The sequence below is a fragment of the Hippocampus bargibanti genome, linkage group LG04 (assembly GCF_051943395.1).
Source record: "Hippocampus bargibanti isolate YZ-2025 linkage group LG04, ASM5194339v1, whole genome shotgun sequence".
Classification (NCBI taxonomy): Eukaryota; Metazoa; Chordata; class Actinopteri; order Syngnathiformes; family Syngnathidae; genus Hippocampus; species Hippocampus bargibanti.
In genome coordinates this window covers 6,578,090-6,649,919 of record NC_142737.1, presented here as the reverse complement: position 1 = coordinate 6,649,919, position 71,830 = coordinate 6,578,090, and the positions used below count along the sequence as shown (strand labels likewise).

At 39.8% G+C, this 71,830-nt stretch overlaps 1 protein-coding gene and 1 long non-coding RNA gene across 15 annotated transcripts in view; both read right to left on the bottom strand.

Annotated features, from left to right (window-relative positions):
* Positions 1 to 11,314: 11,314 nt before the first annotated feature.
* Positions 11,315 to 54,697, bottom strand: LOC148898839 (uncharacterized). The gene is made up of 4 exons (XR_016114646.1): positions 54,499 to 54,697; positions 40,835 to 40,928; positions 18,745 to 18,842; positions 11,315 to 12,448 (listed from the first exon to the last, which is right to left on the bottom strand). It is a non-coding gene; the product is annotated as an uncharacterized LOC148898839 (long non-coding RNA).
* Positions 54,698 to 58,678: 3,981 nt separating this feature from the next.
* The window catches only part of mef2cb (myocyte enhancer factor 2cb), a 210,770-nt gene continuing 197,618 nt past the window's right edge, over positions 58,679 to 71,830 (bottom strand). For 11 of the 14 annotated variants that reach the window (XM_088993757.1, XM_088993756.1, XM_088993764.1 and 8 more), the window contains 4 exons: positions 67,237 to 67,409; positions 65,077 to 65,206; positions 63,964 to 64,099; positions 58,679 to 62,855 (listed from right to left, as the gene is read on the bottom strand). In XM_088993757.1, coding sequence (XP_088849883.1) covers positions 62,489 to 62,855; positions 63,964 to 64,099; positions 65,077 to 65,206; positions 67,237 to 67,409 — 806 coding nt within the window. In that variant the 3' untranslated portion in view covers positions 58,679 to 62,488. The remainder of the gene's footprint in view (positions 62,856 to 63,963; positions 64,100 to 65,076; positions 65,207 to 67,236; positions 67,410 to 71,830) is intronic. The other 3 variants (XM_088993768.1, XM_088993767.1, XM_088993766.1) reach the window with 1 other exon arrangement.

The window sequence follows — 71,830 nt, the reverse complement described above, 5'->3', positions numbered from 1 at the left end:
ACACATATTCACGAACATAACACTGCTTATCACCAAAAGAAATTTCAAAATAAAATTGTGGCTTCAGACAGAGTGAAGGAAATTCGGAATAATTTCAAATAGTGGTCCCTAGGTTCTGCTAGCAAACAGTGACATTTTATTTTATTATATAAATGTTATTTAGAGTTAATTCGAGGCACATTTAATAGTTGAATGACTGACTATAAAATTAAATGTGATTGGTTAATTTTGAACTCAGCCACATTTCCAATTATATGAGGGTGTGCACACTTATGCAACCACATTCTCACCGGTGTTTGGTTTAACTTTAACCTCTCTAGAACTTTTAATTTATTTTTCAATTGAACTAAACAAGTTGAAATACATTTTAAGGGTGTGAAAAGTTTTTAAATGTGTCTTTTTTTAAGTGATTTTAAAAAAAGGAGACATTTGATTTGCACTAACGTGTTATAATGTCCATGTGACAGGGCAAACAATAATAATAATCGGAATAAAATGTTTCACTAAATAAATAAATATATATATATATATATATATATATATATATATATATATATATATATATATATATATATATATATAATGAATTCTGCATGTTTTTCTGTTGTGTTATTGACACTTAGCTACAAGCGCAACGTCATTGTAACCTTTTATTATTCTTACATGTGGAAAAATGTGCCTTTATTTTGTATTTTATTTTTGTAATTTATGTTGTAATTTATTTTGTACTTTATTTTGCAATTTATTTTTTGTTTTATTTTTATTTATGTCGTATTTTATTTTTTTATTTTTAATTCTTTATTTTATTATTTTATTTTAGTATTTTAGTACAGTATTTTACTATGTATGCATGTATGTATGTATGTATGTATGTATGTATGTATGTATGTATGTATGTATTTATTTGACGTTTTAACACGTATCGCTGGATGTTCAACGCACACGCCTGACATTGCATTAGCTTCCCATTTGTCAGTGTTACATTGGCAAAGCCACAATATCAATAGATTAGTTTTCACATTCATTTTCCATGTCAGCGTCGTCATTTTAACGTACAGACGATTTATTGTACACGCCACGTTTTATCCATGATATATGAATGCATATTTTCCTTATTCATATCAAGACTGATTTATATTACAAAAAGGATATAGCATGTGTGCGTGTGTGTGTGTGTGAGACTACATGCGAGCACGCATTGAGGAATAAAGGCCGAGCTAGGCAGGGGGAAGAGAGAGAGAGAGAGAAGCTCATTATAATCAGGCAATTATGCTGGCAGAATTAGAAGCGTCCTTATTTTCTCTTGTGGCGGCGTGAGTGCGAAGACGCTTTGGTGACTGCAGACTTAAAAAAAAAAACAAATCAAGGATGTGACTGACTGTGCCGTGTAGACATGGAGCATCCGTTGTCATGTAAGACAAACGCAACCTGTGATTTTGATTTTTCTTCTTCTGGCTTTTCGGAGAGTCAAATGAAGTTTCTTAGATTCTAATTTACATTGACGGGAATTTTTCTTTTGTCCTGAGTGGAAGTGAATGAGACAGGAGAAGTTACTCGTTGACGCCAACCACGAAGGAACGACATGGCGGTCTACAGTGTATCCAGACAGGGGTAGATAATTATATTGCATGTTATTGTTATGACTATATGGATATGTACAAATATATTTTTTTCTGTATGTAGTGTAAGTGGCAAAGCTGTGCTACCGATTTTTCAGTTGATCGTAATGCCATATGTGTATACATGTATCAGAATCAGAAAACCTTGTATATGCCTCCATGTGCATGAATACTTATAATACTTGAATACTTGTAAAACTGAATAAAAAATATTTTTAAATATACATTTTTAGTGCATTATGTCTTTTTTTTTTTTGATGACATGCCGTGTTGAGATTTTATTTATCTGTCTTAAAATGTACTAAATATTGCTGGAGACAATGATCCAAAGGCAGACTCAAGTTAAATACTTTGACCTCTGGTCAAGGGTGTTTGACCTTTGAACTCTGGTCTCATCAACACATCCGTTAAAGTCTATTGATTGCCCCTCCCTCGAGATTGTGTTTTGCTGTACAATTTGCCCAATACATGTACAATGACAGTGACATCCTCCATTTTGTATTTCACGTATCCCATTGCGGGTTTGGGGGGGGGGGGGGGGGGGGTTGGCAACTATCCCGACTGACATTTGGTGAATGGCAGGCGAGTCAGTCAATCACTGCGACCGTTCGCAATCACATTGAAACTGTCACTGAGACGGACGTGGGAGTCTGGCGAGTGAACCACTATACCATCAGTGGTTTTAAATGCCACCATTTACATTCTAATAGTATTTGATTAATGGAATACATACAGTGTTGTGCAAAAATGTGTGAATATTCCAGATATTAACCTTGAATTAATATTAGTAATACAGTGATGTTGAAATTATTAATTATGAATAAAACAAACAAACAAACAAAAATGTATTAGTCTCACAGTGGAGAAATTTACATTTCACAGCAGCAAAGTGATAAAAGTATATATATATATATATATAAAATCACAGGTTGTGTTTGTCTGGCAACTGTGTGTGAATATTCCAGATTTTACCATGAAAATTAATATTAGCAATCCAGTGTTATTATTGAAATTATTAATTATTAATACAATTAAATAAAAAAAACGTCGTATATAAATATACATTTTTGAACGTTTTTATTAATAATAATCTGCATTTTACATTAAAATTACATAAAAAAATTATATATATATATATATATATATTATTTTGTATTAATAATTTCAATAATAATGCAGTGTTATTATTGAAATTATTTAAAAATATAAAAAAATATATACATATATATAATATACAACATTTTGTATTTAATTTTATGAATAATTAATACTTTCAATAATAACACTGTATTGCTAATATTAATTCAAGGTTATAGCGCTAATATTATTTCAAGGCTATATTTTCTTTTTCTACTTTCATTCCTTTGCTGCTGTGAAATGTAAATTTCTCCACTGCGTAGACGAGTGAAGGCAAATCCAATCCAATATCTGGAATATTCACATATTTTTGTACAACAGTGTGTGAATTTCAAACAAATAAGTGGAGATGCAGGTCTGAGAAAGAACAACCAGTTCCAACACCCACGTGGCCCCACCCTTCTTGTGCAGAGAAAAAAAAAAGCTAGCTTGCGCATGGAATGTGTCAAGGGGGATTGTTTGTGTATGGGGTGGAAGGGTACAAAGATGAACAGAGGAATGACGACTGACTGAAAGTTCTCAGGCAAGCGCTTGTGTCTGGCAGCTGATTTGGGGACGTCAATTACCATAACAAAGAGTCAGAGCCTGTGAACTTGGGACACCTTTCGACCTTGGCGCGGCGAGGATAATGGTCTGCGGGCCTCCCATACACACACACACACACACGGCTTGCCTGATCGTGGCTAAATTGTTAATCAGGGTAATTTAATATAGTATTTAACCGTCTCTCAGCATCTATGCGCCTTCCCGTTCCGGGGAATTAAAAAAAAAAAAAAAAAAAAAGCCCCCCCCCCCCCTGTCCCCTCCTTCATTGAGCGAGACGAGACAGGCAGCTGCACGACATACACCGCCATCATTGTTTAAGCATGGCGGCACATATTTACACATGATGAAATGAGACACCGTCTGACGCAAACGGACGTCTAAGAGGGGGGCAAAAAAAGTACATAGCTACTCGCCTGTAGCGATCTTTATGCTAATGCTTCATTCGCTGCAATTGACGGCAGAGGTCAAAGGTCAACTCAGTGAATGAGTTAAATAGGTTTGTCTGGAAATATGTTTTTTATTTATTTGAGTTTACGTATGTATTTGTGATTATGTATTTATTTATTACTTTATATATTCGTTTATTTAATATATGTAGCTATGTATTTATTGGATTTATTTGTATTTATTTATTTATTACTTTATCTCTTTGTTTATTTATTCATGCTGGCTAGCCTTCTAGCTAGATAGCTATTGGCTATCTATTAGCTAGCTAGGTAGCTTTCTATCGATTTGAGTAACTTCCGGGGTGAGTGAATGCCGGCGCGTGTGGCTGCCGCTGCTCACCCACAGAAAAACTTATCCTGTGATTGTAAAGTGACCTTGAGAGTTTTGAAAGGCGCTTATCAATGAAATGTATTATTCTTAAAAACTTGTTGCGTTGACAACCTAACCTTATTGCAAGGTGGCCAAAACACAAAAGTAATAAAAAAATAATATCTATACATTGAATGTATTATCGAAATGAGAAAACAGTCAAGAAGATCAGTTTTTTTAAATGGCGAACTGTTTCGAAAAATCTTCTGCAGACGCACACACAAGCTAATTAGCATAGCATCCAGCCTAAAGACAGCCATTGACGTCTCTAGTATACGTCGTCTGACTGCGCCTGTTAATTTATGCCGTGTGACTAGACGATAATTCATGCCCAAATCGCCAGACGAAAGAAAAAAAAAACATCAATGCAGACATAAAGTCAATGTGTGGGAACGGAGGGCACAAAGTCAACTCTAGATATTAATCATCTGCCACAAAGACGATTCCACATGTGGTTAAAACAGCATTATAACATTGAAAGAAGATTTATCTGGCTAAATATGATGACATGTATAAAAAAAAAATAATATATGACTATGTGATATTTTTAACTCATTCAGTAGTCTAATCTAGTAATAGTCATTCTAGTAATGTTACTCATTCTAGTGATCTAATCTAATCCAATCCAATCTAATCTAATCTAATCCAATGACAAAAACAATGACAATGACAAAAACCCTGGAGTGGATACATTTTTTTACATGTCTGGCAGTGATGAGTTCAGATTTTTGTGTTGGGGGTGGGCTCCACTGCACTTTGGTAAAATAGTTTATCGTTGTTTCACCCACTTCAGTCACTAGCGTATTTGTGGTCCAAGTCGAATCCAAGTTTTTTTTTTTTTTGGGGGGGGGGGGGGTTCCCATGTTTGCCGCCCGACGACAATGACAGGAAACAGAATCGATCAACATGCAAACAAAGGTATTATAAGGCCCTTGGGAGTCATAGGGGGGCTAACTGGGGTCAGGAATGAGGGGGGGGGGGGCTTGTCTAGACGCTCTGCTTTAGTGCTTCCAGGGTGAACTCAAAATGACGACTTGACCCGTGTCTGGGTCCAAGGAATTGTGGGGACAATGATGGCTCACAATAGTTTTTTTTTCAGAATCAGAATCATCTTTATTGGCCAAGTATGTAGAACACACAAGGAATTTGTCTGCAATAGTATCATCATTAAAAAAAAAACATGACAAATAAATATGGAAGACCACTAGTAAAATGTTATCTAATCTAATCTAATCTAATCTAATCTAATCTAATCTAATCTAATCTAATCTAATCTACTCTAATCTAGTCCAAAACCATCTAATCTAATCTAATCTAATCTAATCTAATCTAATGTAATCTAATCAACTATGGGGGAAGAAGAATGCAAGGTAGCGCCTGTTTAAAAGGAGTATCTGGACAAGGAGGTGGGCAGGGTGCGGAGGGTACGGTAGTAGGATTTTCCGTGCCCTTGTCGTGATTCTTGATTCTTTTTTGCAACAACGTAAAGCAAATGCAAAAAAATATAAATATATATTACAAATTTGGGTCCGGGGGTTTTGGGGGGATGTGAACGGGGTGGTAATTAGCACCCCTGACTCAGGGTTGTGAAGTTTGGACCTCTGTTCAGTCAATTTTCCGAACAATCGATGCCGAAAAGATAGTTATTTTCAAAAGGTGCAACATTAAAAATTTGTCAGGAAAATAAATACAGTGATACCTCAGCTCACGAACTTCATTGGTTCCCAGAAAGTGTGTGTAAGGCGAAAAGTTCGTCTGCCAAACATTTATTTCCCATAAGAAACAATTAAAAATGAAAATAATCTGTTCAGGTCCCCATAAAACATACTTTTCTACTCAATAACACTGAAAACTCCACAAAATATACCTTATTTTACGTACAATAAATGTGCTATTGTATTGTAATTAAAGAAACAAACAGTACCGTATAATAAAGTCATTTTATTTACCTTTGTGATGGTCGTTGATGTAGTTGCCTCTTGATGATATCCGAGTGAAGTTGCCGTGCTTTCTCGGCGATAGTACCCTCACTCACACTGTCCCCTGCTAGCTGCTTTTCGTTAATCCAAATCAAGTTTTTCAACCTCTTCTATTGCCTGAGACCGTTGCTGAGACAACACGGAAACACCCTTAGCCACACGTAGCAAAGGTCGTTTTAGCGTACTGGTAGTGGGACGCTAAGTCTCACAAACGCACACCTTGTTTGTATTTTTCGATGATCTCCTTCTTCTGCTCGACCGGAATTTTGTTTTGTATCCTCTTAGGCTTAACACTAGCCTGTGGCGGGGTCTTTTTCCGTCCCAAAATAGCAAAAGTGTCCTCGATGAGAAGGTTTGATCAGACGTCATCTGTACTTCTTTGACGGTGTCGGATGTTTCGCTTCTTATCCAAGAGGCTTCATCAGCGAACTCAAAACTTTTGCTGGTAGTTTTGGCCGTATATATATATATATATATATATATATATATATATATATATATATATATATATATATATATATATATATATATATATATATATATATATATATATATATCCCTACTGTCCAGACGTGGCGGTGCAAGACTCTGCTATGATTGGTCCCTGCTCTCAGGTTGGGGGGAGCAGAGGACTACTCCCAGCGGCTCCACTGATTACTTCTATTGTCCTGAGTGAGTATGAGGTCTGCGACTGGCCTGATCGCCCCATTTGATCTGGTATCACCTCATCAGCATAACTAAGACTATGTTGCCTAGGACGTCGGTTGTAGGAACGATCGAAAATTGTCCTCGATAACAAACCACATCTGCACTCAAAGAAAGAGGGCGCCGAAAACTAGTCCGCCAGCCACCGTGGCGCATTTCAACCACGTGGTTTGGTGTTCATCTGCCAGCCACCGTAGCGCTGTGTGGTTTGGTTCGCTAAAATTACATTCTCGCCAATTTAATGTTCGTAGGGCGAAAGGTTCGGGAGCTAAAGCGTTTGGAAACTGAGGTATCACTGTACTCAGGAAAAGAACCAACACTTCAAAAATGTACAGTAACAATGTACCATTTGTATTTGATTGTATAGTGTGGGGTGGAATTTAGTTTCTGCTTGGATTAATTATCTGAAAGTCTTCCTTCAGACATTCCAAAGAATTCCTTTCACATGCGACAAATATCGCGCGGGGTTAAAAGCAACCATTGACAATGCCAATACGCAGGAAGATAACCACACCCCTACACCAAACACCAAATTCAATCACGCCTCCCGCTCTCTCCGTTCCGATCCTGGCTGATGTGGTGTCAGGCAAGCGAGCTGCTGCGGGGCACGCTATAATTGAAAGGCACAAGAAGAATACAGCTTGTTCAAACCAAGCAGGCGGCAGCGAGGCCGTGATGGGAAAACAAAGCCAGGGCCTCGGGAGTGGCTGACGCGACATCACTAATGGCGGAGCACGAGGGGGGGCGGGGGGGAACATTGCCTCTGTTTTGTTCCCCTCCGTCGTCATGACGAGCAGCAGGTTGATGATGCACTTCAAGCATCCAAATGTCAAGTTTGCACAGCTGAACTGTCTGACTGTCGTTTCAGCGCAGTCGAACGTGACTCTCGTGGGCGTTTTCCTCGAGATCAGACGGGCTTTCATTGTCGGAAATTGTCATCCGCCCACTGGGCTAATTTCAATATGAAAAACATGGCAACTAAAGTCGATCAGCGTGATGAAAATATGATTTTGTGGGCATTGTGCTGGAACATATTCCATTCTTACCCAAGCTTTAATGAGCCGAGGCCTATCATGAAACAGAAAACTTTCGGCCTGTCCCATAAGGGCTTATCGCCAAGGGTGGCACGTCATGGCTGAATGCAAAAACACCAAAAATTACCAGTGCCTTCAAAAACGCTGATCAACACACTTGCTTACAACACATATATATACACACACACACGGTTATATCGATATATATATATATATATATATATATATATATATATATACTCCCTTGAATATATATACTTTATATATATATATATATATATATATATATATATATATATATATATATATATATATATATTTTTTCTTCTCCAGATTCAACAAGCAGAAATATGTAATGGACTTTCACGACGGTATTAACTCGTTCACTGCCAGACATGTGCAAAAATGTGTCCATTCCAGTGCCGGGGTTTTTGTCATTGTCACTTGAATTCCAGGACCCACAGAATATTTCGTTTTAGGACGACATAAACATTCCAGCCAGTTAGCTATTTGAATCAAGAAACACATTAGCTGTCTATCTAGCTAGGTATTAGCTATATGTCACGTAAGCTATTGTCACGGTTTGCAAGGCGGTGATGGCAGTTGTGGATCCCAAAAAGCAGGCAGGAGGGAGCAGCAGCTTATATTTGAGAAATTGTATTAAAATAAAGTCAACAGGAACAAAATCTAAAATGTTAAAATCATTTGAACAGAAAAATACAAAGTAGCAAAGGAAAACCCAAGAGTAAAAGTCTGCCGAGATGAAACAAATACATGCACGGCATACAATGCATACAAAATGCACAATGCATACAATTGCATACAATGACCCGACGCCGAATGGTCGTGCCGGGAGTCCTTTTGACTGCCACTGATTGGAACGACCAGCACCTGTGCAGGTGCAGGCGGGGCCGACAGCGCCACCTGTTGGTCGCCAACCAGATCACGACGTCTATTAGCGAGCTAGCTTTCTATTTGAGTTATTCTAGATTGAGTGAACGCTGGCACGTGTGGGTGCCGCTGCTCACCCACAGCAGAAAAACTTATCCTGGGCCTGTAAAGTGACCTTGAGAGTTTTGAAAGGTGCTTATAAATGAAATGTATTATTATTATTATTATTATTATTAAATACAGCGTTAGAAACATTATCACACAGGTGTCAAAGTCAAGGCCCAGGGGCCAAATCTGACCCGCCATATAATTTTCTTCGGCCCGCGAAAGCAAATCGAACTTGTGAAATTCCATGATGATTGCTAAAATCATAACCAAAAATCATATTTTTGGATGTAAACCACAATTCAAATGCCATCATAAAACCCACCTATTTAAAATTGCATTTTCTGTGTAGCTCTCTCTTGTCTCTATTTATAATTGTCTTTTATTTATTGTATTTTATTTTGTAATTCTATTTCATTTACCATAGTACCTATGCTTGTCTGTGTCCTTGAGAGCTTTGAAAGGCGCTTAAAATCAAATGTATTATTATTATTAACAATCATTATTCTTCAATTCAGATTTGAAAACTAGTTATTCACCGTTGCTGGCTACCTAGCTAGCTATTTTCTATCTCTTTGCTATCTATCAGCTGTCTAACTAGCTAACTAGCTAGCTATCTATTAGTTCTCTATTAGCAACCTAGCACATGATCTATTTGAGTTATTCCCGGTTGAACAGGGTCACCGTTGCTGGCTACCCAGATAGCTATCTATTCGCTGTCTAACTAGCTAGATAGCTGGCTATCTATTAGTTAGCTAGCTAACTCTGTCTATTTGAGTTATTCCCAGATGAGTGAACGCTGGCGCATGTGGCTGCCGCTGCCACTTTGACACCCCTGCCTTAGAGCCTCTTCTTTCATCAGAAAAAAAAAGAGTTAATTCCAAAATAATATAGGTCTGGAGTTATAAGAGCTTGAAATGAGGGCGCCTTTCCAAAATACAATGCCATACATGCATATTTGTTTATAAAGCCCTTTAACAACAGGTGAAGCTGGAACAAAGCGCTAACATGGGGAAAAAAAGGAAATGCTGCCAGAGGTCTGACCAATGCTTTATCGGCACCCCCATAAGAAAAACCATAACCCGAACAAATTCAGGAATAATAATAATACATTTCATTTATAACCGCCTTTCAAAACTCACAAGGACACGTTAAAGTCACATAATTGTTTTTGTGCGAGTGAGCAGTGGCAGCCATTCGCGACAGCGTTCACTCTACCCGGAAGTAACACAGCAGCAAAGTTAATAGCAGCGAATGAGTTAAAATGATAAACACGAATCAGATATGATTGGTCTCCTTAAATAAATGTGTTAAAATATATTTTTGTAGCTTTTTTTGGGGGTGTGAGGCTTTATTTGATCGACTCCAAAACCCTCCGCACCCCTTTGTCGTATTTTTTTTAGGTTGTGTTTGTGCCTGTTAGCTATAGATATGACTGCTAGCTCGAGGGCATCCTTTGTCTCATCACACAAGCTGCCAAACATCATTGGCCACTGTGGGAATAAGGAAACACACACGCCATCTCACCTGTCACGCCACTGACATCTGTGGTGTAAACAGAAGGTGTAAAAAATGAGCACAGGCGGCGCCATTCGGCCACCGACGAGCTTGTTTGTGTGATCATGAGTGTCTGAGTGTATGCAGGCGGGGAAAGGGGGTGGGGGGGTGGGGTGATTCGGGGCTCTAGGTGGAGGCCATCCTTCATCCTTTGCTTGCCATTAGGTATTCTACATGATATGATGATCCAGGTCCAATTAAGGGATGAGGCTGTGTGAAAAATGTGATGACAGGGCAAGCGGATGACAAGAGCGTCTGATGTGACATCTGAGAGGGAGAGAAAGACAAGTGAGGGGAGAGAGAGAAAAAAAGGGGTGAGGCGGAAAGGGTTTGAAAAGAAGGGAGGAGTGATGTCGCGGAAAGGAAATGAAGATGGGGCAAAGAAGGAGGGCGAATGATAGTGAAAATGAATGTTAAGTAGAAAGCGACAGGGAGAATAATGCGCTACGGGAAAGGAGAGGGGAAATGAAGAGGCACATGAAGATGAATGGAAAGAAGAGCAGGAAAAATTATGCGGATTTCTCATATGAAACAATTTCTCAAACCTACTTTTGATCTTCTCAGATTGGATCGTGTCCTTGTTTTTTTTTTCCTTCTCTCTCCCCCAAATAACATGACGTAGATACAAGAAAAATATATGCATGTGATTGGCGATACAAGAAGAAAATATTCGAATGCTGTTACTCATATTGCGCACAGAGCTACATTTGATTTACAAGGCATGAGGATTTATGGTGCACAAGCAAGCTAGGAAATGTTTTATGAGTTCTTTTTTCTTCCTCCAGATAAACTCCAGAGTGTCAGGCGTCAGTTTGATGCGGATGCTTTGATCAACCTGCCGCCTTTTATCTGTCTGTCGACAGCAACCGGGACACAATCATGTCAAGCTCATTGTTCTTTTAAGAATCAAGGAAACAGCTTTGGCATTCAGAAAAAAAAGTGGTTTTATTTCACTGTTGCTAGACAAAACAGTCAAGTTGACCAAATTCCATAGTGGAAATATGAATAGAAATGCGTTGATAGCAATCAATGTAAGGAACAGGGACAATATACAAGTACAGTGATACCTCAGCTTACGAACGCTTTAGCTCACGAACTTTTCGCCTTATGAACATTAATTTCGGGAGAACCAAACCACAAAGTGCCACGGTGGCTGGCGGTATACTTTTCCACACCCACTTTCATTGAGTGCAGAGAAGTTTGTTATCAACTAGAGTACCTTTGCTATTATGGGACCGAAAAAGACCCCACCACAGGCTCGTGTTAAGCCGAAGAGGACACAAAAGAGAATTACAGTCAAACAGAAGAAGGAGATAATCAAAAAACACAAACGAGGTGCACGTTTGTGTGACTTAGAGTCCCAGTACCAGTACGCTAAGTCGACGTTTGCTACGTGTGGCTAAGGGTGTTTCTGTGTTGTCTAAGCAACGGTCTCAGGCAATACAAGAGGTTGAAAAACTTCTGTTGATTTTGATTAACGAAAAGCAGCTAGCAGGGGACAGTGTGAGTGAGGGTATTATCTCCGAGAAAACTCGGGATATCATCAAGAGGCGCCTACTGTACATTAACGGCCATCACAAAGGTAAATAAAACGACTTTATTAAACAGTACAGTTTATTTTTTAAATTATACTCCAATAGCACGCTTAGTATACAGAAAATAAGGTATATTTTGTGTCGTTTTAAGACTTATTTAGTAGAAAAGTATGTTTTATGGGGACCTGGGGCCGGATTATTCTCATTTTTAATGATTTCTTATGGGAAATAAATGTTTGGCAGATGAACTTTTCGCCTTACACACACACTTTCTGGGAACCAATAAAGTTCGTAAACTGAGGTATCACTGTACAGTAGAATATTCTGTGTGGTTATTGTCGTTAATATTTCTGGTCTTTATTTAGACATAAAAAAATTGCAAAAAATAAAGTTTAGCAAATTGCCTGATGAAAAAATGAACAGAAATATATCGATTCTCATCAGCACAAAAAATATCTTTTTTTTTTTTTAAGAGGACATCAAAATCAGGACTTCCTCCAAACTGCTGAGCAGGATAGACGCACCTGAAACAAACAAAATGTAAAATATGAGACGAAAACTCCGGGGTGATCATTTGTATTACAAGATGAATGCACACATGAAATGATAGGCGGCAGAGTATAAGGTGCATCTCCCAATGAATGGTGTATTTTATAACCTTTTCCATACATCAGGCACACCGGACTATAAGGTGCATCTTCAATGAATGAAAAAAAAAACCTTTTCCAAATATAATATCATTTTCCAAATACAGTATAAGGCAAACCACATTTTAAAGGACAACAAGTTGAGTCCATAATTTGTAAAATTACTTCAAATGACTTCTACTGAGCGTATTTTACAAAGATTCCACAGCATATAGCTATATTTTACGTTTTAAGACTCGCGCTGAATATTTCGGAAGTCTTGTTTTCGAGTTGGTGACGAGTCCTCACGTTACGTCACTGAAGGAACGCCCCTGACCAAGAAAGCGACACACAATGCATTTTGGGTACTTTGTTTGGTCTGAAAACATTGTGTTGATCCTTGTTAATTGGCGAAATTAGAAGGAAAAAACAAATAATGGTGAATCGTTGTGTGTTGCACCAAGACTACTATTTGATACTAGTTGACACAAATTCCCAGCAGACAAATCAGCCCATTTCCAACGGAGCTTGGGTGCAATCTTGTGCATTTTCAGGTGGCGACATTGGAGTCCAGACGCCTCAAAATGACACGGAAGGACTTCTTTAATCGATTGCAAACATTTATGCTTTCGTCTGTGTAAGCTCTCAGTCGTACAGGAGTGGTCCATCAATGAAAAGGTTTCTTATTTATGCTTTCTTCTTCAGAACTATTTGCATCATATTCATAACTGGATGAGTAACAAGAAAGCATCTCTCGAATCTGAAGCCATTGTTTTGATTCTAGAGCAAGGCAAGACGTCCTGGCGTGACGTCGCGAATAAGGGGGCGGCACCTTCTGAAACTCGCCATTTTCGACGTCATTTTGAAGTACTTTTGGGACACGAAGTCATTTTTTTGGGTGTTTTGCATTTGACTAAAAATATCAGCCTTCGTGATTTAGGTATTTTAGATGTTATAAAACGATTTTCTGATGTCAGTTAGGAAACAAAAAAATGGTGTTGTTGTCCTTTAAACAAGCCTCGAACATATATAAGCTTTAAATATACATTACATACAAAATATAGCACTGAAGCAACTTACGAACAAATTCACCTTACGAACGACATCTCGTTCGTAAATTGGGGAGCGTCTGTATACTGTATATAGATCACGTTTAAGTCCCCATGCATCATAAAAATAAAAGTAAAAATCCCCTAGAAAGTTCTTGAATATGCTCCTCCCCTTTTAAATATATCAACCAGGACTGTGAACGCAACACGCGCATGACCTGTGTGTGTATATTTTCTCTGGAGGGGAAGCACTAGAAGATTTACTTCCAAGCCCACGTTAGGATCCGTCAATGAAAGGCTTCATGAGCTGTGAGGTCTCGGTGAACCTCAAGGCAACAATAGCCACGGACATTAGCTACCCCCCTCCACCACCTTTTGCACGTTTCTCACTTTCTTCCTGCTGCACTTCTCACGTGTATTGTCTTACATGATATACTTTAGAACAAGATCAGACCGCCAGTGACATTTTTTTTAAAAGAGGTGGGGGGGCTGAGGACACATGGCTTGGGAGTGTCTCAAGTTTACACCTGCTTATTATTCTCTCTGAGAGGAAAACTTCAAACTAAGGGTTTATGTTTACACGACAACAATCTAGTTGGTGGTGGTGGTGGTTGGGGGGTCTGCGGGCTAGGATGGTCAGCATGGTCAAAATGATCCCCATTCATAAAAGTTTGCAACTGACCCATTCAGTGCGGGTCATTGTTTGTTTCACCCTGTCAGGTTTGTTTCGTCTTGTGATTGTTTTCCTCGTGGTTTTGTTTGCTACTTTGGACGTTTTTGTTCTAATGACTGTGTTGTTTGAGATTTTGTTCATGCCAACTTTATTTAATACAATTTGTCAAAAACACACTGCTCTTCTCTCCTAACTGCTTTTTTGGGTCCACCACCACCTTGCAAATTGTGACAATTTGAGTAGCAAAATGCATCTGTGATGATTTGAGGCATTAATACATTCCGTAATCAATATTTCTGGTGGTCACATGCTGTGGCGACCCCTTGAAGGGAAAAGCTCTGAGAGAAACATAATGGAAATTTTGGTTTGTCATAAAATGTTCATGTCATGGATGTACAAGTTACTATTTTTATTTATTTTGACTAAGTTCTAAATTTTTTAATTCATCTTGATTTAAAATGCATACGCACAACAAAGAGCAATAGCTAAGAAAATCATTTTTGGTGTGACAAATATGTCTACTAACAGTCCTTTGTGTTTTGTTGTACAGTAAGACACTTTGTGTAAACCATTTTTTATGTGAAAAACATTGGACATAAAATCCCAAGACAACTTTGTCCAAATGCACAGTTCTGTAAAATAAAACAAGACCAAGAGATCAAAATAAATCTTTCAACACTTTTTCTACCATTAATATGACCTATAACGTGAATAGGGGTGAATGTGAAGAAACAACTTGACATCGTATTAAAATTTTAGAGCATAAACTGCGATAGTGTGGTTGCATATGCTTGCACCCCCTCTCATAAACAGGGTGTGTTCAGAATTGACCAGTAACATTAAAACTCATGTAAAACGGGATTTATCACACACCTGCCACCACTTTGGGTGCCCCTGGTGGTCACCAAATAAAGCTGTTTTAGTATTCTTGATACTTGATTTTATTTCTCTGGGTCTTTTTCTTTTTAACTCATTCACTGCCATTCACAATTATATTTGGGAATTAAAAATATGACAGATCACAATTCCCAAATTTGTTCGGCTTTTGTTTTTTCTTGTTTGGGTGCCGATAAAGCCCTGGACATGGCCTCTGGCAATGTTGTTTTTTTTCCAAAAGGGGGCAGCATTTCCCTTTTTTCATCGATGAGGTTTCTTCGTCGTCTGTACTGCTTTGAAGGTGTCGGACGTTTTGCTTCTTATCCAAGAGGCTTCGTCAGTAAACTAAAATCTTTTGCTGGTAGTTTTGGCCCTATATATATATATATATATACAGTAAAGTCTCGTTATATATATATATATAGTCCCGGTTATATATATATATATATATATATATATATATATATATATTTTATATATATATATATATATACTTTACTGTATATGTATCCCTACTGTCCAGACGTGGCGGTGCCAGGCTCTGCTATGATTGGTCCCTGCTCTCAGGCTACACTGATTACTTCTATTGTTACTTCTATTGTCCTGCCTGAGTATGGGTCTAAGACTAGCCTGATTGCCCCATTTGATGTGGTATCACCTCATCAGCATAACTAAGACTATGTTGACTAAGAAGTCGGTTGTAGGAACGATCCAAATTGAACCTCACCCCAGTTTTAGTGAAGGGTTTTGCTGTTTTATGAAAATAGCTTCTTTTACTCCCCTTTCAAACGATTTATTTTTTTTTCGCTAAGATTTTAACCTCATTGTCGTCAAATGAGTGGTTGCCTCCTTCCTGCTTCCTTCACCTTTTTCAATGTGAACGCTTTGTTCCAGCTTCAGCTGTTGTAAAAGCGCTATATAAACCAATATGTATATACAGTAAAGTCTCGTTATATCGATATTCAAGGGAGTCGGAAAAAATATCGATATAACCGGGACTATCGATATATCCAACCCTGTTTGCATGTAATTTTCTCCGTGCGTGCATAGAAATAGTATCGATATAACCGGGACTATCGATATATCCGATATCGATATAACGAGACTTTACTGTATTGCATTGTATTTTGGACAGCCACCCCATTTTAAGATCATATAACTCCAGACCCATATAACTTGGGAATTAACCCTTTTTTTTCTTTTGAAAGACGAGAGTCTCAAGTTTCTTCCGCTGCATTGAATGTTTATGTCGTCCTATAACTCAACATTCTGTTGGTCTTGGAATTTGAGTGAAAATGACAAAAACCTGGCATTTGGTGTGTTGACTTTTCATACCCACTGTACCTTGTTGTGAGAGGAACAATCAGCGTAATCCCGACAAGTGCAGCACCTGAATATTTTGGTAAGGATCCCTTATCAAATCGACTTCCTCGCCTGGCCCTGAACTTCAAAATGGACAAGCTGCACCTCCAGTTCTGCCTGAATTCATCCCACCACACCCCACACCCGCCTTCCAGCCCAATTAACATTGCGCTTCTTCTTTTGTCTGAATCTATAGAACTCGGGCCGAATATGAATCTTAATGGATAGCTTTTACAAGAGCTCAGGACATGAGAGGAAAAAAATAAAATCAGTAAATGCGACTGCCTTCTTCAGTCATATCTCCAATGTCCTTGTCTGCGAACAGCAGATGCAGAACCACATCAATTTAGAATACTCGCTTTTTAATATTTCCAAGCAGGTTGCCTTCAAACATTTTCCCTGATTTATCTCGTCGTGAACTTGAAATATTGAAAGTCGCTCTCCCTCACATATAAGTCGGCAACCGCGCTCATTTTTTTTCTTCTAGAAATTCAGTCTGTACGAGAGTTCAGGGTTGGCAGACGGTCCCTCGGCTATCGATGGGCAAACTCAGGCCATCTCCAAAAGATGAAGGCCAGTGAATTCCGACGAGTTGAGTGTGAGACCCTTTCCCATTCTATCCACCTCCAGGGCGCCTGTCAGCCTCTCTGTCTGAATGCCTGTCTGCTAGCAGTTGATACTAGTTTAACCAGCATCAGCCTGTCTCTCTCTGTCTGCTGACACGTCGAAGATACGAAGATGGTTCATTCATTCAGCGACGGCCATTTTCACATCCTACACTACCACGTGAAGAATTATACAGAGACGTAACTGGGATTGCTATCTAGCTGCTAGATATCTAACTTGCTATCTATTTGCTATCTATATAGCTGGGTATCTATTATCTTTATAGCTAACGGGCCGGCTAGCTAACTATCTATCTACCTTTATATTAGCAATATAGATAGCTGGCTAGCCATTATCTATCTATAAGCTAGTTTCTATCTGTTTGAGCGAACGCTGGTGCGTGTGGCTGCCGCTGCTCAACCACAGAAAAACTTATCTTGTGATTGACTGTAAAGTGACCTTAAGAGTTTTGAAAGGCGCTTAGAAATGAAATGTATTATTATTATTATTATCATCATTATTATTATTATTACATAACCACATTTTTATCTTAACTCATTCACTGGCACCGAATGTGCAAAATTGTGTCCACACCAGGTTTTTGCCATTTTCACTCAAATTGCAGGACCCACAGAATATTGAGTTTTAAGACTACATAAACATTCAATACAGTGTTAGAAACCTTACTCTTTTCTTTCATTAGGAAAAAAAGTGAATTCCTAAGTTATAACGGTCTGTAGTTATCTGAGCTTGAAATGGGAGCGGCTGTACAAAATACAATACAATAAATATTGATTTATATAGCGCTTTAACAACAGATGAAGCTGAAAGAAAGCGCTAATATTGACAAAAGGAAAATGCTGCGCCTTGTGGAAGGGAAACATTGCCAGAGGTCTGACCAGCGCTTTATCGGCAACCCCGCAAGAAAAAAACAAAACTCGAACAAATCCGTGAACGGTGCTCCACATTTTCAGCGAATGTGATAAAGGGGCTAAAAAAAGTACATTCCAGTGAATAAGAGAAAGGAATTGCCAACCAAGTCGGAAATAATACGAGCACGCGGGAAGACTACACATCTATTCACTTTTTACCCTTGTCAGTTCCATTCAACCTCAGGGAGGCAAATTCTTTTTCATCTGTCAGTATAGATGGAAACATACGTGTTCCCCAAAAAATAAAATAAAACACAACAATGGTCTTGTCAGCACAGAGGAGGCTCCATGTACTGTATGCTTGAAGCAGTGCATTATGTGCTAAGTGTCTAGAAGCGCCCGTCCCTGCCTCCCCCCTCAACACCCCATAGTAAATAATGGATGCTCCTTTTCCTTCTCTCACTTGGGGGACCAGTCACGGTTTACCTGTATAAATGCCCTTTCTGTGTCTTTGGAGAAATGGATCGCACTAAAGGATGTGGGTCAGATGATTTCATTAGCGCAGCATTTCTCCACGAGTCTCCTTCGATCAGCGGTTTGACACATGCAATGTCACTCAAAATGTCTAAGGGTGATTTCGCCGGTAAAAGGGATGCAGAGGTTCCTGATCCAAAGCGGCGGAATTTTTGAAATATAGCCCACATAAAAAATAAAAAAAGAAGGCAGGAACAGTAATATGTGAAATGGGAAAGTCACCTTTGAGATTGGCTGAATATCCTCTACATGTTAGCCTGAGGACCTACGTCACTCCAGCATTTGTTTCCAGGTTGCTGTCCGGGAGGTCGGCATCAAACCTACAAAAAACAGAACAGACATCAGATTTTCTGAAGAATAAAAAATAAAACAAACAGTACACATCGATGTAAATTACACAATTGTCTGGAAACTGGTTAATCACCCCAGAGTTAAAAATATAACTAAATAAAAAATACAACAAAATGTCAGATTTGGATCATATAAAACTGAAAGCTTGTTCGAATCTAAGCATGTCTCTTTGGTCTCCCTCATCAGGACTCTACACCGAAAGAGTTTCAGATGTTGTAAATTATTTACTTGATTCACCATTCGGCCTTTTTCACCTCTCACAAAAAATGCAGAGGGCCGCCAAGGGTTAAAAATATACTCCCGTAGGATCTGCATCTGAGTGTTTGTGGGAGAGTGAGACAGAGGATGGGGAGGATACAATCAAGGATAGGAAAAAAATGGTAAATGACCTTTGACACTAAAAAAAACACTGTCCCTTCTCGCGTATAGAGTACACTCAGCAGGAACTAATCAGAGAACTGCAGTGTGGAGGATCTGAGTTGTCCCATATGGGACTATTAGGGACTACGTGTGACTGGTTGTGACAGTGTGGATGTGTTTGTCAGAGTGATTGTTAACCTGTTTCGCGCCACCTGGATGAGTGTGACAGGAAAATGTTCCGGTTCTCTTTTCGTACATGGTGCAAATATTGGAGTGTTGAAAAAAAATTGTCATTATCGGGGGAGGTTAGCGGATGGCTGAGCGTCACTATGAAGTGTCTTCGGTGTGGTTCATGAACATGACTCAGTCATCATGAAAATTATTAAATGCAATGCTATGGCCACCTTTAGTCATGATTTGCAAGGTGGTGGCGGTGGACCCCAGAAAAGCAGGCAGGAGGGAGGAGCAGGCTGTAATTGACAAATTGTATACAAGTCGACAGGAACAAAATGTCAAACTACAAAGTCATCAGGACAGAAAGGTCCAAAGTAACAAACCAAACCATGAGTAAAACATGACAAGATGAAACACACCTGACACTAATGACCAGACAGTAAATTGTTGTGCTGAAAATCCTTTTAACTGCCACTGATTAAAACCACCAACACCTGTGCAGCTGTAGGCGGGGCCCTAGAGTGCCACCCGTTTGTCATAAACTGAAACGTGACACCTTTTGTCTTATCCTTAGATACATTGGTAGTCTGGTACAACTTCTTTTTGGACACATTTCATTTATAAGCGCATTTCAAAACATTCAAGGACACTTTACAGCAGGGGTCTCAAACTCCGGTCCTCGAGGGCTGTAGTCCTACATGTTTTCCAAGTCTCCTTGTTGCAACGCACCTGAGGCTGTGTTGCAACAGGTGTGTTGAAACAGGGAGACTTGGAAAACATGTAGGACTGTGGCACTCGAGAACCGGAGTTTGAGAGCCCTCCTTTACAGTCACAGGATAAGTTTTCCTGCAGGAAAACTTTCAAAGATATGAAATAGATTAGATATTAAATAAAAATATTAAAATAATAAATAAAATCAATTTAAATGCAAACCCTAAATGAATCTCTCTTAAGAACATTAATTTCTTACAGTCAACATGAAATAAATTTAATACTTTCACACAATGGCACATTTTTTATTTGTCATTTTTCATTATACCAGCCACCGTCACGATTTAATTGATGTAAACAAAAATCAGAAATTCAAATGTATTATTTAAACAGCACAAAGCCATTTTGTGAACCGAATCCAATTAAAATGCAATTCAAAGGCTAACATTTGTTAAAAATGGCCGACCCATCATTGTATACATAGACATCAATCTCACATTTTTCCGTGTCATCTTAACAAATATTAATTTCTGACAACATAACACCCACTCCAACGTTGATGGAAAAAAAAAATCTCAACTTTTGGGAGTGAAGCGAACAAGTCTCAAAGGTACCTTATGGTGAAATCGACTGATTCTAACGACTGACATTAGTCGCATAATATGAGTAAATGTTAAGCCGCTGAGTCAAATGATGTCTGATGGGCCCTTTCAGCAAACTGATTTAGTCTGCGGCAGATTTTCAGCCAGGCTGAGTGAATATTAATGTTATTGAGTTTGTGGGCCTTAATGCATATGCGCACACACACATATATTTAAAAAAAGAGGGGGGGTCAAACAGCCCCACAGCGCCAACTCTACTTGAACACGTTACCGTGGTACGTCCCTGGCATACAGTCATGTTGTCATGGAGACCTCCAGACACATCCACCATCCAGAGAACGGTGGGGGGATGCTGCTAAGCGCATCAGAGGGGCTGGCGCCGATTCTCCTGCCACCCCACCCACCCCTCATACCCCCCACTCCCGAGCATTCTCTACACCCCCCCCCCAAAATACCGAATCCCTATTCTCCTTGAAATGTGCTTTAGCATAACAACTGTTCTTTACTCTGCTGGTTGACTTGCTCACTTTGGAAGCGAATACGAGACAAACGTATTTTCGGAATGTTGGTGTTCTCTACGGTATAATGGCGAGTGGGGTAGAGTCAGAAATGAAGTGGCAGGACAATTTCTTTCAGTAAAAACAAGCCAAAGAAGACATTCGTGAAAGTAAAAAGTTTCTACAGTCCTGTTGAAAACGATGTGACTAACCAGAATATTCCTGGTTTTTAGTACATTTCTTATTTTTACATACCAAAGAAGTTACCACTAGGTGCAGGAGATTCTCAGGAAACAAACAAGACCAGACCAAGCATTCATAATACGCTCCAGGCTGTGCATAGGCTGTGCAATTGGGCAAATAGTTAAATGGATGACTCAAAACTTTTTTGTATTCTCCCCCCAAAAAAAAGTTAGGGTTGTAGAGTTGCATGACCATCATTTTTTTTATAACTGCGTCACAACTGTGTGGCATAGAGTCAACCAACTTGTGGAAGCTTTCAGTTGTTATTTCACTCCATGGTTGATTCACTACATTCCACAATTCATTTACATTTCTTGGTTTTGCAACCCACAAGTTCTCAATTGGGTTGAAATCTGGAGATTGGGCAGGTCAATCCATAACATTAATTTTATTGGTTTAGAACCGAGACAATGCTCGTCTTCTGGTGTGTTTGGGGTCATTATCTTGTTGAAACACCTGTTTCAAGGGCACGTTGTCTTCAGGATAAGTTAACATAACCTCTTCAAGTATCTTGACATTCACCAATTGATCCATGATCCCTTGTATGTGATAAAGGAGCCCAACACCAGTAGGAGAAACATGCCCAGACCATGATACTTGCACCACTATGCTTCATTGTCTTCAATGACGTTTGAATTCAGAATTTGGGGGTCGGGTTTGGGGAGGGGGCGGTAGTGTGTTCGCCTCGGGGCTTTGGTTAAGCCTATAGTTCATCCTGAACTGATCCTTTTCATTAGCCATGATCAATAATTCAACATCACACTTGCTTTAATGGTTTAATGTGGGCAAACCTTCACTGTGGGAGCATTGCACAGACACATACACACATTCACCGCCACAAAAGGAAGTGTATATTGACACGTAAATGTGCACATTACATCCTCCCAAGAGTAGAAAGTTAGAAGAAGCCAATTTTTCCTCAACAGGAGTGTAGCTTTGACTTTCTCTCCAAAAGCCACCCCAGGTGTATGGGGAGTTATACGCTATGCGCACTAAAAAGGGACATCAATTCCTCGACTCTGAAATGGAGGAATGAAAAGGGTTAAGCTTTTATGATGTGTCCCCCTCCTTACCTCCTCTTTGCCCTCCCTTTCATATTCTCCAGTATGGCAGCGCTGACTGGCTGCACATATGCTGGAGGAGAAATAATCCCCTTTGATTGGAAGGCTAACTTGAAGTGTCAATTATTCTTATGAAACCGACGGTACGGTTTCTCACCTCTGAAATGAGTCGGTGCCGCAGATGGGTGTGTGTGTGCATGCACGAGTACACACACCAAAAAAATAAATCTCCCTCCAAAACATCTTTCCACAACCCCCCACCTTCTTTTCTTTATCTTTCCCTCTTTAGGAAGGGGGCTGACATTTCAAGCCACAACACCACAATGTGATGTGGCTATCTGCATGCACATTGTGCATACTGAAACCTAAAAAAATGCTATAAAAATAAGATCCTAATACCAAATGGCGTATAGAAATCTGACTCAGCTTCCAACGAATACACATTAAACAACCAAAGACAATTATTATTATTATTATTATGGTGATGATAATTATTACTCTAACGGACAGTTAGGACAGCGGAAAAAATCCTTGGCACCCCCCTCCCCACTCTCGACAAGCACACGAAAAATCCTACTGGACCCTGCGCACCCTGCCCACCACATTTTCCAGCGACTCCCCTCAGGCAGGCGCTACCCTTCGATGCGCACCAAATCCAGCAGACATTTAAACAGCTTCTTCACTGATTTTCTGGACCAACTCTTACAACTGTTATCATATTTCATGCCAACACTGATCACTTTAGCTCTGCTTTATACTTTGCACAGTTGTTCCTGAGAGGTACCACTTGCCTTCCGTACTTATTCGTCATGTTTTTTTTTTAATGATACTAGAGCAGCGTGTTCTACTGGAGCCAAATTCCTTGTGTGTTCTACACAGTTGGCCAAGTAAAGACTATTTTGATGCTGATTCTAATTATTATACAAGAGCAAAAATTGAGATGATTGTCTTGCCTTGTGAGCTGATGTGCGGTTAAAAAAAAATCTGTGCAGAATATGGATCAAACAAGTGACTGGAGATCGATGAAAAGGTTTCTTCAGCCGTCATTTGTACTTCTTTGAGGGTGTCGTACCTTTCGCTTCTCATCCAAGAGGCTTTGTCAGCGAACTAAAATTTTGCTGGTAGCTCTGGCCTTATATGTCCCTACTGTCCAGAGGTGGCGGTGCCAGATCTCTGCTTTGATAGGTCCCTGTACTAAGGTTGGGGGGAGCAGAGTACTATTCCCTGAGGCTACACTGACTATTGTCCTGACTGATTATGGTCTACGACTGGCCTGATTGCCCCGTTCGCTCTGGTATCACCTCATCAGCAACTAACTATGAAGCATGACTAACTCTTCCATCACCGTTTGGTTCGGGGCCGCCACAAAAATGGACAAAATCCGACTTCAGCGGACAATTAGGACGGCGGGAAAAAAATCATTGGCACCACCCTACCCACACTGCAAGAATCCAAACTAGGACGCGGAAAATCCTACTGGACCCTCCGCACCCTGCCCACCACCTTTTCCAGCTAATCCCCTCAGGCAGGCGCTACCGATCCATGTGCACCAAATCCAGCAGACATTTAAACAGCTTCTTCCCCCAAGCCATTAACTCTTTGAACTCTTTCAACAGTAGCCCTAATGGAGTTTTATAGTGCCACCTAGCAATTTTTTGATGATGATGCTGGTGCAGCATGTTCTACCGGAAACAAATTCCTACTGTGTGTTCTACATACTTGGCAATAAAGATGATTCTGATTCTGATGTAGTAATGATCTAACAAGTCTGTTGTAAGCATGATCCAAATTAAACCTCACACCACCATGGCGATTTAGCGAAGGGTTCTGCCATTTTATAAAAATAGCTTCTTTTACTCCCCGTTCTAACCTTCAAAGAAGTACAGATGATGGCTGAAGAAACCTTTTCATCAATGGACCACTCCTGTACGACTGAGAGCTTACACAGACAAAGTGACTGGAGAGTTGAGTTACACCACAACAATGGCTGACATTCACTCTCATCCTTAACATACGAGCTTTACCTCGAAGGAGTGTGCAGTGGGGAGGGACAAAATCTGTGTAAGCATTTGAAGGGGCATATGGTGTTATTTTAGACGATAATGGTGGTGGACAGATTGGATGGCATCAGCCAACGATGTTTGTTTTCAACTTAGTGGATCAGCGGCTCCAGTGAGTTTGTGGTGAACTTCTCAGGCATCGCCAAAGTCAACTTCAACTATGACTTCTGTTTAACTTGCAAAATTCCCATTTTTGTGGACAAGTCAAGAGATGCTGGTTTGTAGCCAAAATGCATCACAAATTCCAGTTATTTTTTTCATCATAATAAAAAAGTTCTACGTAGCACTACTTATCAGCGTCTGAAATACCGCAAAAATGACCAAAGAGCATGCCAGAGCATGGCCACTAAAATAAAAACAGGAGTTCATTTCCCAAAAACAGCTCTAGAAAACTGTGAGACATTCATTTTCAGACTGTTAGTCAAAATGTGAATAAATGCTGTATAAAAGTACTGTATTAAAATAAATCCGAGACTGCTTGATATTGCGGAGCACTGTGCAGACAGGTACTTTGTGCTCTTTGAAAGTTTGCTAAGGAAGCAGCGACTGGCAATTTGCTCTTGTCTGTTTCGGCAGCTCAGCGGATAAATTAGTATGAAGTTGTTGGGTGAGCACCAGGAGGAAATTTGTGGCTGTACTTCTACGAACAAAGACAGGAGAACTGACTCAAGTGCAAATAAAATGGCGGAGAATACAGTCAATATTCATTTTCACAAGCAACGGAAACGCCTGGTCTCTCTGGCGCGTCTCTTCATCTGTCAAGACGCTCACTCACTTTTTCTTCCTATCCCCATCACCCCCCCCCCCTACACACCCCCAAACTCAGTGTCTTGTACCTCAAAAACACGAAGGCAGGTTCTTTTGAGAGTTTTGTGCTGGACCAGAGAGGTAGAGAGACAAAAAAAACAGCTATGTTAAGGGAAAGCGATCTTGGGCTCTTCTCTGGCTGTGGCTTGGTTCTCCTGGGAAACACACAGCTCATACAATGGATAGAGGAGGCCTTTTGTTAGGTCTCTGGGAGCTGCAGGGCTTTCTCTGGATCAAACGTGTGTGTGTGTGTGTGTGTGTGTGTGTGTGTGTGTGTGTGTGTGTGCACTCATAGACTTGTGCATTTCACTTATATTCACATACTGGCAGCTGGCAGGGAACACACACACACACAAACATGCGCGCGCACACACTTTCGCCCACACTGAGATGCAGCAGACTTTCCACATCTCCCTCAACTCAATGAAACAAAGTAAACTTCTTTTTACCCGTTAAGAGGAAATATGAATCCGAAATGGGCCAAGAGACGTCCACGACAAAGGTGACGTGAAACACATGCGGTCTAATCCGGATTGGTTTCGTGTCAGACCATCCCAAGAAGCTTATGCAAAACTAAGACTGAGACATTATTTTACCTTTATGGCAGTTTTTTTTGTACTCTTAATGTTTGACTCCTTAGATCACGGGGGTCAAAGTCAAGGCAAGGGGGTTCAATCTGGCCCGCCACAACATTTTATTGGGCCCGCAAAAGCAAATCAAACTTGTGACATTCCAAGATGCTTGCTAAAGTCCGACCCATATCTTAAATTGTCGTATGTAAATCCACAATGTCAGTCATTATTTTTTACTTTAAATTTGAAAACTAGTTATTCATGAATTTGTTGTGTGCTCTATATGTAATATGTGGAGGGGAATAAACATTTTAATGGCTTCCCCAAATTCGTAATGGCCACCGAGAAGAAACCGTAACTACGAGTGCTGCGGTTTGACACTCTTGCCTTAGATTGTGCCACGCACGTAATCTAGGGAGTAAAGTAGTACCTTTTGGGTTGAGAATGCAGTACTTTAGTTAAATTTGGGTCCAATTTATTAACCCAAAGACAAACTGTGAGTTGGTAACAAAAATTGGTTCTGTTTATGGGACAATTGAAAATGCTTAAGATGCCTTATTCCTGTTCAACAGGGCATGTCGCGTTTGTTCTACGACACTGAAAAAAGGTGTATTGTACCATATTTTCTGCACCTAAAAGTCTTCAATCTTTTTCAAAAGCTGACCATGCGCCTTATTATTCAGTGGGCCTCATATATGGAAAAAGTTTTAAAATATGTCATTCATTATAGTCCGGAAAATACGGTAATCGTATTTTATCAAGTGATGGCATGAAATAAAACCAAAAGGATCCATATAAAAAAAGTGTATTATACTTCTTCAAAATTGTACCTATACACCGAGGATACTAGAATATGCAGCAACTTAACAAAATAAAATGTTGTAATGTATTTTCTGGTGCATAAGGCGCACTCAAAAACTTTGATTTTCTTCAAAAGACGCCTTATATGCTGATGGCCCTTATATGTGAAGTCATATTGAGCCAGAGAGGTCTCACAACTACTGTCAGCAGCCACTGACTTCATTTCCCCGTCAAAGAAGTAGTGCGTAACCCCAGCCTCTACTGTAGCGTCTTATAATGGGGTGTGCCTTATATTTGGGGAAAAAAAAATATGTTTATATATTATATTTGGAAAACTTTTTGCATTCACTGAAGGTGTGCCTTACAGTCCGGTGCGCCTTATATATGGAACAAGTTTGAAAATACAGCATTTATTGGATGTTTTATACTCCGGTGTGCCTTATACACAACAAAATACGGTAAATAATTCAATGCGCCTTTAGTTCATTTTTGCATCGACAGTATACGCCAATGTGATGGCAAACACTGTTGATGTCAAATTCAATTTCAAGAGTGAGGTTATAGTTTGGGTTTGCGGAGGAGAATGTTTGAGAAAGCTTGCATTTAAGTGACTTTTTCCTCGTGTAGAAACTCCTGGGAAATCTTCTCACTGAAAAGAACTCGCACCTTCTCCACGACTCCCTCTTTTCCAGTCCCGCAGTTTCCCACAGAATCCCCCCGCCCGACCTCTCTTCGGTCTTCTGTCTCCGCATCCTTCCCTCACTCTTCCTCACGCCAACCCCCCCCCTAAAACCCCCCTCCTCCCAAGTCTTTGCCTTCCTTCCTTTCAACTCCAATTTTGGGCACAATTAAGTTGTTCTGGTTGACAGTTTGGCCGGTAGAAGTAAGTGTTGCTCGAGCCTGCTGTGTGGCCCTGAAGTGGGGCCATTCTAACCCTTGCCGGCTCAGTTACCGAGTGCTACGCTGGTGAGACACGGAAGCCGCCCGTCCCCCACGCTCCCACCCTGACTCAAACAATTAGCCTCAAACCGCAATTAGGCCTGCTCCCACGCGCGAAGGCGATTGCATTTTTTTTTTATGTTCTCAACAGTGGCAGACCAACTGGCCTAAAAATATCTGAATCGCGCAATTATATTAATTATATTTTGTCCTTGAATTCTAATTAAATAGTTCCAAATTGTCTTTCATCTTACTTTCATTTCTTTTCCACTCTTGCACTGCTTCCAGATGTGTGTTTTTGTATTTAAGCATTTAACCAATCATATTTCAGCCATCATTTGTTACCAGGGTCAGAAATCTACCTGGACGCCTTCACAATCAGTTCTGTCGGCCCTGGAGCATAAAAATCAATCTTGATGAAACTGTTGCTTTCACCAATCAAAGTTCCAGTTGGCAACCCAAAAGGGGTACCAACGCCTTCTTGCAGGCGCTGGTCAATGTCAGAGTTTTCGCAAACTATGATTGGCTCGTCACTAGCCCATCATAGTTTGCGGAAACTGCTTTGACCACAAACCACTAGTGACAATAGCATGCTAGCCACAGCTAGCACACAGTGTTTGGACACTCTGACGAAGGTGGAAGTATACGCCGAAACATGTCAGGTATTTGAACATCTACAATACACTGTCTGTAAGAAAATAATATGTTTTAAATTAAAAATATTGTGTTGATTTAATAGCAGTTTTGTCAACCTACAATGGCTGAAGGAGCAGAAATGGATTTGGCTGGAGATTTACTGTTAAAGCCTTTTTCAAGACGGACTTTTCAAGAAAATAGGGACACCATTAAGAAAGATTGATCAGGTATTTCTTGGCTAATGATACCCTTGAGTGGACTTGTAGTAAATTACACACACCACATCAGTCTGGATCGATTCAGACGTAGCACTACTGAAGGCCTCGCGATGGTTCTCGTCAATGTTCTGCCTTCGCGATGAAATAAAGCGCATCCTTTGCCATAGCCAGGGCGGTGTCATTTACTCACTGACTTCACCTCTTGCAGGACATGTCAGAAAGGATTTTGTATTGGGGTCAACTGGAAGAGACAAAGCCCGCAGCCCTCTATTCTGTCTCCTCGACTAAACGTCAGCAACCTCTACTTTCTGTCACTGCCCTCTGCTTCCCTGTCTGGTTTTCTCTCTTTGTGTTCCGATGGGTGAAAAGAAACTGAAAAAAGATGGAGCAGTGCACACGGTAAATATTTCCATACACCCAAACCCAGACTCACAAATGAGCCAATGCATGAGAAAGTGGCTTGGGGAGGCCGTGCTACAGGGGCCCATATGGTCCGGGCGTTGAATATCAGTTGTCTGGCCTCCAGCGCGCCGCCGGACCACCATAACTTATTTTGTGTTCAGCACAAAGTTTGGTCCAAGCTTGGCTGGCTTCATTAAGAAGCTATTCTCTGCAGCCAATGAAGCTCAACAGACCTCCAACAAAGGAGCTAATCACACCCACCGCTGCTGCTACTCCCCTTTTTAGCCTCTCTCACTCCTTCCTGCCTCACCTTCACTGTGGCTCTCACACAAAAAAATAGCTGTCAACCATTTCGAAGCAGTCCAACTCTTCTCAAAGTTAAAAAGCAAAATAAGCACCCATTCAATACCTACAATAGTCTGTCATGTAAAAAGGTTAACAGTGCGGTGCAATCTGTAGTGTGAAGCATAAAACGAGCACAATGATATGCATTTTGAAAAAAAAAACACATAATAGCACCCCAACAATAGTTGGATAACAACTCAACGCTTGTGTTTTTGTCGAAGCTTTACCACCTGCAGCTCTTTGTGTACGTCTCACCTGACAAACGGCGCACTGTTGCAGGACCAGAGTGTATTAGCGGGATGCGGTGCCTTCAATACCCGCCTACCTACCATGTGTTGTGCCTGCCGCAGCCTTTGGGTGCATTTGAGAGCAAAATATGTGGCGCCTTGACAATGGAGAGCCCAAGGCAACTGAATACATGAAATGACCTTGAACCTTCCAGTGTTCTTTTTTACCAGGGCTGCACGGTCGGTCAGTATATTTATGTGTGTATGTGGGTGAATACGTCTGCTCCGAAGAATCCCAGCTGCAAATCGGTTGTTAGTGTTACGGTTTTAAATGGTAAAGTAATTCCGAATCTAACAGCACCTTGCAGTTTTGATTGACATCTTCAGAGAGTTATCTATAGATCAATTTATAGTATTTTCCGGTGTATAAGGTGAACCGGACTACTCCCAATGAATGGTGTATATTCAAACGTATTCCATACATAAGGCACAGAAGTATAAGGTGCACCATCAATAAATGAAAAAAGGTTTGCCAAAAATATATGAATATATCAATATTTTCAAAATTTAAGATATCACATTATAAAGCGCAACAGTGGAGGCTGGGGTTACAGACTATTTCTACAGGGGGGAAATGTTCAATATTACTTCACATAAGAGTTATTTATAGATCAAGGTACCGGATTTTCCAATGTATACGGCGCACTTGAGGATAAGGCGCATCCCCAATGAATGGTGTATTTTCAAACTTAGTCCATGTATTAGGCGCACCGGACTATAAGGCGCACCATCAATGAATGCAGTTTTCCAAATATAATATATAAATATATCAAAGTTTTCCAAATATAAGGTATCACATTATAAGGTGTGACAGTAGAAGCTGGATTACGCACTACTAATGAAATCGGTGGCTGCTGACAGTAGTTGCGCGACCTGTTGTGTATTACTTCACATATAAGGCGCAGGGTCATCTTTTGAAGAAAATCAAGGCTTTTGGGTGTGCCTTATACACTGGAAAATACGGTAACTGTTTTTATTGGGTTTTCAGTTTGCAACATCTTAATATTTTGCATCTTTGAAGTTTGTCGGTAAGGTCACCAAATAACCCAAAGCAGCACCAAAGTCTGATACAGTGCAGTTGTACAACCACAACAGGAAACAAAGTGCTAATATCTCACTGACAGTGTTCATCAAAATGAACAGACAACCTACGATGAGTGTAGCCTTACTTGTAAATATTTGTGATGGATCCTGACTACCTTTGTAGAGGAGTTAATCAGTGAGCAGTTGTTGCGGCTGCTGACATTAAAAGTGCGAACGGTGTGGACGCCGAGTCCTTCATTGGGTCACTCAATTTAATCATGCATGAAGAAGAACCAATAAACACACACAAACATTTTTTTTTGCTAATTGATTGCTTCTACTAACGGCTGGATAAAGTATTCTTCTGTGACCTTCTTTTCCCTTGTTCATTAAGGCAGGAAGCAAGGAAATCTTTTCCTTTTGTCTTGTTTCTTGCCCCACCACCGCTTCCCCTCACTGGCTTGCTCACGAGCTCACCCCCACCTGCCGTGGCCTCTTTTTCCTCCTCTCTCCTAGTGGGAGAAGGTGATGTAAGGGTGGCATGGCGGGCAAAGCATCCGTCGATTGCAACGCGGGACGGATGACGGTGTCAAGGCCACGACGAGACAGACGTGGACACAGTGGGACTAAGACAATAAATGTGGACAACCAGAGGAGAACATCACACATTTTCTCACACACACACACACACACACACACACACACACACACACACACACACACACACACACACACACACACACACACACACACACACACACACACACACACACACACACACACACACACACACACACACACACACACACTTTGACACCCCCTCTTGCCCCATTTTCAGCCGCCTCCCCTTCAGTGCTTCCGTGATGCTCGTCTTAATGAGAGCTGGCGGGACAATAGTAGCATTGTTGGCCATGTTTGGCAAGCCCGCGCTGAAACAATGGCTGTTTACCCCAATATCAAAAACGCTTCTTCGTTACGGCAGGACCAAGTCTTATAAATCCCTTTCTAAAAGTGCTAAAAAGAGCCACCGGGACAACTCTGAAGCAGTCGCTTCAAGCAACACCACTTCCCTTGTCTGCAATTAAATGGGACTCCTACAAGTATTATGTACAAGTACCGGCTTTTACGGTGTATAAGGCGCACCAGTGTATAAGGCACACCCCCAATAAATGGTGTATTTTCAAACTCTTTCTATATATAAGGCGCACTGGACTATAAGAAACACCTTCAATGAATGAAAAATGTTTTCCAAACATAATAATCAAAAGGCTTTCTCAAATATAAGGCACATAACATTATAAGGTGCTACAGGAGAGGCTGGGGTGATGGGGGCTTCTTCTACAGGGGGAAGTGGAGTCGGTAGCTGCTGACAGTCGTTGCGAGACCTATTGTGGCTCAATATTACTTCACATATAAGGCGCACCGGTGTATAAGGCGCATTGTCATCTTTGGAAGAAAATTGAGGGTGCCTTGTACACCGGAAAATACAGTATAAAAATACAATTTTATAAAATACAATTATAAAAATAAACAAAATAAAAAAGCACATAAATAAATCAATAAATAAATAACAACGAATATTAAATAAATAAATAAATAAATAAATAAATGAAGGCTTTTGGGTGCGCCTTATATACACCGGAAAATACAGTAATATCTATTTATATGTACAATTTATAGTGGTCTATAAATTGTCCAAAAAATAAAAGTAGAAAAAACACCCAACAGGTGCAAGATTTGTGAAAAATATTACATTTACTAAATTTCATGTTTGATAGGACAGGTAGATGGGAACAGGATAATGGGCAATCCCAGTGATCAAGCAAAAAATCATAAACTACTAGGCGATGAGGGAAGGTGTACACGTTAAAGTAAAACAAACCTGCCTTTATCAAGGTCCATATGCTTGAATGTTTTCATGAACTCTGCCACAGAGTTATTAATTTAAAGCACAGACGACAAAGTAAAGGCCTGGGGGCCAGATGTGGTACGCCACATCATTTTACTTGGCCCGCGAAAGAAGATCAAGCATGTCAAGTGCAATGACACATGCTAAAGTCCAAACCAAATTTTCAAATTGTCCCATGTGCACCACAATAACATTCATTATTTTTTACTTCAAATTTGAAAACTAATTATTTATTAATTTGTTGTGTGCTCTGGAGGTAACATGTGGAGGTGATTAAACATTTTAATGGTTACCCAAATTTATAATGGAGAAAGACACCAAGACATGATTTGATTGTACAAATTTTCAGATATAAGGGGTCATTTTCCAAAGTAACCCGGACTTTTGCCATTTTGCAACGATTCATTTTATCCAGTCCAAATACATCAATAGAGATCGCGTAATGGTTTGTATTGATTGTTTTCGGTGATTCTGATTTTAGGCGCATCTGTAAATAACTAAATGAGCTCATTGACCTCGGGTATAGATCATTTCTTGATTTGAAGTCCTCGCTAGATGTGAACAGGATGGCAGTCAGTGGCAGCGTGACCGACTGCTCGAAAAAAAGAGGAAGCTCTCTCGCGTGATGGCCTCAGATCATATAAAACGGTAAAAAAAAAAAAAAAAGGAAAACGATGGAGGCATGGAGGGAGTTATCAAACGGATGCTTGTGGCGGAGACGTAGTGAATCAGTGGATTGACAGCTCTTTCACTCAGCCGCATCCCTCAGCGGTTGTGGCTTCTTGCGGAAATATGCGAGCTGCTCTATGCAAAGGAGCATCATGAATATGCGCAATTAGGTGGGACTGGTGTAATATTTCTGGGTTATGGGATGTGACGTGTGTGAGGCAGAAGCATACATCAGCATAAAGATGAGTGACAAATTCCTATTCCTCGCCTCTGCAATAAGGCTTTTTACGCATTACAACACGCTTGCCTTTTATACCCATTTATGGACATGTGAAAAAAAAGGAACCAATGCTATATTTCGATATGCTATCAATAGGATATAAATGCATCTTCAGATTAAATTAGGAGCGTGAATGAATTGCTTTTCCACAGCATAAAATGTGCATTTATCGTGATATATCGTATTTGAAATATATATATATATATATATATATATATATATTGAAAAAAATAAAACTAAATATATACAGTAAAGTCTCGTTATATCGATATTCTCGGGAGTCGGAAAAAATATCGATATAACCGGACTATCGATATATCCGATCCTGCGGCATGTAAATTTTCTCCTTGCGTTCATAGAAATAGTATCGTAATCAGCAGTACTATCGACATAACCGATATCGATATAACGAGACTTTACTGTGTGTATATATACAGTAAAGTCTCATTATATCGATATTCAAGGGAGTCCGAAAAAATATCGATATAACCGGGACTATCGATATATCCGACCCTGTTTGCATGTAATTTTCTCCGTGCGTGCATAGAAATAGTATCGATATAACCGGGACTATCGATATATCCGATATCGATATAACGAGACTTTACTGTATATATATATATATATACACAGTTTTCCAGTGAATAAGCCGCGCCCTAAAGCCTTCATTTTCTTCAAACGATGACCCTGCGCCTTATACATCGGTGTGCCTAATATGTGAAGTAATACTGAGCCGCAGAAGGTCTGGCAACTACTGTCAGAATTCATCGACTCCATTTCCCCCTGTAGAAGTAAAGTAATGCATAACCCCAGCCTCTACTATAGTGCCTTATAATGTGGTGTGTCTTATATTTGGAATTTTTTTATATATTTTTTTATTCTATTTGAAAAACATTTTTCATTTATTGAAGGTGCGCCTTATAGTCCGGTGCGCCTTATATATGGAAAAAGTTTGAAAACACCATTCATTGGAAGTGCGCCTTATACTTCACTGCACCTTATACACCGAAAAATACAGTAATTTAGCAAGTTTACCTGCTGTAAATACTACAATGTAGCCATCCTGAAAACATCCTCAAATACATCAATGGGCAGGCAAAGTGGTTAAATGTGGTATACGCCTGCTGGTCATAAACTTCAGATCTTGTTGGCAAGTCGGAAGTGGAGCTTCAGTTAATGAGAAAGCCCCAGCGAATCTCCCTACTCGGCATTGTTGGGAAAAGATTCTTTTTGCTTTGTTACCGGGGTATTGAATTACTCAGTATTCATTTGTGTGTGTGCGTGTAGTATTCTATTCGGATCAACTTTTAAAGGAGCTGAACATATGAATGCACAATAAGGACAGGCAGATGGGAACAGGAACACTGACAAAAGCATCTATTAATAATTGCATTATATTTTTACACACCAGCACACACACACATACACACACACATGAATATATCAATGCAAGTGCACGTTCTACATGCACACCTTTCCAGCCCTTCACAGGCAGCCAATTTATAGATACTGTACTGAAGCTACCCTCAGCAACCCTCATCTCTTGCTTTGCCATGCCCTCGTCCGCCACACACCCACACACAGACACACGCACACGCGCGCGCACACACACACACACACACACACACACACACACACACACACACACACACACACACACACACACACACACACACACACACACACACACACACACACAGTGGCACATTCAGCACCCCGGCTACACGTAGCGAAGGGGACGACATATTGCTCATAGCACCCAGGAAATTAACTTGACATTTGATGCAGACAGAAAATATATTTCAGTAGGGGGCGGAAAGGGGGGGAGGGGAATACAAAGTGTACCAAAGCAGCGACAGCATAAAACCATCCCTTGTCCCCCCCTTCCCCCCCATTTAAAATCAGGGCCGCATTCTGGACGGGAGGTGGTGAGGGTTGGGGGTGGGGGGTGGATTACCGCGATCTGCAATGCAGACGCCACTGGGTGCCCACGGAAAATGAGCTTCATCTTTTGCCTGTCCCTCTTGGTGTGTGCTGTCTGTGCCCCTTTGTTTCCATCTTTTATGATTCCTGCATGCGCTCCATTTTCATATCCACTTCCCCTCCCCTTCGTCTTGGTGCCTTTCCATTAAGAGGCAAGTTGGAAAAGCAAATAGGAGATAGACAGTTTGCGTGTATGTGTGGAGGGGGTAAGAGGGGGGGGCGTTGGATGGCCATATAGCTTTGACTAAACCACACAAAAAGCAAAAACAGCTTGACAATGCGTTGTCTGTATAAAAAAAATCATTGAATCGAAATGTCAGTGTAATGAATTTCAATGTTGAGATGTCAAATGTGACACATGGGATGCTATGAATTGGTCAAGAAATGTGGAAAATGTGAAATCTTGATTCATTAACTCATACTTCCCGAATTTATTCAGGAATTTAAACATTTGACAAAAAGCACCCTGATCCACCGGTGAAAAGGACGCTTTGATCCTCTCGTCTTTTATCTAGAACTGCATCATGTAACAAAGAGGGTGCAGCAAGTGCTTAAGAATGAACAACACTCTGTGTTGTGATATTATTTGTTATTTAGTGTTTTTGTTCTTTTCACTTCAGGATGGTGCCGCAAGTGTGGCTGACTTTACAGCAGCTTCTGTATTTTGTTTTTCTACTTCTTTTTTCCTTTCTTCTTCCTTGCATAACTTTGCTGCTGTGAAATGTCAATTTCGCCACTGCGAGACGAATAAAGGTAAATCCAATCTAATCATTCCCAAATGTGTTCGGGTTTGGTTTTCTTCTTGTTTGGGTGCTGATAAAGCGCTGGCTATGGCCTCTGGCAATGTTTTTCTCTTCCACAAGGGGGCAGCATTTCCATTGTTTCCATTGTTCCAGCTTCAGTTGTTAAAGCGCTATATAAACTAATATGTACGTATTGCATTGTATTTTGGACAGTAGCCCTCATTTCAATCTAATATAACTCCAGACCCATATAATTTAGGAATTAACTTTTTTCTGATGAAAAAGAGGAAAGAGATTTCTTGCACTGCATTGAATGTTTATGCAGTCCTAAAACTCAATATTCTGTGGGTCCTGGAATTCAAGTGACAATGACAAAAACCCTGACACTGGAGAGGACACATTTATTGCATTTCTGGCAGTGAATTAGTTAAAAAAAATAAGTGCCCAAGGTGTTTTGAAAGGGACCCGATGAAATTTTGTAAGCGCATATATCTTTAATTACATTTTTTTTTGGGGGGGGGGGAACATCTGGGAGAACTGGGACTGTTTTGAATGTGGAAGCCTAACATGGCAGAATTGGTGAAATAAATATTGGCTATTTTGAATGGTTTGATTGGGTTGTGAAATGTTGAAGCAAAAATGTGTTTTAATCCTATTAATGCGACGAGAAACAATTAACGTGTAGTAACATGTGTGTAAATGCATAGAGCCTTCATATAATCAATGCCGCTCAAGATAGTTCATTCAGCTTTGCACAACTGCTGGTTTACCTCTCCCACATCTCAAGCCACACGTACAATTTCATGCTAGCCGATTTGAAACTACTACAATACGGCATGGTCATGCATAATCTGGGAAGATTAACGATCGCATCCTGGACCTTTCAATAGCCTCGGCATGGAGCCCAAACACTAACGAATGGCGCGGTTTGCAATTAATGCATCATTATGAAGCGCTACAGTTTACACCTCCTTTACGCCGAACAACACACAGCAGGAGCTCCGAGCAGCCGGCTTCTGTCGGCGGTATCCATCCCATTAGACATGCGAGAAGGTTATCATCATTATTCACAATTGCCAATGTCTTGTCTGTGAGCATCTTTCTGGCTGTGATGTGTTCAAAACACATATCCAAACATCCCCCGCTGTTTGTGTGGCCCTCACGCGCTTGCAGTCCAAGAAAAAAAATAATCATTTCAAATAGTGTTATTACCAGGACTAGATTCAATTGAGGTAAATATCCAAATTCTTGAGTTGCGTTATACCATTTTGATGCATGTGCCGTTTCGAACAACTCTCAACAGAACAACAATATCTTTTGAATCGTAAAAACGCTGGACTATTATTTATAATAAATGTGAAACGACATTTTGAGATCCAAATAGATTCTACACTTTTTACATTGACGAAAATAGCTTTGCTAGCTGTATTTGTTTTTAATTTTCTCTTTATTTCTTTATTTATTAACTTTGCAAATATGCATACACACAAGCCAAGTAAAATTATGTCTACAGGTAGGTTTTATTTGGAATGCAGAGATGAAAACGCACCATGTTTATTTATTTGTTATGTGTTTCTTTATGTATTCAGTTATTTATTAATTTATATATTTAGTAATACACATATTTATGTATGTATGTATTTATTCATTTCGCTATTTACTTATTTATTATCTATTTGTTTATTTATCTATTTATTCATGTATTCATGTATGTATGTGTGTCTGTATTTTATTTATGTATTTGTGTATGTATTTATTTATTTATTTATTTATTTATTTATTTATTTATGTATGTGTTTATTTATAAATGCATTTATTTATGTATTTAATTTATTTATTTACTTGTTTATTTATGTATGTCTTTATTTATGTGTTTATGTATTTATTTAGTTATTTATTTATCTGTTTATTTATCTATCTATTTATTTATTTATGTGTTTATTTATAAATTCATTTTTTATGTATTTAATTTATTTATCTACTTGTTTATGTATGTATGTCTATTTATTTATGTGTGTATGTATTTATTACATGTCTATTTATGTGTTCATTTATTTATTGATTGATTTATATATATATATTTACTTATTTAACTATCTACTTATCTAGTGATGTATTTATCTAGTTATTTATGTCTGCATGTGTGTCTGTATGCGTGTATTTATTTATTTATTTATGTATTTATTTATTGTGCTCTGCATTTCACTAAGGTGGTGCGCTTAACATATTGCATCATCCTAACGTGTCGGCACAATGCGGGCAGTTTTATTATTCTCGCATTTTCTGCATGTGGGAGTGTCTAAATCGCATGGTGAACTGTATATTGATTAAATATTGGGAAAAATTACAGTACTTGATGTAAAGGTGAAATAGAGTTGACATTTTTTAGACAGTGAATAGGTTTGTCCTACACCTTGTGTACAAAGTCACTGGCATCCTTCCCTGCATGTGCAAACTGCCCCCCCCCCCCAAATCCCCCCTCCTCCTCCTTCCCTCGCCATTCCTTGCTGCGAGTGATTTGCATTCATTTGCATGATTTCACAATGTGCATATCCTTTGTTCTGCTCGTGTGGCGATGCACAAGAAACCCCCGACCCCCTTCCAGGGCTGTTATACAGTCTGCTGAAATCGGCATTGGATTTTTTTAAGATAGTGTTTGTTAACCACTGTTGTGTTTGTTAGAATTTAACATTTCACAAAAAAGCCACATTTGTCGGCTCGAATTAAAGATAAAAAAAGAAATCACAATAGAATGCATGAGGACGGTATGGATGTGGATTTCTCTGCCTGTAATTGACATTGTGTTATCGCAAAGAGGCATGAGCAGTGGCAGCATGTTGCATGGCTAAAGCGCTTCATCCAAGCGTGAAATGTGGACTTACCTGACATATGAACGGGAAACTATAGATGGGAATGACATCATTCGCAACCAAAATTGATAACAGGGCAGCTTCATTAATAACGGTTCATCCTATTTGCCCCTTTCCATGTTTGTCTCTCGCATGTACTGTATTTCCTTTTAGAATCACTGTGTTGTGATCATTTCTGATTTGACCGTGTTTTTTATTTTTTTTATGACCATCTATTTTGTTCTTAGGTTTTTGACCATTAATGGCTGCTACCTGCTGGCATCTTTTGTTCTCTGTTGTTGTTTATACTGCATGCACTTACAAAGATGAAATAAATATATAGAAGCTAGCCTTTGATAGTTCCATTCCATGCTGGCCGGAGATGGTGATGGTCAGCTATTATTTTCAGAGAAAGAAGTGGAAAATGCACCATATCCGTGCAACATGTAGTGTGTGTGTGTGTGTGTGTGTGTGTGTGTGTGTGTGTGTGTGTGTGTGTGTGTGTGTGTGTGTGTGTGTGCGTGTGTGCGCTCATTCTTTTTTTATTAAGGTCTATTTGGTGCAGCCATTTTGCATGGAAACTTTGACAATGCTGATTTATGCACGAAGTAATTACAAAAGTCAAACTTGACATTGCAAGTAAAATAGTGCACTCACAAATAATATCTTGTCTAATCTGTTTGTATACTTACTTTTGTATATTTATACTGTACTCTGTTTGTATACTTATATTTTACTTTGACAATGCAGATTTATGCACGAAGTAATTACAAAAGTCAACCTTGACATTGCAAGTAAAATAGTGCACTCACAAATAATTGGATTGGATTTGCCTAATCCAATCTAATATCTAATATCTTGTCTAATATGTTTGTATCATTGGGGGGAATAGGCAATATGTCACATTACCAAATTGAATGAATGTCATTTGTGCTGATGTAGCAACTTTGTCCTGAAGCGTCATCAACATTCGACTACCAGATTAATTACATTTTTTTTAACAGCTAACTTTTTTTTGCAAAAATAAGTCCTGCTGTCAGGCTCTGCTTTTTAATATTGATGTTAAAGATTGCCAAGTAAATGCAGAGGACTTGTATGGAAATTTTGATATGGCTCTTGTGTCTTATTATATGCGATTGTGCAAGTCTGCCTCATATTATGACAAAGCGTGAGCACATCTCATTGAGTTGCTCACAAATTGTGGCGAATGTTTTACTGAAGAACAATCTCAAGCTCTCCGAACCTCAGTGACAAAGCTTCAAATTTGACAAAAAAAAAACCCTCACTAAATGACCTCCCGCTACAAGCGAATAAACATTTCTCGTCTGACTACATGGACTTATGAAGTGATTTGTCTCTCATCAGTGACATCAAATTTCATGTTGAAAAATTGATGGACGGGCCTAATTGAAAACTGAGTATGTCCTCCACGGGACATAAATGAGACCAATTAGTGTTACTGCATGGATTTCCACAGGCTGAGGAAACACTTTTAAATCACTTCTGCACATTTTGAGTGTGTGTGTGTGTGTGTGTGTGTGTGTGTGTGTGTGTGTGTGTGTGTGTGTGTGTGTGTGTGTGTGTGTGTGTGTGTGTGTGTGTGTGTGTGTGTGTAAAGTGTGACTATGAATATAAAAATGCTGATTCATTCATTAATCTGTCACTCCATTTTCTTACCCATATCAAGTTGATACATACATTTTACATACACGTTTCCTCAGTCCTACTATTCCTGTTATTAAATCAATACGATCACACTGACAGACATAATCATATTTTTTTAACCTTACCTCGGTCAGGTGCAGTGAAAAGAAAATTCCAAGCGTCAGGTGGATGTCCCCCTGCCGTATGGGCAGCGTCTTTCAAAGCTCCAGTTCTTCATCACTGCAGCAATGAAAGAAAATGATGTTAACAAGAGAAAAATTGTTCAAATAAGGGGAAGACCCAGTTTAGATAAAGTCGTGGAAGGTGGCGTGAAGTCGGGAATTTATGGTTTTGTATGAAAATGAAGACTGTCCTTGTTGTATGATTGAAGTATGATCACCATAAGGTGGGCCCGTGACCCCTCGATGCATTTGGAACAGGGGTGCTCACACTTTTTCAGCAAAGGGGTTACCTTTGAAATGCCCAAGTCAAAATGATCTACCCGTTATATTCATTGATAAATATGTTGAGGATCCTTGCAACTTCTGTTGACGTATAACCGCATCAACAACGCAATACAACATAATTGTGTATTTTTTTGCCATTACCTGAGTTCACTCTGATCACTGGCAGACGATACAAACACACTTTGAAAATGTCATCGTGAAAATAAGTCCTACTGCAATTCCGTATGAAAGTGTTTTTTTTTTCTTCTTACTTGGTCCAGCTCCCCCACTCATTTTTATACCTTGTCTTACGTTTAAAAGGAAAAATCCGAGCGAAATGTTAGGATGTAACTAACAACTAGCTTGTTAACTCGCGCGCTCACGGACGGGGTTTGAGATATCATCTGATTGGTTGTCTGGTGTATCAATCAAAAGAAGAGATGGCTGATAGGCTAACGTCGAAATTTCCAAAATAACTCAACTTTATTTGTATAGCGCCGGTTCATGACAATGTCATATCGCCCTGTCACGCAATCTACCAATCGTACCTTAGAGATCGACTATACCAGTCGATCGTGATCGATATATTGAGCACCCCTGATTTAGACTATTAAGAAATAAGAACAGAGGATGAAGCTGAAGAAGCAACACGAAATGCTAACAAGCTTCAGATTATTAAATACGCTTTGGGCTAGCATTTTTTGCACACAAAAGTATGAGCACGCATGCTAATGCTAACATAACAAGGGGCACCTTGTCTTCCCCACCCTATTTTCGAGACACGTGGATGTGATCGCCATGGCAATAACACTTAAACAAAGCAAATGACCATTGCTTTGAATATCGATATGTCTAGTAGTCAGTGAAAAAAAATCCTCCATAAATGTTTTTTTTCCTCTTTGCTTATTGGTTTTGAGCAAATGCATATTTTTATTGTGGTGTTGATTGGAAGAATAAATGCAGACATAGTTCAATGAAGAATTTGTCCTTTTGTGTTAATTTCAGGCTCAAACACACAAATATGACCACATGGTATGCTTTGGTTCAATTATACTTTATTCATGCTATAGATCATCAAATAAAAAACTGAGAGAAACAAAACAAGTAAATTACAAACAGTGATGAGCAAAGAACTCAAGGGACAAGAACGTCTGACAGATATCTTTATCTGAAACGTATTCTCATTCCCCAGCGTAATGTTCTACTTGTGGTGCAACCCCTCAATGTGTGTGTGTGTGTGTGTGTGTGTGTGTGTGTGTGTGTGTGTGTGTGTGTGTGTGTGTGTGTGTGTGTGTGTGTGTGTGTGTGTGTGTGTGTGTGCATGCATGTAGCCCTCAGGCAGGGTTTTGGAAAAGCATTCTGCACTTCCACCCAAGCTTCCCTCCTGCATTTTCTGTCCATTCATTCTCTTTGCGGCTTGTGTGCCACCTTTCATCCCATCTCGCACCTTCGCCCCTGTTCCGAGCACCTCATTCACTGTTTTGTTGCCCGTGTTATTTATGGTTGTGGTGGCCATACTGGTTGGTCATCACGGTGCCAAGTCAACCTCAGATTTTCCGTGGTGAAATCAAAGTGATGATGTGCAGGATGGCAAACGAGCCAATTGGTCTGCATCCTGACATCTTGTAAATGCAGATAAGAGGATGGTAAACTAAAGCTAAACACCTATTATTAGTTGTAGCCTTCAGTGCTTCATTATTCTTCGACGTCCAGGTCTGATTTGACACAGCGCTTCCTCCCCTTCCAGTGCCGCCTGTCTCATTTCCCTCCTAGTAACATTAGTGAGCGCTAGGCTCAAACAAGCAGTCGTTTAATTATTGTCCCTTTGTGGGCAGCACGTTTGTACCACTCATCGTGATGGCAGAGGGGGGGGGGCACAATGTTAATATGCATGGAAAACCTGATAACAAGCACACGCGATCATTCATTGACTTTCGTTCAGCATCCGTGTAAAAGTACAAAGAACTGTCACACAATGACATCAATGGAAACCTGTGACGGCCAATATATAGAATCAAATGGTCTGTATGTGGCATGTGTTTACGTGTGTGTGTGTGCTTGTAAAATAGGCTCATTGTATGGTACAACTCAAGTAGAATACATTCCCGCATTTTCTTTATACGTTGCCTAAGGAGCACATCAAGAGATAAGAAAAGAATGGACTCCGTGTGTGTACTACACAGTATGAGGGTTAGTGTGTATTAATAATAATAATAATAATAATAATAAGAAGAAGAAGAAGAAGAAGAAGAAGAAGAAGAAGAAGAAGAAGAAGAAGAAGAAGAAGAAGAAGAAGAAGAAGAAGAAGAAGAAGAAGAAGAAGAAGAAGAAGAAGAAGAAGAATACATTTCATTTATAAGCGCCTTTCAAGGCTCTCATGGTGACTTTACAGTCACAGGATAAGTTAGATAGCTAGCTTGTTGTATAGCTAATAGATAGCTAGCTAGTCAGCTACGTAGCTATAAGGTAGCTAAGAGATAGCAAATAAATAAACATAGAGGCAAATAAATCAATTCATGCGTGCCTGACAACCTTTTTTTCCTCAAACAAAGCTGGTGTCGTACTTAGAAAGAAGCGCTGGATATCAAAGAGGCAGATGTTTTTTTTAAATTACAACGCCACTTGATCATTTCCTTTGTTTGAGACCATCATCCTTTTTTTTTAATTGAGAGAATTTGTCTTGAGTGAAAAAACACATTAGCTGAAAAAAACACAACATAAATCGTTCAAATTAATCTGTTGGACCAACAGATTACCAACAGTGTTGGTACTTGGAAGCTGAATTATTTCCAGGAATAAAAACCTATTTTGCAATTTTGGCAGGTTTTACGTGACAAATATTAACATGCGAAATATTAGTTTAATCAATATGCTCCTGATAATACCTCAGAAGAAGCACTTAGATTAGCAAGCCGTGGCAAAAAAATAATAAATGACACAAAACATTGCGCGGTGACGGTAATCGGGGACATTAATCCATGCAAGTGAAACGCTCAGCATGCAAAGCGACCGACCACTGTCATAAAATATGCGATTTTTCAGACCTCCGCCTTGTTTGCCGTGAATAGGAAACGTGTCCAATCTCACGCGTACGCAAGCGCGCGTGGCGTCTATGCCAGCGGACATTTTAGGTCTACCCTCCTTGCGCTCATTACTGCCAAACGCCTTAAAATGGTGGCACCTTGAGGCGGCGCGTAGAGAAAACCAAGCTCCTCCTCACCGTTCCCATTGCTTCCCTTCTCCAGCGCGACTCTGCACGACAACACAGGACAGGCCCCCTTTCTATTCCAACCCCGCGCCCCGCATTATAAATATTTAATTCCCAACTCTCTAATAAGGATATTAAGGCGAGTACACCCCGCCCGGGCGTATATGCATGACTCCTTTCTCATCAAATTTACATAAAAGGGCCAGATGCTAATGCGAGCGTAGCAACTGCTGCTCACTATTCTATAAGCACTGCTACCGGCCCTCCAGTCCAAGCACCCGTATAATTTAAATGGCGAACACCATCATATATTTTTCAAATGCTTTGCTGCATGCCAAACGTAAACGGGCCTCCATAGCCCGTGCTTCATGGAAAGCAGATTTGCACTCATGCCGGCGCAGCATTTATTATGCTTCTGTTGGGAGTCCTTTGTGAACCAATTTTCATTGCAAATTAAGCTTCGCATTTCTCACCTGCATTTTTCCCCCACCAATCACATTTCCATATATATATATATATATATATATATATATATATAGTAAAGTCTCGTTATATCGATATTCTCGGGAGTCGGAAAAAATATCGATATAACCGGACTATCGATATATCCGATCCTGCAGCATGTCAATTTTCTCCTTGCGTTCATAGAAATAGTATCGTAATAAGCAGTACTATCGATATAACCGATATCGATATAATGTGACTTTACTATATATATATATATATATATATATATATATATATATATATATATATATATATATATATATATAATATATATAAACCACGCATGTGCTAACTAGCTAATAGCCAGCTAACAGCAAGCTAGATAATATTAACAATAATAATAACATTAATAATACCACACATATGCTAGCTAGCTAGCTAATAGCAAGCTCATAGCTAGCTGTTAGCTAGCTAGGTATATATATATATATATATATATATATATATATATATATATATATATATATATATATATATATATATATATATATATATATATATATATATTTTTAGCCACTGTTTTGTAATTACTCAAAGATGAATAATGCATTAGCACAAAATATATTATTTACAACTTTTTATATGTGAAGACGTACGGAAGCGAATTTCATGGCGCAATTATACTAATTTATTTATACACCGTAGTATTTGCATGATCAAAAGTCAGTGGAGCAGACACGTTCAAGAAGCCATGCATGGCAGTCAGTCATCTTTCGAGCTTAAATATAACGATCGGATTTTTATGCAGTCGGTGTGATGGGGCACTGCTGCGGTGTACCATCACATTTGCACATATTTCATTATTATTATTATTATTTTGCCAAGTGTGTAGTGTACCTGATGACGTGGCCAGTGACGATAGATTTTAAAAATAGATTTTAGGGAAATGCTACCAATGAATACATACGTTATGCATTTACTAAAAGCAGCTTTTTTTCCCGCTTCGGATAATGAAAAATGATGAGTGAGGAAGATTATTAGGTTAAAAAATATATTTTTTTTATGACATGACTGCAGCCAATCAGGATGAGAGCGTCTACTGGGCGAGAAGCACAATATTCTGATTCGATCAAATTACCTGAGGCTTAAATTCTAGACTCTGTTCAGTCGTGAATACTAAATCAGGCAGCTTACTGTGAATCATTTTACACATCTGAGTGCAGACTGGATGATTATTTTTTTTTTTAAGTGCGTTTAAGTGCGAATCCTCCACGACCACTCCATAAAAACACAAGCTAATTCCATCCAAATTAAGTGTGAAACTAGATCTTCTGACAGTAGAGGGAGAACTAACATGTCAGCCATGCACAACCTTGTCAATCATCAGAAGGGGAGGATCGTCCAGCATGGAAGAGCACAGCATGCCCGCTGCTTGCAACAAGACGCTCAAGTGGCCATGCATGATGTCATTAAAAAGGGCCTTGAATACTGCAACATTCCTCTAAAGGACTATTAGAAATCACGGCGGCCACATATGATATTGAGCGAGAGGTTAATAAGATCCCTTTTGATCGGTCGCTAAACCACGCGAGACAACCCCATTTTGTGCCTTGTTTCCTGTATCGGACGTGAAGCTCTGAATGTCAACAACTTCTTCTGAAAGTCGAATATAATCGAGGTAAAGATAACTAATGTGTCTCCCCGCTTCAGACAATGGAGAGGGGGTGGTATTTTGGTTTGATGCTAACAGTATACAGCACACCCCACACACATAAACCAGGAAGCTGGCCCGCAATGGCAGGCAGGGGCTGATGCTGCCATGCGCACGGTGATCTCACCTACCGTTGCCGTGGCGACACCAACCAGAGGGAAAAGCCTTATTGTGTGTACGCATGCGTACGTGCGACGGTTATTGTGACATACACCCGAGCTGGAAGAAGAGGAGGAGGGCCTGCAGGAATTCACATTGTGCCTGGCTTGTTTATGCTTTATTCACTTACTAGATTTTTTTTTCTAGCAGGTTGTTCAATTATGAAGTCAGTAAATTCAAGATGGCGCTTCTAATAAACAATAATAATAATAATAATAATAATAATAATAATACCGCTGCTCACCCACAGAAAAAAACTGATCCTAAAAACTAATAATAATCATCATCATACATTTCATTGATAAGCGCCTTTCAAAACTCTCAAGGTCACTTTACAGTCATATAGGATAAGTTTTTGGTGTGGGTGAGCAGCGGCAGCCACACGCGCCAACGTTCACTCAACCCGGAATAACTCAAACACATATAAAGCTAGCTAGCTAATAGCAAGCTAGATAATAATAATAATAATAATAATAATACGCATGTGCTAGCTAACAGCTAGTTAATAGCAAGCTAGATACTAATACTAATACTGATCTTTTCCTTTCGGCTTTTCCCTACAAGGGGTCGCCACAGCAAATCAGTGCCCTCCATCTTTAGAGGTTTGACCCGCATGATTATTTTGGCCAAGCTTTTACGTCGGATGCCCTTCTTGACACAACCCAATACTAATGCTAATGCTAATGCTAATGCTAATAATAATTAGACCGCGCATGTGATAGCTATCTAGCTAATAGCGAGCTAGATAATAATAATAATAATAATAATAATAATAATAATAACTCACATGTACACATTATGCTTTTATAAATATAAATATAAATATAAATATAAATATAAATATAAATATAAATATAAATATAAATATAAATATAAATATAAATATAAATATCCAAGCCGGAGCTTTTTAATCGTACTTGGAGTCACCGCGAGGGGAACGACGACTGTAAAATGACAAAGAGGTGCTGAAATTGCATTCAGACAGATGCAAAGTTCTACCGCTACGCATGCACTGACTATGTTTTTTTTTCTCAGGCAAAATAAAAGTCCCCTTCTAAGCAGCTGCTATTGTTGAATTCTATTAGTGATGAAGAGCTAACTCAGACTATAGAGGTCATCTGGTCATCAATGGGTGGTGGTGGCCTAGGCTCGCTCTGCAGCCATGAATGCAGTGAATTCATTAGCACTGGTGCACAGATGGTGTCTGGTTGCCTGTCTCAAGTTCAAGTTCATGTCCGGCAGAGAGACAGAGAGAGAGAAACACACACACACATACACACAAACACACACACACTCAAATAGATAGAAAGCCAACACACACACTCAAATAGATAGAAAGCCAATGAGAGAGACCACGCTTAAGCCCAGACAGACAGACGTTGTTGAACGAGACGCAGCTATTGTTCCCTTTCATCAACGTGATGCAGATTCGCTATCTGAAGAGATCAGCTAACTGTAGACACAAAATGCACAGGACGACATTTTGACTGTCGGGTGAATGTAGGCAAAAGTGAATTTTAGTTGTTTTGAATGGCTGAGTTGGAATTCAGATGACATCTTTGAAAGGTTTTGTTGAACAGCTATTTTTTTGTCAACTTTGAAAAAAAACAACCTTGTGTTGCCATAAAAAGCAACAAATGATAAGCCGTCACCCAGATAGAAGCTATTTATATGCTTAGTGAGAGAACTCATGCAAGGCTGTTCCACATTATGTGGAATCCGCAGCGCCCTGTTTTCACAATGCCGAGGAATAGAGTAAGCGCATAAAAGCTTTGCATGTAAAATATGCTGTTTTGCTACTGGATGAATATTAAAAGCACCGTCCACTGTCACCGTGCTTTTGTTACCATTCAAGTCATGTGACGACTAATGTATGTGGTGGTGTGGTGGTCGGAACGGACGGATGAGAATCCCGAACCATATTTACAGTAACGCGGTATACGCCTAGCTAGCAATAGAGCAGGAACACCAGAAGGAGAGGAAAAAAAGGCAACTATGTTTTTCATCAAATTTAACGGTATGAAAAGTGGGTTCAAAACACACACAGACACACACACAAATGCAAAGCTAATTTCTAAAAGCTAACCGAGCAAGCCTGAGCATGCAAGTGTGTGAGACGAGATGCCGAGCCCCAATACATTTTGTCATTCAATTACTTTTCTTAGCTGCTGGGGATGAATCTCTTCCGAATCTTTCCCGCCTTTCAATCAAATCACCGATAATAAAGTACAAATAAATTGAAAAGGATAAACGCTCATAAATGTGAAGGAAAAATACATGAGATAATGTTGCCGCGGGGCAGAAAGAGGCCAATTGCTTTAGCTAGCTATGGGCTGGCATGTAGAGTGACACCCCCACCTACCCCGAGCCCTGAACAGACACACACATAATTAAACACTAGACCCTTTCATAAAACTCTGCTTGGGCTTAAACAGTGACGATAACGCTTGTTTGACTGGTAACAACTCAGGCTCACTTCCTGTTATGTTCTGTCAGGCAAATAACTTGCTTCTATCAAAGAGTTTTAAGGATGGCAAACAATCATGACACTTAAGACCCAATTCAGCCAACTGATGAGAAAACTTGCAGTTGAACGATACAGTGCTTACACTTTTAGGTAGGAATCAAATAAAGCTATTGACAAGCGTAGCGTTAGCCTAGTTCAAATCAAATCGGTAACACTGAATCATTAGTAAGACAGAGGATGTATTGAATGAATGAATGAATGAATGAATGAATACATAAATACATCACGGAATACATGAACAACTAAATATGATGGTTATGATGATGATTATTGTTATGGTTATTATGATTACTATCTAGCTAGATACCTAGCCAGCTATGTAGCTAGCTTAGCTGGCTATCTGTTAGCTATCTGGCTGGCTCACTAGCTATCTATTAATTATACAGCTACCTAGCTAACTGTCTATCTATTCGCTATCTACTGGCTATCTATTAGCCAGTTTTACCGACATGTTCCACATACTTGGCCAAGAAATGGAATATTAATGACAAAGCCTGTTTCCACCAGTGAGGTTGTATTAAATGTGTGCTTACAAAACATTTTTTAGGGGGGTTGACTTCCTCTTTAACTCATTCGCTGCCATTCCTGAATTTATTCGGGAATTAAAAAGTGTGACGTTGAGCGCCATTCCCGAATTTAAGGGTTTTGGTTTTTCTTGCAGTGGTGCCGATAAAGCGCTGGTCCGATCTCTGGCAAAGTTTTCCCCTTCCACGAGGGGGCGGCATTTGTTTTTTGTTCATGTTAGCGCTTTGTTACAGCTTCAGCTGTTGTTAAAGCGCTATATAAATCAATATGTATTGTATTTTGTACAGCTGCCCTAATTTCAAGCTCAGATAACTCCAGATGCATACAAATTTAGGAATTAACTTTTTTTCTAATGAAAGAAGAAAGTCTAAGGTAACTAACACTGCATCGAATGTTTATGTACTCCTAAAACTTAATATTCTGTATGTCCTGGAATTTGAGTGAAAATGACAAAAACCCTGGCATTAGAGTGGGCACATTTTTGCACATTCGCTGACAGTGAAAGAGTTAAAGGACAAACGACGCCTCCAGACAAGTTGTGTCCATAATTTGTAAAATCACTTCAAATAACTTCTGATTTCTACTGAGCGTTATTTAACAAAGATTCCACCGCATATATCTATATTTTACCTTTTAAGACTCGCGCTGAATATTCAGGAAGACTTGTTTTTGAGTTGGTGACGATAACTACCGTGATGGAAGGTATCGTCACCGACTGATAAAGCGACACACAATGGATTTTGGGTACTTTGTTTGGTCTGAAAACTTTGTGTTGATCCGTGTTGATGGCGAAATGAGAAGGAAAACACAATGTTGTGTGTTGCACCACGACTACTATTTGATTCTAGTTGACACAAATTCCCAGCAGACAAATCAGCCCATTTCCAATGGAGCTTGGGCGCCATCTTGTGCATTTTCTGGGACGCTACATTGCAGTCCAGATGCCTCAAAATGACACGGAAGGACTTCTTTAATCGATTGCAAACATTTATGCTTTCCTCTTCAGAACTATTTGAATCATATTCATAACTGGATGAGGAACAAGAAAGCATCTTCTCCGAATCTGAAGGCATTGTTTTGATTCTCGAGCAAGGCAAGACGTCTTGGCATGACGTCACAAACAGGGGGCGGGACCTTCTGAAACTGAAACTTTCTGAGGTGATTTTGAAGTAGTTTTGGGACATATTAGCATATTTGACAATAAAGCTGACTTTGACTTTGACACTTGAAGTCATTTTTATTGGTGTTTTTTATTTGACATAAAATATCAGCCTGTGTGTTTTGGGTATTTTAGATGCTACAAAACGTTTTTCTGATGTCAGTTAGGAAACCAAAAAATGGTGTCGGTTGTCCTTTAAAATGTACACTGTATATAATGTGCTTGACACATTATATAGAGTGTACCTGAAATGGGTTCGCCCCTAAAACACTCCAATTGCCAATTAAAATAAAAACATAACACACACACTCAAGACTCGCCAATCCAATCAAATTGCACAGTGTAGCGAAAGGCCTATGACCCTTGTTGCCGTATGTTCAAGTGGGTCCATATGCAGCGCAAGCCTTTGAAAATCACGAAGACCACGACTAAGATAATGGCCACATCATTATGCATACAACTGGTACAGACGTGAGGCCTTCAAAGACAGTTAGTCTGCCCCACGTTCCCTTCTTTCTTTGGGGATGCAGATGAGTCTGGTGCACTTGACATCTTTTCATGACAACTCCCCCCACCCCTCTCCGACCCCGGCAGCCTTGTCATATTGGTCCTGGTCATGGCATTGCCACTTGCCCCCACCGAGCGTGGGAATGGGATCGTGGAGCCGTTCACATCTCCTGCACTGCGGTTAACGGAATCAATTAAGCTAGCCCGACTAGCCCCCCACCCTACACCATCACCCCCAAACACAGCCACTCTCCCCCATCTTCTGCCACCGCCTTCCTCCTCACACCCCTTGACCCCCTACTCTCCACATTTTGCTACCCCCCCCCCCCCTACATTCTAATTATTAGGCCCTTGCTTAGGGATATCGCCGTCGTTTCCTGCCCTGACTAAAACATGGAGATAAAAAACACTAAATGTCACTGTTTGGACCTAACCCTCCCACACCCTATATCATATAAGCAACCAACAATTAATATTAATGTGGGTCACTTAGTCTGTGGGTAAGTTTGTTGTGTGACAATAAGCATCATACTGTATAGAATGTCTCATACATTACAAAGTTATCAGCAAATAACAATGACAATCAACATATATGATCACATCATAAAGAAAAAAGAAAATGGAGAAATGAACGTTGCATGTCCTCGATGAGTTTGGAAGTGGTTTTTACTTTCGGTTATCTAGCTTTATGACGAGCAGAACACTCATACAGCTAGATAACCAAAGATAACAACCCATTTCCTAATCTTCTGCAATAATCCACATCCACACAACAGTTTTGTGGTCTCCCAACTTTCCAGTTCTTAGAACTGAAATATATTAAAGCATATTAAAAAAAACATTCTGCCTTAAAATCCTTTTTTGTCATTGTCAGCCGCTACAGAGGATGCAATAAAAATCCTCCATGGGAAATAGGGCAAGAAAGAGAGAATGAAAAAAAAAGAAATATAATCCCAATGTTAATGCTACGTTCACTTGACATGAGGCAATATGAGTGAGTTGAAGCAGGCTGGCTACAGTGTGCAGTCATCCTTGCACAGGGGCCCTCATCTGCAATGCAAATGAGCCGGAATCCCACAAAAGGCTCGCTCGCCTCTATTAAGTCGTTGTGGAGCAGCCATATATATCCCGTGAGGCCGGCGAAGAGCCACCACCATGCCGGGAAGGAATGCAAAGGGGCGGAAATCCGGATTTCCCGTGGAAAGTGCAACAACCCAGGATATCAAGACGCAAATATTTCGGATTATGAAATCGGGAGCTTGCTTTTTAAGGGTCTGTATTGTCCGTACACCTCCAATGTAAAGGAGAACGTGCAGCGCGGCAGTCCCGCAACGGAGGTAGGCGGCGTGTATGCCGCCTCTCGCTCGCTCCGTGGAAGTAAAGTGGCCATCCCCAACGTGTGGTGGGGAGGCTGGACAAAACAAAATGGACCAACCCCGGTGAGGTCAAAGGCCTCGGACCACGAGGATGTAAATACGGTGATGTCATGAAAAACAAATTGCAAAATCACACCCCCAGCTACTCCTCCTCCTCTTGCCTTCTAATCCCCGCACACGTCCGAGCTGGAGGGAAAACGTCCGCTTTATGGGGCGAGCACAGCCGTGTGCGTCGTCTTTCTCTGATTTTTTTCCCCTTCTTCGTCATATTTTTACCTCGACAAGAGCGACGGAATTGCGTTTGAACTTGAACTGAGGATGGGCGCGCGCATAAAAGACGACCCGAAAGGAGATAACTCACTGCACAATATAAACTGATTTTACAAACGCAATGTCAACCTCTCGCTTAAATCATTTATCGACTGTTTTTAGCGCATCTGCAGCGTGGATTACGTCGGCAACGTCACCTCCTTCAATGTGCGCGTTACTTCCCATCATGCACATACGCGAGTGAAAGTGTAGTTCAACATCTCCAAAAAGGAGCGAAAAAAATACGCGGACCGTTATAGCGCGTCCGGGATTAAAAACATGACTCAATATCATTAAACATGATGTAAATCAATTAAATTAATCTCTTCGTTAGTGAGCGACAATCAGAATCATGTTTGTCAATCACGACGTGGATTCTCCGAGGGGTCCTGCTCACGTTAATCTCAGAAGGGGGCGGAGTTAACTCGGCAGGTGGAAAAAAATGAGCCAAATGAGGACCACTGCACACTGCCTGATTATATTCATGAAATATTAACACCGATTTTCGAATTTTATTTTTTAGTTTTGGTTATTTTACATTGATGTATTCACAATGTGACACCTTCCACACACACGCGCGCGCGCACGCACGCACGCATACACTCACGAAATGAGAAATAATTCCCAAAAACTCGAATGTACGCAATAATTTACGTTAATTATATTTTTAATGTAATAACCTTGATTTAAGACCTCGATGTCACCCCCTCTTTCTTCAAATTACAAATTACGAGGATCAAATTAGCAAATCCACCTCATTAAGGCTTCGCAACGGGCCTCTCCCCAGCGCGCGTCTACGCGAGCGAGCGCGCGCTCACTCGCACAGAGGTCACGTCATCTCAACGCTTGATTGGAAAATAAAGTTGAATAAAACTCGTACGTCGTTTGATTGTAAAAATACGCGGCTTGGTGCGTGATGGACAGTTTTCTTTGCGATATAACACAGAGTTAACATAAAGCGTGTGATGTTATAAGTTGAACTGATGATTTTCTTTCGTGACATCGAATGACGATTGGCGCTTTACGATTCGCCTCAAAATAGGCTTCACGCATTAATATCAACCGAGAAAAGCTTTTTAAAGAAAAAAATAACCCACAACATATTCTAGCCGTTTGTATCGAAAAGAGTGATCGTACAATGTTACGTTTTGTTGTTTGTTCATTGTTGTACATTCATTTGTTTGTTAAAATGTAGCAAATGTCGCAGAGGCGAACAGAAAACGGCACTTTCGACAGGAAAACAAAACAAGCTGCTACAATCACAAAAGTGGGTCAAAGAGACATTGACAACCAACAAATAATATCCCCCCCCCCCACCAACCAGTCCTTATTAAACAAACACCTGAACATCACAGAAATGTTTTTGAGACAGATTCAGTTCTCTCATGGAACTTTTCTATTCACAAAAAAAACGAGACGTAAAAAGTTGCACTTACTCTCTACGGAGGTGAGTCGAAAGAAATGTGTGGTCCGTGGTGTTTCGTCGTCAAACATGATCTCCTTCAAAATATCCCCTTCAAAATTAAACAAAAAAAGCGAGATGGGGTGGGGGGTAATGCGGACAACACGCCGTGCACTTTGCAGAATAACCTGCATTTGATGCATGCTGCAGCTCCTCTGAGCGCAGTGTGATCATATCCCAAGCACATGATAGACGGGGTGGGGGTAGGGGGGGGGGGTGAAAAAAGGAGGAGGAGGCGTGTGTACCCGGGGTCGGGGGGGGGGGGGCACGAGACAACTTTCCGACCACTAAATAGACAAAGTGCGTGTAAAGTTTGCTGTCAGTTGGTTGGGATGACGATGATGATGATTTGGGGATTAAGTCCATCCTTAGTGAGGACGTGCCCAGAAATCCTAACAAGTGCCCCCTTTAAGTTCTTTTTGTTTAATAAAAAAGCTCCCTTTGTCATTGCACCACAATATACTAATAAAATGCACTTAAAATCATATTTTCTATTGCTCTTATTTAGTTTAGAGTCGTAGGAGACTTGGTCGAGGTTGCCAATTAATCTCGGTGGGCACAGACTGACGTTCTGAAGAGTTAATACTGTGTGTATATAAATACCATAATATTTATTTTTTTAATATATATTTTTGGGGGCGGGGTGCAAATAATATTTGGATCAATAGTTAGTTGGAATACTAAAACAATAACAATACTAAATGGTCCACTCACCCGAGTGCCTTTTTTAATTAGGTGTCATAATAGTGAATGTGTCCTATAATAATTCCAATAACGATTGTGATCGTGAAAAGCCCTTCCTGTCTAATTGATTCAGGGAGTAGTTAGGTTGCGCGTGCACGTCCAGTGACGTCGACGTGCAGCCATATTTAAATACGGCAAGACAATTAGCACAACCGAATATGCAAATTCAGCCGGTTGCCAGTCAGTATGCATGTGCCTGTGTGCTCGCAGACGGATTAATGCCACCCCCAACCCCGTCTAGTTTTTTTAAGTAGTGTTTTTTTTTTTTTAAATACAGAATTGTCTTATTTAGTTGCTTTGGACCACAATGAAGAAAAGAAGTACAAGAGAGAGGCTCTTTCATGCGTCGAAGCGCCGAATGCGATTTTTTTTTCTTTTAACGAGGACACGGGAGGCTTGCACATTTGCCGACGGTATTATCATCCTGAATATGAATAGTACATATTTATTGCAATGACTGTCGCTATTATTTGGTAATGTATTTATCGATAATAAGAAAGACGTACTGGACTATTTACCGCTTACAAATGATAAAAATGACATTTACTCTTAAAATGGTTCAATACGGTGAAGCGGGGTGTTTCTTGATAACACTGCTAATATTGTGATGTCTAAAGATATTTTATTTAATAATGCAAATGAGCGATGAATAGTCACATTGAGCGCATCAAGCCAGCATCTCCCTGATGCAACAACAATGGGGACTGAAAAATGACACAAAAAAATCGATACAAAAATACGAACTATGACTATAAAAGTCCCACTCCGTGCTTGTTGAAAGTGCATTGACGCAAAAATGTTGCTTATTGAACTCAGATTTCCAACTCATGTTTATCCATTGATCACATCCTGCCCACATTCTATTCACAACTTGACGTCATGTGACCTCGTCTTTCGTGACAGCTTCTTTGACGTCGTTTTGAAGTTTCTACACAAATTTAGCGCATGGTGATTATTTTGTGGCCATATCTGGATCTCATGTCTCTCACCCACAGTGCTCAATGACATCGTGCGCTCCTATAGAGTTATAATAGACTTGCGATGTTTACAGATTTGTTCCCCCCTGGCATCTTTGCCCCCTCCCTCCCCATACGACTTTAACACACAAAGCCTATATATATTCACATTGGGAGTGGCTCTTTGATTTTTCTCATTATTTTTTGTGACTATACAAATGTATTGTCCAGAATTTGTCTTCATTTATTGGTCTAGATGACGTGCAATGTTTGAATTATGTGACTTTAGTTGGCGGTGGGAACTTACCTGCGCTCATGCAGCACAAAGGAAGACTGGAACAATGTCATATGAACTGTGGACTTTATTGCATGATACTGTATAAAAAAAGTAAAAATATGAAGATTAATTTTGATGATTGTCTTTGTCAGAAATCAATGTGTGTGTGCGTATGTGTATACATAATATTCATTTCATCTTGGTGTTTAATTCGTTTTTAGAACGTCGGCAGGGCGTGGTGACTGTAACATTAACTTCCATAAGGAGTCGAGGCTTTTTAATGACGCTTAAATGACATTTAAAAATAACACGCAGCATTTTATCATTGATCGCAGGCTACGGTGACGAAAAAAACTCCAAATAAAAAGGCAGATAGATCAGGAGAGCCTTTAATTCTATCATTGTACTTGTCAAGGCGCGTTGATTAGCATTAGCATGCATTGTTAGTTAAACTAGGACGGTGCGAAAGTTTGCCATTAGCACGGTCCTATTGTGCTCCTGCTATCGATGTTAAAGCCTTACAGTATCGTTTTTTTTGGTAATTTGCCATGACCTTCAAATGGAATGAACCGTCTTAAAATTTGAGTGGTTTGGGACAAAACTTAAAAAAATAGACACCATGTCTGACGTTCACGGTCGTCAAACTCACCCCGGAAGTTCAGCTTGGCTTCATGACTCAATGCTGACATCTTGTGGTGGCACTGATGATAGCTACAACTGGACTTGACTCGAATAGGTTGAATTCATTAAATGCATTTTCCACATTAATAAAATATATTCTTGGTTAAAATGCTGAAATGTCATCTATATAATTCTGATATATTCAAACAAATTACACAGGTTCGTAGTTTTTTTTTTTTTTTTTTAATGGAACGTGACTCATTGCACTTTAACAAACCACGTCATCAGCCATGTTTGAAATTAGATTTTGACCTTATCGTTTTTATTTTAATGACTGATTTTATTTATTTATTTATTTAGTATTTTTTTACAAAATCAAAACGATCATTTATTACATTAGTGAAACAGCGAAAACGGAATTCTTACGGTTCTAAAGCTGAAAAAAAAACGATTAAACGCACCACCCCACCAAAAAAATAACGAAACATTTTAATGTCTATTGTATTTATTATGTACTCATAAAAATAAACGCTGGTATTAATTCATTTATACGACTCAATTTCCCAGATGTAGTGCTCGTTGATGATTTTCAACCTGCCTTCTAAGTGTATACAGCAGGACGCATTCGTTAAATTAAGTAGTGCATTTGTTGTCGTTTTTTATACATGCACTGCGAAAACACACATTTGTGTGATTGGTTTGGGTTCCTTTAAAACGCTATTAAAATGATTGCTCGGGAGTTTACAGTGTTTGGAAATGTTACAGGGCTATAAAATTCGTTTTACAAGCACATTTTAATTGAGAATATTCTTTTTAACAGCAGCATGCTTCGTACATTATTTTGATACACTGCTAGATATGGCTTTGCCATTGTGAGAACGAATTTAGCTCGGGTCACTTATTAGTCAACGACTATTTAAAAGGAACGCTGTAGAATAAAAACCAAAAGCAAAGCGTACCATATCCAGCTCTGGGGATTTTTTTTAAACAATATTTTATTTCTGACGACGAATGAAACACAATCTAAAAGAGACCTTTGTATAGGTAGCATCGCTAAAGGCCGAACTATATATATATTTTTTTTTAAATCATCACAATCCTGCCTTTCGTTTATATGTGTAGCTATGAATCACATTTAAATTTTCCAACAAACCATGTCAAAGTGCCCTTGAGCAAGAGACCAAACACCCCCACCCTCAATGGTACTAGATGTTGCGTCATCGGTTGGTGAATGTGGTAACCGTGTAAAGCGTTTTGAGTGCCCAAGGTAGAAAAGCCAAATAAATTGTGTCTTCCGTATCTTTTGTCTGTTGACGTTTGTTTTGTTTGCTTTTAACAATGAATTTAATTGACTTTCTATTAATATGTTACTGGAAGAAAATGCCCTGCCTGTAAAATGCCCATTGTGTCATGCTTTTAATACCAATTGAGCATTGCGCAATGTCGATTTACGCAACCCTCACGTGGATGAACTCTTGGGAGTCTGCTTTGAAACAAGAACCATTGTTCCAGATATGCGTGGAGAAACAACACAATAAAATCACACCGAGTCACCATGAGGATAACTAAGAAAGCCAGTAAGTTTACTGAAATCTCTGCAAAATACAAACAATTCAACTCCCTCTCAGCAGTGGAGACTTGTATATTCCAGCCTCACACAGCTCAGTTTCAGTCCCTCGAGTTCCACGGTTGGACTTTTTTTTTATCGAGCACCATCACCGCGAGTCTCAAGTGGCGACAAAGGCCAGCTTATGCCGCTAAAAGCCGCTCATATTCCACACGTGCACATACACGCAAAAAAGAAAATCTCCAAAGCTGCTCCAGTCACTGGGTTGACACACGCTACATTTCACACTACAGACTGACGATTTAAGCATTAAACAGAAACAGGATCCTTTTTTTTGTTCTTTGAGATTTAAATAAACCACACAATGTGGAGTAACAAATAGGGATGATATGCAAATTACACATGGCTGTACAGGTGGCGGCTGTTCCCCTTTTTTTGCACTGCAAAGTGACTCGACAATCGGCTGAGGTACCGTCTGAGTCATTTGGAAGGTATCAGCATTACTTTTAATCTCTTATTCAAATTCAACGACAGCACAACAACTGATCAACAGATGATGAAAACAAGTGAATGCAATCAAAATAAAAAAAGGAAAATATAAATAGGCTTCATGTCTTTGGTGAATGTTCAACTCTAATTAATCACCTGGCTCGAGAGCTCAATTTGAGAGTCAATATAAATAGATGCTAATTACCAGGTCATGTGACTTCTTGATGCATGCATTTCTAAGATCACATCACTCCAAAGGACAAAAAAAAAGCAACACACAAGAAAAGGAAATGCTGTCAGCATCAACACAAGAGTCAAACTAGACTTGAGTGGAATTGAAGTGTGAAAGAAATTGTATATTTGAACATTTTTTATTGTCATGTTTCAATGCTTGCAAAGTAAAAACATAAATGAACGTGAAAATAAGAAGTTTACAACACACAAATGCCACTGGCTTTGGTTTCTCCACTCTGTTCGCCTCAAACATTTATTTTTTTCCCCTCTCAGCCTTTTTTTGTACTGAATAAAAAAAAGAAGAGTAAGAAGAACACTGCTAGAGAGGCTCTGCCCCTGTTTGAATGCACAGACTATACAGTAACAACATAGTGAACCTGCATGAAATATGCACATTGAAATATCATAACACTTAAATGACAGCAGATACATGACTCAGAGGCAGATAAGTGGCTAGTTTGGGGGCATCAAAACAGCTATCGATCAGGAATTCGCGACTGCTGATCACATTTTCTCCTGTATGTAGCTGTCAAAAATGAGAGCAAATTATAGTTGATTTGAAAATAATTCCACTTGAGGAGATGGAGAATCAAATTAGGTTTGCAAATGGATTTTTTTTTTTTTTTTGGGGGGGGGGGGGGGTATTCGTGATCATCCTATGGCAAAATTTGATGTGTTAAATTAGCTGACGATGGAAACTGTACAGCTTGAGCCTTTGGACATGACAAGCTGAGGTTGCGTCGAGCCGAATGAAGGAAAACAAGATGAATAAGTTAATGAAGCTTAAGGATGAAACATGTGAGACATCAAAACGCATATCGGGGCCAGACGCTATTGTATTGATACGTCATTGTGATTTGTTTTTGTCGTCCTCGCTTGCACACTTACTGCTTGGGAAAAAAAAAAAAAAAAGTTGTAGGAAATACACCAGCTCTGCTCAGGGCTCAAAATAAACAAAACCAAACATGTGCGACTGCACGTAGAAAGTCCACTAGGAAAACAACAACCAAAAAAAACCAACAAATTATTATATATATTTATATATTAGAAAGCTATACACAAGCATGTTAATTTCACAGATGTTTTTTTTTAAAGATTCTTATTATTACCATTATTATATATCATTAGAAATACACGTTTAATAACAAACCTCTACAAAGATAAAACAGTTCAGCAAAGCATCAGTCTGTTTCATGGCTTAGGGCTCCAAAGCCCATTCATCATTCCCTCCTGCCCCCCACCACCGAGCGCAGAATAGGGTGGGATGCACTTCTCCTTTCTCTTATTTAGCAAAGCTATCAAAAAACACATTCTGGCTTATAGAAACTACAAAAAGCCACAAAAAATGCTTTGCATTGTATTCCTTTCATATGAAAATATAAGCAAGTGTATCGTACAATTGTTTTTTTTTGCCTTTTTTTCCTCTTTCTTTTAATAATACTGATAGTTACTACTCGATCCAGAGTCTTGTTGATTACACTAACTCTTCGATCAGAGGGTGGTCCTCACGCCCCCCTGCCTCACTCCTCACTTTTTAAAACACCAAACGCTCCAAACGTATTGGAGTCCGATGACCTGTACAGTCCTTCAAATGTTGCATATTAAGCTTTTCTTTTAGCCAGTAAATAAATCTTGAAATGTCCGGCAACTTCTTGAACCCCCCCCAACCACTTCGACCTCTATTTACATAAATACGTTGAACCTGCAACATGACATCATCTAATGTTAACACACATTTTTTTTTTGCAAGGGAGACGGTACGTAGCGAGCAAACTGACACTGTACACACGCGCGGTGCTAAGCTGCACTCGCTTTCATGTTAATGCTTCTTTTTTTTTGTCTTTTCTAGTCACTAATGATTCTCTGCAATTTGTCAGAAACAGAAACAGAGTACAGTGATACCTTGGCTTACGAACTTAATTGGTTCCCAGACAAAGTGTGTAAGGCAAAAAGTGTGTATCCCAAAAATTATTTCCTATAGCAAACCATTAAAATAAGAATAATCCGTTCCCAGGGCCCCATAAAACACAATTTTCTTTCTTACGTTCTAATTTTCTAAGCCTTAAAACTACACAAAATATACATTCTTTTATGTATAATAAATGTGCTATAGTATTATAATTAAATAAATAAACAGTACTGTATAATAAAGTTGTTTTATTTACGACCTTTGTGATGGTCGTTGATGGCTTGCTGGAATGGAGTGGCCAGTTTCCTCAGCATTAAACACTTGAAAAGGAACGTAACCTTCTTCTTTAACCATCTTGAGGAATGATCCCTTGTAGGTGCTTTCTCTGTGATCATTTTATCTAGTTCCTCATCAATTGTGTTCTGTTTAGCTGGGTTGATAGCTTTTTGCATCAAGTGTATGTAGATGGCTGGTGCGGGTTGTTTGTGGAGCCTGATTGATGGGATATTTTAACCTTGCAGTCTACACTCTGCCTTTGAACTATCAAACTCTCTCACTGTCGTCTGCCTGTCTCTTTAATGTTCCACTGCTGCGTTCTTGCCCAATTGTATGGCTTTTACCGTAGACTGGGGGTGGGGAATAGAGAACAAAAACAGTCGGCTGCCATTTTGTTGTTAGAAGAAGGGGCTCGTTCGCGAACAACACATCACTCATTGAGGCAGCTCCGTGTACGAAAAAAAGTTCGGATGCCAAGGTAAAATTTTCATAAATGTAACGTTCGTAAACCGAAACGTTCTTAAGCCAAGGGGTTCGTAAACCGAGGTATCACTGTACCTGACTATTGTTGTTGGCGAGATGCATATATGTACACGGTTGTGAAGATATATGCATTTGGTGATGTGTTTTAGCCACGCGCAAAGCAGTTGATGCATAGTTCCCTCAACCAAAAATCGAATAGAAAGACCGCCTGTCCCCGAATGACATCTACAGGAGCCCACCAGGGTTATGTGATGTCATATGTATAGCGCACATCCACACACACTCAGCAAAAATAAAATAACATCAAAGAAAAACGGTTGTCGACTTCTTAGATGGGCTGTCAGATGATTGTGGTACTGACAAAAGGGGACAGGTGGGGGGGGGGGGGGGGGAGTCGGGCCCACGCTATCATGTGGCCCACCCCTCAGACAGGCGCACCCGCTTGATGGAGGGGCTCTCGCGCTCGTCCATGGCAGGCCGCGACAGTCCCAGAGGAGAGTGGAACTCGTTCCTGTGCTCGTCGCGGTCGCTGCCTTCGTGGGAGCTGCTACAACTGCTCAGGCTATCGACCGGGGAGCGTCCAGAGTCCTGGCGGGATGAGGGGTTCTGGGTGGGTACTACACCGACACCACCACCACCACCACCGCCGTAGCCCCCCGGTGTACTGCTGGTGCGATCTCTAGGAGGAGAAACAGGTTCGGACTTGATGTGCAGGCTTTGAGTAGAGGGCAGGGAGAGATTTGAACCCTGACATAAGTGAGAGCTAGAGCAATTTCTGTAGGAAGGAAGAGGAAAGGAAAGGTGTTACAGAGATACAGAGCACACAAACATGCATTTGTCTATTTCTCAAAGGTGTCGTATTTGTGCGCTGAAGATTGGAAACAATGGGTGATATGCGGTGCGCAACAGTGGTGTATCGACTGCGAAAAACCCTCATAAATCAGGTCACTCTTAAAGGACAACCGACACCTCCGGACAAGTTGCGTCCTTAATTTGTAAAATCACTTCGACAAAGCGCATTTTACAAAGATTCCACCGCATATAGCTATATGTTACGTTTTAAGACTGGCGCTGAATATTCAGGAAGTCTTGTTTTCAAGTTGATGACGATTCCCTCCGTGACGTCACGGAGGGAACGCCCCTGACCGAGAAAGCGACACACAATGCATTTTGGGCACTTTTTTTTGGTCTGAAAACACCGTGTTGATCGCAAAATTAGAAGGAAGATTACATTAATAACGCGATGGTGAATCATTATGTATCGCACGAAGACTACCAATTGCGATAAAACGCATAAAGAAGGTGTTAAATTGACACAAATTATCAGTAGACAAATTAGCCCATTTTCAACAGAGCTTGTGCGCCATCTTGTGCATTTTCTGGGACGCTACATTGGAGTCCAGACGGCTCAAATTGATACGGAAGGACTTCTTTAATCGATTGCAAACATTTATGATTTCCTCTTCAGAACTATTTGAATCATATTCATAACTGGATGAGTAACAAGAAAGCATCTTCTCTGAATCTGAACTCTCTGAAGCCATTGTTTTGATTCTCGAACAGGGCAGTTTGTGACGGTGTATCCTGGCGTGGGCGGGACTTTCTGAATCTCGCCATTTCTGAGCTCATTTCGTGGCAGTTTTGGGACACTAAGTCATTTTTATTGGTGTTTTGCATTTAAAAATATCAGCCTGCGTGTTTTGGGTATTTTAGATGCTATAAAACGTTTTTCTGATGTCAGTTAGGAAACAAAAAAATTGTATTGGTTGTCCTTTAAATCACGGTATCACTGTCACATTTTTTTGGGGGGCTATTCAGTGTGACATCATCCTATAGTGATGAATCATGCATTGAAAAAAAAAACTCGAGCTGCTCCCACTCACCCGAGCTGTCCGAGGGCCGAATGCTGCATGTTCTGAAGGTGTTGCTGCTGCCAGCCACTCATTGAGCCTAGGTGGAGGGAACTGCCGCTGTTGAAACCCGACAGCGAAGACAAATCTGCACTATTTAGGGAATATTCTGTGCGATAGAAAAAAAAAAACACACAAAAAAAAACAAATACTTAGTCATGAAAGGATTGAGTGCAAGTTAAATGAGGCACCATTCCCGACCTCTTGACTCATTTGTGTGACAATAGCGCCCTCTTGTGTTCAATTGCTGTACAACGTTTGTCATGGGCCCTTTGCCCCATCTCAAGACCAGAATTATTTTTTTACAAGGCATTGAAAAATACAAAAACTGTGTGCCATCAAATATATATGAAATCATTATATTAAATTGTAATTAAATTAATTTTTTAAATAATAATACAATAATAATAACAATAGTACTTACTACGACTACAACAACAACAACTACTACTACTACTACTACTACTACTAATACTAATAATAATAATAAATCTCTTTTTAGGTCACCCTGTATAAAAAAACGGTCACTCTCTGAGCCAAGGGTGGGCAAACATTTTGACTGGCGGGCCATAATGGGTTCTAAAATGTGACAGAGGGGCCGGTCCAGGAGCATTTGGAGGGAGTGTTTGGGCCGGATATACTAAAGCATTAAATGTAGTGTGTGCAAACCTCATAGAACAGTAAGAACACTACAACCCAATTTATTAACTGTCTTTCATACGTGAAAAATAGCCCTAATCAGTTAATAAATTTGTCTCAAGGAATATGCAAGATATGGCATTTACATACTATTTCGCGGATACCTGGAATGGAGGCAGGCAATTTTATGGCCGGGCAGGCAACTTTTCAGAGTTGTCTGCCCTGGTGTCCGCTAACTTTTTGTCATGAGTTTCAGACACTGTTTTTACTATAATTTGGACAAGTTCGGCGAGTCGGATTAAAAAGCCTAACAGGCCATATGTGACCCGCGGGCCGTAGTTTGCCCATGTCTGCTCTAAACTCATTAATCAAACCATTTGAACAACATTGTGACTAATTCCAACATTCATGCCTGTGTAAATAAATGTGAAATGGTGTGCTGCATACCTGTACCATAAGAAGTGGAGATAGCCGACGGGTAACCCCCCATGCCTTGTCCCGGCAGAGTCGGAGTTGCTACTGACACAACTGGAGTGGCCAATGATTGAGCAGACTGGGAGTTGTTTATTCTCTGGTTCTGTCACAGGAAAAAAAAGGGGAATCGACAAAGAACAAGGAGATGAGAAAATAAAAGAGACTTCAGAACACTTCACCAAAGCCTCACGAAAAGCAGAAAAGTTGTACTCGTCATTTCATTTCTTTTCTTTCACTCAGCTGATGCTTGAGAAAACGAACGTGATGCCAACTTATATGGGGAAGCAAATGCCTGACACGCACTGAACCCAGTCAACCCTGTCATTTACCCTTAGTGAAGGGCCCGTTGTCGCTATAGTAACACCATCTGTCTCCAAGGCAACGTAGGGTAGCAGTGGCGAAAAGAGAGGACACGCTTTTCTGTGGCAAAGGTGAGTATTTGGTGGTGAAAGATGCAAAAAAAGGAAGCGGGACACAAATCACAGTGGGACACTGTTAATTGTGTGCGTGTGTGGTTGGCACGGCCGTTTGCACAGAGAAAAGCGGGAAAAAAATGAATGTTAAGAAAAAAAACTTATGAAACTAGCTGTCAGGTCAACGTGCTGTTACAGACATACAACACTGGGGGGCAGTGTGTGCTCTAACAAAATAAAAAGCCCACTGAGCACACTTGAGCGCAGTATAGCTTCAGAGAATGGAAAAAGTCAACCAGATTGAAAAATATCAGGCTCGAGTGATCTTAGTCGTGGCACCAAAATAAAATAAAAAAAGTGCACAATAAAAGAAAATACGAGTTTTTGCAATAATTGGACATTGAGGTAAATATGTTTGGGTTCATTTGATGGAGGCTGTTGGCATTTTCTACATTTGAGCAGTCCGACTTACCAAAAGCAGATCGACATCATCAGACTGGAGGGCATTAAAGGGGGAGGGTGATACATTTAAATTAGAGATTGTGAGTGAGGACGGAATGGCGTTCGAAGGAACAAACTGCGACTAAGGATATAGAACACGACACGGACCTTGTATCATGACAAAAGGTAAACAAACAGCAGCTCACGTACACTGTTTCTCATAAAGGTGTGATAAACTATTGATTATTTTCCTCCCCACTTTTTATGAAACACAAGTAAAAGTTGGGATTAAATTCATTTCACGGATGGGGGACACAGAATGCCATTATTGCCTTTGATCAAAAGTGATGACAAAAAGCATTTAATGAGGAAGGAAAAAAAGTGTGACGGAAAACATAATTTCAATTTAGTGGGAAACAATGCAGAGTCACTCAAAAGCAATTCTAGATGGTGGAACTACAATTTTCTTTAATAGGACGTGAAAGAATCCTTGCTGAATCAAAAAATAAATGAACACAAGCAATACATACAGGCGATGCATTTATGCATCTTTGTGTATATATATATATATATATATATATATATATATATATATATATATATATATATATATATATATATATATATATATATATATCGATATTCAAGGGAGTCCGAAAAAATATCGATATAACCGGGACTATATATATCCGATATGTAATATCGATATAACCGGGACTATCCCACGATATGGACATATTTTAGTGCTTTATGTAGAAAACATTTATTTATGTTTATTTATTTCACATTTATTCATTCCAGTTTAGTTAACTTTTAACAACATTTTACTTGTTATTTATGTATTTATACATTAATTTATCTATGTATTTATATATGTATGTATTTATGCATTTATCTATTTTTTCACTTATCTATTTATCCATTCAGTTATGTATGTATTTATTCATTTATGTATTCATTCATTTTTATTTATCCATTTAACTATTTTTGTATTCATGTATTTATTTCTCTATTTACCTATCTATTTCTTCATTTTTATTGTGATTATTTTTTTAAGGAATAGCAAGTCCTAATGACCTAACTTTAAAAGCTGTATATTTTAAGGTGGTGTTGAGTATAAAAAGTTTCAGCCTTTGACTGGAAACAAATGGGCCAATGAAATTCAGGATCTGATAAAAAGATGTACGGTGAGGTTAAAGCGCTATATAAATCAATATGTATTGTATTGTAAAAATAAGTGGGCCTTTGAAGATCAGTAACGATGGTTTGGTTTACTCACAATGGACGGCATGTTGTTCTTGGCGCCATGCGGGATGAGAACACGGAGATCGGGCTTGCGGTTGTTCATGCCTAAATTCATGGGTGGGGGTGATTTAGCCTGCATATTCTTGTTCATGCCGCCCTGAGAGACCAGCAGACCGGGGGAGTTGCGGTGATTGCCATATCCATTTCCTGGCAAAACAAAGCAAAGATGGAATAGTCAGAAACATTCAGGAAATGTGGCGGGACTGAAAGTTGACTTAATATTTCAACAAAAAGTCACATGAATAATGTTTTGGTCTGGTGCATGATTTCATTTCATCTGCCCCTTTTGTCGTATGCTAGAATGGCACTTCCACAAGACTTAAAGGACAACCGACGTCTCCGGACAAGTTGTGTCCATAATTTGTAAAATGTTGTTAAATGACTTCAAATGACTTCTACTGAGCGTATTTTACAAAGATTCCACCGCGTATAGCTAGATTTTACGTTTTAAGACTCCTGCTGAATATTCCGGAAGTCTTGTTTTTGAGTTGGTGACGAGTCCGTACGTGACGTTACTGAAGGAACGGCCCTGTGACACCCCTGACCGAAAATAAGGACACATTGTAGCAGTCCTTCCATCACGTCAATGCCAGCGTCCAAGCTCCATATAAGGAATTTATCAGCCTGTGGAAACGCAATACACTGTCATGTCTACAAGAGGTCGCCATTTTCTTCTGCCTTTTTTTGGGTGAGATATTTCCCCCCAATGTTGCCTCGAAATGGCACTGAATAAATTCTTTAATCGATTGCAAACATGTATGCTTTCCTCTTCAGAACTATTTGAATCATATTCATAACTGGATGTGGAACAAGAAAACATATTCTCCGAATCTGAATCCATTGTTTTGATTCTCTAGCAATCCAAGACATCCTGGCGTGACGTCACGAACTGGGGGCGGGACTTTCTGAAAATGCGCAATTCGCAGCTCAATTTTTTACAGATTTTGGACATGTCATTTTTGTGGATGTTTTGCATTTGAATAAAAATATCATACTGCGTGTTTTGGGTATTTTTGATGCTATAAAACGTTTTTCTGATCTCAGTTAGGAAACAAAAAAGTGACGTCGGTTGTCTTTTAACTCATTCACTGCCATTCCCGAATTTATTTGAGAATTGAAATGTGTGACGTGGAGCGCCATTCCCGAATTTGTTCGAGGTTTGGTTTTTCTTGTGAGGGGGTGTGTGAGGGGTAAAGTGCTGGTCAGACCTCCGGCATTGTTTTTTTCCCTTCCACGAGGTGGCAGCATTTGCCTTTTGTCCATGTTAGCGCTTTCTTACAGCTTCAGTTGTTGATAAAGCGCTATATAAATCAATATGTATGTATGGTATAGTACTTTGTACAGCAGGGGTGTCAAAATCCGGTCCTAGAGGGCTGCCCCCTACATATTTTCCAAGTCTCCCTGTTGCAACACACCTGATTCAAGGGAACCAGAGTTTGACACCCCTATTGTACAGCCACCGCCTTTTCAAGGTCAGATAACTCCAGACCCATATAACTTAGGAATTACCTCTTTTTTTTCCTGATGAAAGAAAAGAGTGAAAGGTTTCTTACGCTGCATTGAATGTTTACGTAATCCTAAAACTCAATATTCTGTGGGCCCTGGAATTTTAGTGAAAATGACAAAAACCCTGGCACTGGAGTGGACACATTTTTGCAGATCACCTGGCAGTTAATGAGTTAATAACACCCCCCCCCCCCCCACTCCGAAATTTAATTGAATATTTTTTTGTGCATACCGGTAAGTTTGGAGGAGATATAACAGGATGAAATGTCTATATGGAGTCATATGCAAAAGGCGTTGATTCAAACGATCATTGCTGAAGTTCTGCACTGTAATATCTTAACAATAAAAAAAAAACAGATCCCAGAGTTAAATAATAAATCCTGCGGTGTAAAACCAGGGGTATCCATGAAATTCCGTTTTCACCTTGCAGTCCCTTTTTAGTCTCCACGTCTTTTCTGTCATTTGGCCAAATGAGCCAAAGGAACATTGCTTTGTGTCAGAAGATCCTCGAGTGGTCATATCATTTACTTGAAAGAGAGAACCTCCACCTCTTCGTCTGACTGTTGTCACAGTCAGTTAAGGCTACATGTGCCCGGCAACAGCCAGTGAAACATGGAAAAACTTCAAATTACGGGCAGCAAGACCACAATGGGACGGGGCCCATCATTTGGCCATCACAACTAAACATGTGTGGTTGTTCCGCACATAGACCCTCCCTTGGGGCTTCCACCAGCTCAGCAAAGAGAACACAAGTGCAGCGCACGCTTTTCCCTCTTTGAAAAAATGATGCGGTGAAAACCTCGCAATGTCTTAAAGACAAAAAAAAAAAAAAAAAAAGAAATAAAATAGGAGGGAAGCATTCCTGCAAGCAACATATCTTTTTTTCTAACCAGATCCCACAAGCTGCCCCCCGTCACCCCCGCCCTCCTGAGTTTTCGTTCCTTCTTCCAAGGGCTAGAACACAGGGCGCAGTGTGGACTTTCCCACTTGAAAGACAGGCAGGAATTATACGTTAGACATAAATGAATTTCCTAATCATACACTCCGGGGGGAAAATGAGTCGCAGATGTCTTCCTGGGCAATTTCCCTTGCTGATCTTTGTTTAATTTGAGAGCGAGGGTTTTTGTTGTTTGGAAATGAAAAGTCTCAAAAAGCACAATTTGAACGGTTTGACGAGTAAAACGTGTGCGTGCGCGCGCTCTCGAGCTAACGTGGGGCTGCTTCATGCGTGGTTGCCATTCTCATTCGATGCCATCTTTTTTTTTAAATAATCTAGCCATTATCTTCTTTTTTTTTAAATTTATTTATGTATATTTTCGTGCGCTCGGCTGACGTGTGGCTGCTTTATGCATGATACCATTCTAATTTAATGCCATCCTTTTTTTTTAATAATGCAGCCATTATCTTTTTTTCTGTCATTTATTTATGTATATTATTTTTAAAATTCCACACTGGACATTTTTACTGCTTATGTACAAAACTTTATTATTTATTTATGATCTACTTATTTATTATCTATCTTTATTTATTTACAGCTATTTACTTATTTATAATCTATTTATTGATCATCTATTTATTGACCATGTATTTATTTATTTGTCATTTATGTATTTATTTGTCATCTATTTATTTATCATTTATTTATTATTTATCATCTATTTATCTGAATGTCTATCTATCTATCTATCTATCTATCTATCTATCTATCTATCTATCTATCTATCTATCTATCTATCTATCTATCTATCTATCTATCTATCTATCTATTTTTTTAATCTAGCCATTCAACCATTTTTTTATATTTTATTTTCACATGGTAAAGAAATCTCTGTAAACAGCTATCACCGAAATATTTTTAATCTACAATGACGACATCTTTGGAAGCGCTCACTTTTCCATGCGGATGGGCCATCACATGCGAGAGCAACATCTTTGTATGTCTGAAAAAAAAAAAAAAAAAAGCAAAAAAAAAAAGCGAGCGTCGCATATGGATGCACGTGTGTGTTTTCTATGGGACCCTCTTAGTTCTATCTCAATCCTCACATTAGCAAAGTGGCAGCTGCCTCTTCAGCTTTTTCCCGCACTCTCATTCTCATGGCTTCCCCCTTTGTGCGCTGGAGTGGGTGCATGTGGAGATAGCTGAATGAGACCTCATCCACTCCCTAAAACACACATTGACGCCACGCATATACACACACTTGGGTAAATAAGCCGCGCTTCTGTCTTACGCCAGAGATGAAAACGTGCTAAGGGGAGAGACATTAATGCACCCTTTGGTCAGAACGACACACACATACACACATACGAAGGCTTCAATCAGACATCTGTGCGTCCCCACCGCGCCGAGATGGCTGCGGTCCAGTCAATTATTACTGCTCCCAGTTGGCCAATGGCACGCGCCGCTCCATAAAGCATTTCACAAGTCAAATCATCAAGTCGTTCAGTAAATGGAACGACAATTGGAAGTCAAGCCTTTTCATTTTGGTGTTAGATCGTTCCCCCCCCATCCCCCCATCTGATTTCACCGCAGATGCCTTGACTCAACTCGCATGGATGTAAACGGCCGCTACGCAGGATAGGCCACTACATAAGAATTTGAGTGCCTTTATTCACATCAGTGGTTATTTGAAATCATTGTGGCTTGCAGTTAGCCGATTATGTGTGCCTGGACACTGAAAATTACAGTATTTTCTGGTGTATAAGGCACACTTAAAAGCCTTGATTTTCTTCAAAAGATGTCTCTGCGCCTTATACGCAGGTGTGCCTCATATGTGAAGTAATATTGAGCCACGACAGGTTTCGCAATTACTGTCGGCAATCACCGACTCCATTTCTCCATATAGAAGAAGTCGTGCGTAACCCCAGCCTCTACCATAGCACCGTATAATGTGTTGTGCCTGATTTTGGGAAAACTTTAATCTATTTAGATATTATATTTGGGAAACTTGCATTCATGAAAGGTGCACCTTATAGTCCGGAGTGCCTTATATATGGAAAAATATACAATAAACTGTGGGTGTGCCTTATACGTGGTGCACGACCGAAACATTCGGTAATCGTAA